The following is a 72,089-nucleotide window of genomic DNA, read 5'->3' as shown; positions in this document are numbered from 1 at the left end:
GGACGGGGGCCTAAGTGGCTCTGGGGTTAACTTATTGTAATTTTTTTTTAATAAGTGATAACATTTACACTAAATGAGAGAAAAATGAACCTAACAAGATAGTTATATGTTCTCTCCCATGCCTCGAGTGCTAGTACAGACTAGGGTGGGAGTTGGGAGAATGCTTGGTTATGACCTTGCATTTCGTAGTATGCCTTGTCAGTACAAGAGGATACCAGTGGCCACAGGGATCACTAGGGAACCAAAATTCCTAAGGGATTGCTTAGGTAACTCCGAACATGATTCACGCGATGACACTTTCCCACTTATATAGTAGATTCTTATGTGTGTTGTGTGCCTTTGAGTTAGTATGCTTTTAAGATTTCTTGGACTTAGAGAGAGTATTTGTGTTTTGTGACTTGATATTCTATTTGGGACTGAATACTATCTCCTTAGTGCGATGGGAGTGGACAAATTAGGTTCCATGTGGTCGGGTGGTAGTGCTTTTTGTAGACACCAAAATTTGATTACACCACTTTGGTAATCCTATTTAGCTATCTCTAAAGACAACATTAATTAAATTCCTATTTAATTAATCCTTTTGTCATCCCCTAGCTAGTCCTAATTGATAAATCAAATAACCCATTATTTATCAATTAATCCTATTCTCATATCTAATTCCAAAACCCTCATTTATTAAATAAATCTATTTGATAAATAATGCCCTCAAATCTAATAACCCCTAAACTATCCTAAATCCTCCATTTAGCCTAATCCACCCCATCCACCCATACTAACCTAGCTTAGCCACTAACTCACCCACCCTCATGAATGCCATCCACTTGCACATCTCTAACATCCTTAATCTAATCCTAAATCACCTTTAATCCCCTCCCTAACCTTGTCACATTCCCTAAGCAAGCTTAAGACTTTCCTAAGCCAAGAAAAGTCAACAATCTCAACTCTCTCCAAAATATCCCAGCCACCCAACCATGAATGCTCTTACAAAGGCCATAAAGACTCTTACAAGCTCATTCATTGCTCTTACAAGCCATTATGAAGGGTCTTTATGAAGATATTATCCCTTGAGCCTCCTTTATTGACTCATCCTTGCCCTTTCTTCCATCCTCTCACCCTATGACATGTGTCACTCCTTGATTGGCTATAAGGAAACATAATCCATGTGCTCTCGTCTCATGCAATCTGAGCCCTTCATGAGCTTTTTCCCATCTTTGCATCTTAGCCCTCAAACCCTCAAGCCCTTAGCCTATAAATTGAATCCCCTCCCAAGCCATTTCATCACAACCTTTAAGCCAAAGTTATAATGCTAGTTTGAGAACCAAAAGCCATCAACCATACCCTTATAAGGCCAAATTGAGAGCTCACAAAGCTACCAATTTGCCATTACTCATCCCCACCATTGAAGCATAGAGCAAGTTTGAGCATACATCCCAAATCCTATCAAATAGACTCATCTACAAAGCAAAGAGCTAATTCTTATTGGGAGAGTCCATTCATTTGGCTCACATTCCTTATTAGGGGTTCCTCTTTAGTCTCTCATATATGTTATATTGATGTTATTAGTTAATGCTTTTATTCTCTTAATAGATTAGTATTTCTTGCTAATATATTATTATATACATTTTGGCACACCTGGTGGGACCCCACTATGGGTCATGTAATCATCCATTTCTATCTATATGTTGTTTTTTCTAATAATATAATGTTTCTTGTTGTTTGAGTGAGTTGTAGGGTGTTTCACTTGTTTTTGCAGGTTGAAGAATGCACTTGGGAAGAAAACATACCCTCTAAAGTTTGAAAATAATCAAAAAATAAATTTTTTTAAAAAAATCCGTGCATTTCAGTTCTATTCGCACAGTGTCGTCTCTGCATATCAGCATCTCTGCAGATTGGTGTCTATGCTTGGTGAACTGTCATCTGCACTTGGTCAACTATCGTCTCCGCAACCTCAACTATCATCTCCGTAGATTGGCGTCTATGCCTGCAAACTATCATCTCCGCCGCCGCCAACCTAAACAGTCATCTCCGCAACCTAAACTATTGTCTCCACCGCCGCCAACCTCAACTGTCGTCTCTACAGATCGGCGTCTCCGCAATTCAGTGTCTCTGCCTGATTTCTTATTTTTTGTGCCGCCAAACTAAACTATCATCTCTGCCTCTTTCTCTATCATCTCCACAGTTCAGCGTGTTTGCAGTTTGGCACCTTTGCTTGATAAACTATCATCTCCACCTGTTATTGTTACATTTCTATTTTAACATCTCTGTTTCTGCACTTTTTAGTGGTTCCATAGAGTAGAGGTTTTTCTAAGCATTTTTACGCATAGAAAAAAAACAAAAAAAATTGATTTTATTTTCTCTATAGTTAAGCTTCAAATTTTGAAATTTTTTGAGTTACTAATCAAATTGGCTTTTGTAGTCTTATAGGTTGGAGCATCTACAAAATGACTAACCATGTTTTTTGTAGGTTCTCCTTACATGATTTAATGCTCTTGAAAAATGAACTTGAATGTTTAAACACTTGTCTTTGAATGCATGTTGTTAAAATGAACTTGCATGCTTAAACACATTTTTCTTTGAATAAATGTTTCTCAAACACAATCTTGAATGCAATGGATTAAAATCAATTTTCCTTGAATGCATGATTAAAACAACAAATCCAATCTTGAATGCCATAGATCAAATAATCATCTTTTGGAGCATATAAAGAATCTACATTCTAGAAACTTCCTAAATTATAAAAATCAAATAAAGATGCTCTAAGTGAGTTTGTAGTTGGACTCACCCTCTTTAATCACCCATCAATTTAACCATTGGTTGCAATATCAACACCATCTATGGGGATGGGTCCACCTAAGAGGGTGTTAACTGCTCCACAAAGATCAAACTTCACTTACTTGTGTTTTTATTAGTTTTTCTAACTTAGAAAATTTCTTGAATGCACATTAGGCTCGCTAACACTTCATTTGGGCATTAAAATTTTAACAAATCTTGACATGGAGGGCCTCCGGGTGTGCGCTTGAAACCGAGTTTTACACATCTTTCTTTTTGGGGTTTAAAAAAATTCACACCAACTCTTGAATGCCTTAAAGGAAATTAATCGATACTTGATGTGGAGGGCCTCCGGGTGCGTAGGTTTACTTTCTTGTTGACCATAACTCTTCTTCTTGTTCGCATTCTTTGATTGATTTTTCTTTGTTGGCGCATTTCAAAGTTAGAATTGAACATTGTCTCTTAAACATGAGTGTTTGCAAAGTCTAGATCAGCACACATAAGAGTCAGTTCGTAAAGGAACAAGCATGTTTTTTAGCCCAAGGTCATCCAAGTCTTCTCTCCCCTTGTCATCTTTCGAGGCCATCTTGGGTGCATAAGATTAGGATCCAAAACCTTATTTCTTTTTTTAGGAGGCCTTCTTAGGGATTTCATCACCCCTTGGACGACCTCAACTATAGTGTTCTGGTAGAGTATAAAAATCGAGAGGTGAATCCAAAGACACCTCTCTTGGAATCAAGATTTTGTCACTCGGATTAAGCCTCAAAGAACTTTATACCCTTGAGAAGTGAAAGAGGAGAAGTGGGTTACCGCTCCTCTTGGTTGTGTAAAATTTTCTTGGTTTTATCTATGGATTTGGGCCTCACGTACCTTGGGTATATCGAGGACTCCCTAGCTAAATCAATTGTTAGCCTTGCAGACAACCATCTAGGGTGTTAATGTGTTTGAAGTGACTAATCGAAATATTTGTAAAACACACACACTCCTTGGCGCAAGTATCACATTCTGAGAATCAAAAACTTCTATCTTGTTGTTTCTCTATATTGCTTAATCTTTTATTTGTTGAATGAATGTTTGTCAAACATGGTCGATCCTAGCTTAGGCCACACTTAGCATAGTCACTACCTATTCCAAAAGTTGAACAAGTTGAAGAAAAATAACCGAGATCTCTCAAAGCCAAGCAGATTTAGGAATTCATGTTAGAAGAACCCAAACCGAAATAGAAGTTTCACAAAGTCAAACTCAAGCCATCTCAGACATACCAAGAACTTTCAGCCAAGAGAAAGGAAATAACACCAAGCTCTCGAATTGCCAAACTCCACAAAGTAGAGGACAAAGCTGCTGACGAAGCCCTTCAGGATGCCTGGTTAGATCGCACCATCCAACTTAACCAACATCTAGGAGTTAACCCTGCTTATGCATTATCAATTAGGCATGATTTCTATGATTAGACCCCCTTATTTCTCCACATCTTACATAAGCTTCACTTTAGAGTCATCCTTGTAGGTAGGCTAGCCATCTTTAGTCATCCTCTTAAGCATTTTAGCTCATCCATATCATTTAGAACCAAACCATCTAGCCAGCAATCCAAAAACTTCACATCCAAGCCTTCAAAATTATTGTCACTTTACCAAATGTTTGCCATTCATAACATCTTCCAAATCCACTAGCCTCACCAAGGTTATCCCTTTGACAGAGCTTTGTCTAGGGTAATCTCACTTTGTCACTTGTTATCCCTCATCACCTTGAGATAAAGGTTGGGATCTACAAGTGGTCAGTCTCGTGTTCTTCCTAAAGGATCATCAGCCTATCCTTAAGTTGACATAATCACCACCAAGCTTGCACATAGGAAAGTAGACCTTTCATGCTTTAGAAACATATCTTTGAAGTTAGAATCCCCAACCCAATCCTCCTTAGGTTTTTTCATATAGCTTTGCCTCAACCTAAGAAATCATTTGCATAGAAAAGCCTTCCCCTTTTGCATCCATCAGCATTGTTGCATCTCATACGTAGGAAACTTTTTGCATTTTCATGCCACCTGTCACTCACTTAGCCAAGAAGAAGGAAACAATGGAGCCCTATCATTTGGATCAAACAACATCGCTCCCCTTGAGCAGTCAACCATCCTTCACCCCAAAGAACACCATACCATCACCTACTAACATTGAAGCTTTCATGAACCAACCAAGAAATGTAGTATTGGTGAATGCCATTATAGACAAAAACAAGGAAACAATTATGCCTAACTTTTGAAGGGACAACATTGGAGCCTTCAACTTTGGAAGACCTCCTCCCCTATCAGAGCCATCTCACCCGTTGTTTGGACAACTCCCACTACCCATAGGCTCTTATGATTCAAATTATCCTCAATATGTGCCAAAAGAAGAGCCTTAACCCACCCCATATGATCCAACAGACCCAAACATACCAGCCTCCACTCAAGTTGAAATCTCCCTTCCACAAGCCACTCCAGCCACCACCACTCTACCATTGGTCCATGCCACTCCATCCCAAACCCCCTTTTCTCAAAACACCTCATCATTCACTCCCTTCACTATTGCTGCTGCTGCTCTCCAACCCAACCTTCCAAATCCACCCATCTCCCAAATCAGTGCTAGCATCTTTGGCCAACCTTAGCAATATACAACCGGGATTGCACCCATGGGGTCAAGTAATCAACCTTTCATCACCCCTAGCTTGTTTACCTCAGCTCAAAACACAATTCCATCATTTGCACTAGGTCCTTGGAGCTCAATGCCATCAACCACAAATTCACAAGATACTATCCTCACTCCACAAAGCTATCAAACCCAATCAGCTACTACCAATGTTCTACCAAGCTCTCAAGTGACCCAAGCTCCTACCACCACTCTACCAAGCTTTCAAATCCAGCAACCAAGCTATCAAACCCCATCAATTCCATTTCCAAGCTTTCAATTCCCACCACCTCCACCACCAACTAATCCATTACCTCCTATTACTAACTATTTTTCTATGCCACTTCTAGGAGGAAATCCACCACCACCAACCACCAATTACTTGGCCTCTTTTGCCATGCAAACACCTTCCCAGATGGGGGCACAGCCCACAAATACTAGTCAAACTCCTCAAATCCAAATTCAAGTTCCACAAGCTCCCCAATCCTTTCCCCAAGCTTCACAACCATCTTATACCTTACCTCCACAAAGCAATCCATTTATCCCACAACCAGCTTATGTTCCTCAATCCCAACCTCAAATCTAATATCAGTAGCAAGCCTCGCAACACATACAACAATATGTGCCACCTCCACCTCAGTAACCCATCATCCACCATTCAATTGCCCAAGCCATGTACAATCCCTACCAGCTTATACCTCAAAGCCATCTGTATTCCATTGCCCCATCTAGCACATACCTACCTCAGGGCACTCCTACATTGGGGGCACCCTAGCCATCACCCATTAATTTAGAATGGGAAGCCATGAAAATAGCTTTGAAGAACATCCAAGAGGGAAATGATCCAAAAACCTTCAAATTTGAGAATGTGTGTCCTTACCCATTTGACAGAGCCATTACCATGACACCATTTCCCAAGCATTTTGAGACACCCAAATTTGACAAATTTAGAGGAAAAGGAGACCCTGTCTCACATATCAAAGAATTTTACATGCACTGCCAAGAAGTGGCATATGATGACGTCTTCCTCTTGCATCTCTTTACCAAAAGCTTGGCCAGCCCAACTCTTGAATAGTTTTATAGAATACCATATGGCATAATTAAAAACTTTGTTGAATTGTCTAAGGCATTTGTAGCCCAATATGCCCATCTTGTTGAAACAGAGCTATCAGTAGTTGATCTTGTCCACACTAAGAAAAAAGGTGGAGAAAGCCTTCCTAAATATGTGCAAAGATGTAAAACTCTTACCACCCGCATATCTTGCACATTACCAAAGCGCCATTTGGTGAAAATGTTTATTGATAATGCCCATCCTAGCTTGGCTCACCACATGACCATGAACTATTTGCAGACCTACAAAGACATCAAAGAAAAAGGAATGATCCTTGAGCAAGGACTCATTAAAGATGGTGTGGTCAAGATTTACAAAGAAGCCAACCAAAATCAAACACATTCCAATGAAAAGTCTAGGTATTGGAACAAAAATAAGCATGTTACAACAGATGGCATCACTGAATCCACCATATCAACCAAACAATCAACAAGTTATCAACTACCAACAGTAAAATAACCAAAGCTATCAAAACCACAATCCAAGACCCAACTTCCAAGGATCTAGCAATCAAGCTAATGCCATCAATGTAGCTGCAGGGCAAAAATCGAATTTCCAACCTGCACCTAGAAACTATACACCCCTTGGTGAGCCATTGGATGTCATTTTTGAGAAATTAGTCAAGGAAAACCTCATCAAATTTTCTCCTACCCAGAAAATTGACACAAGCCAATCCAAAGCTGCATGGTACAAAGATAATGAGTACTGCAAATTTCATAGGGTAAAAGGTCACACTACCCTGAGATGCAAAACTGAAAGATTATGTGCAAGACCTCATTGATTGGAAAAAAATCACCGTTGGTTCCCAAACCTCTCCCAATGTAGGCTTACAGATCTATCAAAATGCTTTTCCTCCTCACAACAACCAAAATCTTGGAAAAGCACCTATCCAAACCAACAACAACACCAACAACCGCCAGCCAAACCAATAGCATGTGAAGAACAATAACCACACTTCATCCTACATAGACTATGGTAGCCTCATCAGTTGTATATCTAAAAAAGAGCCTTCTGTCAATGTTATCAATATCCAAGGCCCAAACAATGAGTGTGTAGTCACCACTAGAAGAGCATGATTTAACATCGTAGGTCCACCAGTGTCACTAGCACCATCAACTCCATCGAAAAGCCAGTACAATATCTTGAAACACGTTGGGAACATGCCAGCTCAAATCTCCATTTTACACCTTCTCCGCACCAATCCTATGTACAAGAACATCCTTGACAGTGCTCTCATAGAATCACATGTCCCTTCAGATATCAACGCTACTGACTTTCGTAATCTTGTTGGACACCTATCCTCCCCATGTGCCCTATCATTCAAACCTACCGACATACCTGTGGTCAAGCCAGATCACACCCTTCCGCTTCACATAGCCATCATGGTATCCAATTTTGCTATAAAAAGAGTAATGATAGATAATGGATCAGCCTTGAATATTTGCACCCTAAAATTCATAAAACAAGCTAGGTATATTGAGGTAGATATCATCAGTGAAGTTATCACCATCAAAGCTTATGACAACTTGGAAAGAACCACAGAAGGAACCATTTTACTGCCAATCAAGGTTGGGCCAGTCACCCAAGAGACACTCTACCATGTTATTGATCTAAACCTACCATTCAACATCCTCCTCAGTCACCCATGGATTCATTCCATGAAAGCCGTTCCATCCACTTACCATCAGTGCATCAAATTTTTGCATCAGGGCACTGAGGTAACCATCCATGCTGATCTAGAACCCTTTGCTTATTGCAATGCATTTGAAGCCTCATATACAAACCATTGCCAGCTCATCCCATACTTGTAATGACCTAGAAACCATCCTCGCCTCCACCCTGTCTACCATGAAGATCAATAACAAAGGCTGTGGAGAGTATAGTCTGTCAGATGGATTTATTGTCGAGGCACTCCCACTTGACCCACATGCCCATGGACGACCGGGTAAAAGCATAGATCTATGTCACCGTTTGTGATACAAAAACCTATTTTTGTCAAATCTCATTTCTCTATCAAAACTCAATTTTAAAAAAAAACTAAAAATACCCTTTTATAGATTTCAGATTCAATATCATCATTATATAAATTTTTGAGTGCTTTGATTAGTTATAATATGTTATAATCTAAAAATTTTATAAGTTGATATTTCAACATTTCAGAAGATGCTCTCTCAAAAAATGAAAAAAAATAGTAAATCATATCAAAAAAATAAAAAAATATATTTATCACTAGAGGAGAGAATCCTCTTCATGAATATGTAATTTTTTTCAAGAAGGTATAGATTTGATAGGGAAGTTTTGACGGGAGGAAAAAACTGTTGGATTCTGACAAGGTCGAACTTGAGTACTTATAACAAAGAAAATATACATCAAACATAATTATTTCTTTTTTTGTGCACTAGCTATACATGTCATCTATAAAATATTTTCAAATCATAACAAAAAAAGATGATTTGCACTTACTTGTTTGACGGGAACTACATCCTATATTTTTTACAGTTAAAAAAGGCACTTCAAAATAAAATAAAATGAATAAATTATTAGTCAAAAAAATAATAAAAATTATAGGAATAAAATTCATACAATTCTACACATTTCATCAGTTTACATCATCTTCATATTTTAAACGCAAATACCATTTTTTTGTCATTAATGTTGAACTGTCACATTCTGATATCACTTTTCTTTATAAAAGGTGACACAGGTTTTTGCTTTTACCCGACCAACATATCACAAAGCTAAAGAGATTCCACCTCCTCAATACAAACAGTTTGGCCCAACAACCTTTGTATCCACAAAAATCCCTCTTCATGAGGAGCTCACTCCAGATATCAACAATTGGTTACATAAGGATGCACCTACAAGAAATCAAGCACGCCTTGATCACTTTAGCTAGAAGTATCCCCAAGAACATAAGCTCATCACTGACAAATGGAACTATCAAGGTGGTGGTCTATGACTAGAAGAAAGAGGCATGTAGTGCCCCATCAACGCACACAAGTAGGAATCGAAGTCAGGTCTTGGCTTTGGCATACCCACAACTGGGGGCACCAATAAGAATGGTCACGCTTTTTCAAACATTCACCATGACCTTGTCAAAATCGAAGACATTCCTAAGGAAGTTGAAAAGAGAGCCTACGATGATATCCTAGACCAAATCTTCCTCGGAGACTCTGTTCTCCAAGAACTATCCATCCATTCCATTGACCTACCACTCGTCCATCCACAACTCATAGATTGGGACCAACCAAAGTCACACACATTGATGAGTTCACATTAGAGGAAGCACTTCTGAGATTCATGGGAGCTGAAACACCTCACAAGAAAACAAAGCCAGATTCTACCTATATCTATAAGCTAGATCCCAAGGGGTATTTTGGAGAAAATCCCCAACCTAGTTCCGATACAGACAAAACTGGAACTAAGGTGAATCTAAGACTAGCTAGGTAGAAAAGAGAACCCCTTAGCAAGAAAATCTAGATTCACAAGCAGAACATGAGGATTTAGCATTGCCTCCTCAAGATAATTGACTAGAGGTGTCTTCTATTCTAATTGAGGATACTAGAGAAGTCAGCATCAGTTCTTCAGAGATCCCCAGACTTGTTCACATTATTGCATCCCTATCACAAGACCAAGCTGATCTCCTCTTTGAGGTCTTAAGAGAGAACATTGGCCAATTTGCATGGTCATATCAGGACATGCCAAGACTTGATCCAAAGCTTGTAGTTCATTATCTTGCAGTCGATCCAAAGATCAAGCCCGTCAGACAAAAGCTTAGAAAAATGCACCCCAAGGTAGCAATACTGGTCAAAGCTGAATTAGAAAGAATGTTAGCTGCTAAAGTTATCCGACCTATTGACTACTCAAAGTGGATCTCCAACATGGTCCCCATCACTAAACCTTTCGATGACATCAGAATCTGCACTGATTTCAGAGATCTTAACAAAGCTTGTCCAAAAGATGATTTTCCTGTGCCCAACATAGATATGATTGTGGATCTTACAGCTAGACATAAAATTTTGTCCCTCATGGATGGATTTTCTGGGTATAATCAAATAAAGATTGCAGAAGAGGATCAACATAAGACAACATTCACTACCCCTTGGGGAACCTTTTGTTAGAACATGATTCCTTTTGGCCCAAAGAATGCTTCGGCTACCTATCAAAGAGCTATGACAACCATTTTTCATGATATCATCCATAGCATTTTGGAAGATTATGTGGATGATATCTTGGTTAAATCTCACACCTTCATGGATCATCTTGCTGACCTAGAGAAAGTCTTTGATTAGCCAAATGTCATCTCATGCTAAATCCCAAGAAGTGTGTCTTTGGGGTCACATCTGGCAAGCTTCTAGGCTTTATAGTTTCTAAATGAGGTATAGAGATCGACCCCAAGAAGGTCAAGGCTATCTTAGACATGCCTCCTCCCCAGACACTGTGACAACTTTGCAATCTTTAAGGAAAGCTTCAATCCATTCAGTGCTTCATCTCCCAACTTGCAGATAAGTGTATGCCATTTACACATTTACTGAAGAAGGATGAAAACTTCAAGTGGGATCCTTTTTGTCAATGCAGCTTCGATCAACTCAAGCAGTATCTCACCAATCCCCCTATCTTGGTTCCACCCATTCTTGGTTGTCCCCTAATTTTGTACATATTAGTAATGCCTATTGCTCTAGGGGCACTTCTAGCATAGCTCAATGACTACAGTAGAGAAAGAGCCATCTACTACATCAATAGAACCCTAGTTGGTTATGCACTCAATTATACTCCTATGGAAAAAGCTTGTTTGGTAGTTATTTTCTCAACTCAAAAGCTTCGCCACTACATGCTAAGTCATACTATCCAACTAGTCTCCAAGATTGACCCTCTCAAGTATATGCTCTCTAGAATAGCACTTACAGGCCATTTGGCCAAATGGGTTATGCTCCTTAGCGAAGTTGACATCCAGTATGTGGATAGAAAAGCAATCAAAGGGAAAGCTATAGAAGATCACCTAGCTGATGCACCTCTAATAGATGCATATCCTTTGATCATAGAATTTCCAGATGAACATATTTGTCTAATTGAAGAAAAGCCCCCATGGAAATTTTATTTTGATGGCTCATACACATCTCATGGATTAGGGGCAGAATATTTTTGGTCACACCTCAAGGAGATTACATTCCAAAATCCTTGAAGTTACAATTCCCTACCACCAACAATATAGCTGAATTTGAGGCTCTCACAGTAGGATTAAAGATAGCTGTAGAATGGAACATCACTGAGTTACAAATCTTTGATGATTCTCAGTTCGTCATCAAGCAAGCCCTAAATGAATATCAAACCAAAGACTAAAAGCTATTACCCTACAAAGAGCTAGTTGATCAGCTAACCCAACATTTTACAAAGCTTCAGTTTACACAAGTGCCTCGAATACAGAACAAAGCAGTAGACGCTATGGCTACTATCAGCTCACTCTTGGAAATTCCCCAAGCAGCTACATAGTATGAGTTTTTAGTCAAGTAGCTCCTCACACCCGCCTATGCGAATGAGGATTCAAACCGTGTTTGTATCTTGGTTGGTCTCCAATCCCCTTGGTACCATGAGATTCATGCTTACCTTAACAATGGTATCATATTCCATCACCTCACACGTACCCAATTCCAGAACCTCATTTGAAAATCATCCTGCTATGTTATCATAGCCAATACGCTATACGTTAGGGTTATCATGATACTCTCTCTCGATGTTTAGATGAAAATGAGGTCGTGATGGCTTTACAAGAAGTACACTCTAAACTTTGCGGTGCCCACATGAGTGATATTGTCCTAGCATGAAAAATCCTTAGAGTAGGCTACTATTGGCCTACCATTGAAGAAGACTCCTGTGACTTTGCCAGAAAATGTCTCCCATGTCAGCAACACACAAATCTCATGCACACTCCAGCACAGGATCTATAGCCTATTGCACCACATTGGCCTTTCGCTTGTTGGGGCCTTGATCTAGTTGAAACTATCACACCTCTCTCATCTAATGGATATAAATGGATAATAACAGCTACAAACTATTTCACTAAATGGGTAGAAGCAGTCCCCCTAGTCTCAGCTACAGGAGTTCAGGTCTCCAAGTTCATCTTGTACCACATTTTTTGCCGCTTTGACATCCCATGCACCATCTTCACCGGCCATGAAGGTAACTTTGAAAATCTCAACATGGAAGAATTATGCACTTCCCTTCGTATCCATCACCACTTTTCGAGCCCATATTTCCCACAAGGTAACGGCCAGGCAGAGGCAACTAACAAAACCCTCCTCAAAATCTTAAAGAAAGTTGTCAATGATTTTGGCCACAATTGGCACCTACAAATAAATACAGCCCTATGGGCCTATCAAACCTCCTTCCATACATCTACAGGCACAACTCTATACTCCTTAGTCTATGGTGCCGAAGTAGTACTACCCATAGAGGTTGAACTTCCCTCCTTGCACATATCATTACAATGGCAAATATCAGATGAAGAATACAAAGTAGCTAGACTCACCCAACTAGATCTCTTGAACGAGAAGCAACAACAAGCCTATGACCATCTCATAGTCTATCAAACTCATCTCAAAAGGAATTTCAACAAGAAGGTGCTTCCACAATACTTTCAGCCAGGTAACATGGTCCTCAAAGAAAACATGAAAGTCCAAGCAAATTGAGAAAAGAAAGGCAAGTTTGAACCTACCTGGCTTGGCCCTTATGTTGTCACTGCATCCTTTGGCTCTGGAGCCTATCAGCTATCTACACCAAAAGGATAACTCTTGAATGATCCTATTAACATCATCCATCTCAAGAAGTTCTATGCTTGAAGATCCTTGGTATACCCAATTTTTGAAAAATACAAAAAATAGTAAAGAGAAATCAACGTCCAATGGTGAAAACTTGGCAATTCAAGTGCCTTGGATAGGTACTTTGGTGAAAACCTGGTAATTCAGGCACCTTGTACACTAAGACTAATCCATTATCTATCACTATGGTATACCTCATCCATTCACCCACCATCCCATAAAACACCTGCTTATTCCCTTGGTGTTCCAACCAAATATCCAAAATCTGATGAAGCTTGTAAATACCTCTTGTACAGCTTGTAAATCTTGTACCTCAACTTGTAAATCTTGTACCCCAGCTTGTAAATCTTGTATCATCCCTTCTATCATAGCTTGTATATCCAAATCTTGTCCAAAGCTTGTACAATATTCCAGCTTGTATCCTATCACATGCACACAAAGAAGCCCATTTTCACTTACGCTTTTCGTAAACCATCTACCTATATGCCTATCAATTATTATAGAAATCCCACCCTTCACAAGCATTTCCCTCTCACAAAACCAAAACCTAAACAACCTTGTACATTTGTAACATTTTTGGGTCTGTCAGCTTGTACATCCTCTTTAGCTTAGTACCATTGTATCTATCCAGCTTTCATGTCAGTTCCTCCTTGATCAGCATCTTGCACACATCGCACAACCCTTGGTTAGCTATTCCAATGCATCCTTTAGCTACATCTCTTGTCACCAAAGTGTTATCTTTCGTAGTTCAGCTTGCCAAACGCATCACTCATCCAGATCCATCAGCTTAGGTGCTCTCCGATAGATCCTTGTAGGATATTGCTTTCCTCATGTCTGATCTTGGTTCGTTAGTACCTCGTCCCACCCATCTCATTGGTAAATGGTTCTCTTTTGGATTTTCACTTTCATTTAATTTGGAATCTTCCCTTTTGGGTCTTGAAGTATCTTTTCCAAGAAATCTCCTTGTTCCCTCCTCAAGGTTGCCATGATCTTCCATATCATGGTATACTGCAAATGGGGAAATTTGAGCGTAAGGTCTTGATCAAGTCTTTTTTTGTTTTTCTTTTCTGCTTGTGGGTTACCCAGTGTTGGTTTTACGTTGCTTCCTCTAGGATTCATGTGTGATGCTGGGGCAATCCTTGTGTGTTTGTTTTCAGTCTGTTTGTCAGTCCTTTGGACAGTTAGTGACATGGCCTTGATGTTCTTGGTAACCTTGGCAATTAACCAATAGTCCTATAGCAAATCTAGTGCTCAACTACATGGTGGTACTTCTCTTTGAAGTATCCCCCTGCTCAAAAAGCTTCAATGGATTCCCTTCATCTCCATTATCCCCCATCCATATCCAGCATTTATCTCTCCTACCCCAGCTTATGCATCAGTATCTCTTTGAATCAATCATCACTTTTAGCTTTAGGGATCCACAATCCTAGTCTTAGGGATCCACCAATCCAATCAATCCACCAAGCCTCATCTTTTGAGATCCACAATCCTAGTCCTAGGGATCTCCGAAACCCATCTTCTGCCAATCTGACTCTTTGAAATCCTATTGCATCAGCTTTTTAATCCCCTCATCCCTTCTCCCTATCCTAGATTCCTTTTTATGGCACTCGGCTCCTTCATCCTCCACCTTCCCTAAAGTCTTAAGCTTGCTTCCTCTTGTGCATATGATAGCCCTTTATCATTCTCCCATAGTGAAAGTTTGAGCTAATTCAACCCCTTCTCTTTGCCCCTCTGAGTCTCTTTTCTTATCTTGGATTCTTGTATTTTTCAAGAAGTCGTCGAGCCTCATTTTCTCTCCCCACCACCTTCTTGAGGGGGCATCTCTAAGTCTAGTCTCTCCTCTTCTTATCTGAGACTGGGGCAACCTTGTTGCTAAAACATCTTCCTCATGTCATCTTTGTTCAAACTTCTTTGAAATAGTGTTGTCTCAACACTATGTCAAAGAGAGGAAAAATTTAGACACCAAAATCTGATTACACCACTTTGGTAATCCTATTTAGCTATCTCTAAAGGTATCATTAATTAAATTCTTATTTAATTAATCCTTTTGCCATCCTCTAGCTAATTAATTTAATTAATCATCTATAGTCCTAATTGATAAATCAAATAACCCATTATTTATCAATTAATCCTATTCTCCTATCTAATTCCAAAACCCTCATTTATTAAATAAATTTATTTGATAAATAAAGCCCTCAAATCTAATAACCCCTAAACTATCCTAAATCTTCCATTTAGTCTAATCCACCCAATCCACCCATACTAACCTAGCTTAGCCACTAACTCACCCACCCTCATGAATTCCATCCACTTGCACATCTCTAACATCCTTAATCTAATCCTAAATAACCTCTAATCCCCTCCCTAACCTTGTCACATTCCGTAAGAAAGCTTAAGACTTTCCTAAGCCAAGAAAAGTCAACAATCTCAACTCTCTCCAAAATATCCCAACCACCCAACCATGAATGCTCTTACAAAGGCCATAAAGACTCTTACAAGCCCATTCATTTCTCTTACAAGCCATTATGAAGGGTCTTTATGAAGATATTATCCCTTGAGCCTCCTTTTTTGACTCATCCTTGCCCTTTCCTCCATCCTCTCATCCTGTGACATGTGTCACTCCCTGATTAGCTGTAAGGAAGCACAATCCATGTGCTCTCCTCTCATGCAATCTAAGCCCTCCATGAGCTTTTCCCCACCCTTGCATCTTAGCCCTCAAACCCTCAAGCCCTTAGCCTATAAATTGAATCCCCTCCCAAGCCATTTCATCACAACCTTTAAGATAAAGCTATAATACTAGTTTGAGAACCAAAAGCCATCAACCATACCCTTATAATGCCAAATTGAGAGCTCACAAAGCTACCAATTTTCCATTACTCATCCCCACCATTGAAGCATAGAGCAAGTTTGAGCATACATCCCAAATCCTATCCAATAGACTCATCTACAAAGCAAAGAGCTAATTCCTATTGGGAGAGTCCATTCATTTGGCTAACATTCCTTATTAGGAGTTCCTCTTTAGTCTCTCATATATGTTATATTGATTTTGTTAGTTAATGCTTTTATTCTCTTAATAGATTAGTATTTCTTGCTAACATATTAGTATATATACTTTTTACTCTTACCATTGAGATCTATCCATAGTCACCATGGCTAGAGCTTCTTTGGATGCTTGTTTATCATGATATGTGATGTTATCTGCTTGTAGGATCATCTTATGTTGTATTCCTGTATGTTTGATTTTCTTACGATTATATTTTATTATGTTTAGTAGTTACGTCCCTATTACTATAGTACTAATAATCTTATCAATGACTTGGAATGTTACGCACGGGGGATGGCTAGGGCCCATGATGGTCTAATGATGCTATTGACAGTTAGGTGGAACCAAACATTTAGTTAGTTGTGTTTTATGATGGATATTTGTATTTCATGTTGGATGTTTATATCTTTTATGATGGATGGTTGTATCATGTATGGTGGATGGTTTCATTTATTTTTATTGTACTTGTATCATAGATCCAAAGAGGATGATGTATTTCTATTTCTACATATGTATATTCTTTTAGCTTTTCATACCCTATGACATGTACAGTGGATGATTGAGCATTCCAAATTTCATTTGCCAAGAGGCATTCAGAACAAATGTATAATATGGTCATTGGACTTTTCAGTTATTCTTTCATGTGGATGTGGTAGTTGTTAAACTTAGTATTAATCAAATTCAAATGTGACTCAATGTCTTGGGATCCTTAAGGAATATAACTTGTTATGTATGCTTTTAGTTGATTGTATGTTATTGCTTCCACTACTTTGTGATTGATGCATATGGTTTATCTTTCTTGTTCAAAAATTTAATGTTTAGGAAAACTTAGTAAAAATTTAGGTTAATTCTTTTGGGTCCCTTGGTTGGGCGTTACACTTTGTTTTTTTAATCCTTTCTATCTTCATCTCTTCTATTTTTGTACTTGTCACCATCTCTATAGTTCTTCTTCTTTGGACATCTAGTAGCAATATGACAAACCTCATTACAATTGAAAGAAAATTATAGGTAATCTACCTTTAAACTTGCCAAGTTACCTTTGTGAAATCTTCTTGCTAGTAGTGCTTTAAGTTTATCTACATCCTCTGCATCTGTATCACTATAATTGGACACATATTTTGTCTTCTTCTTCTTCTTCTTCTTCTCATCAAGTTCCTTCAATGACATCTTACCTTTGAAAGTAGATTCAATATTTTTAGGTTTGTAATTATCAAAGTTAGATAGCTCAAAAGCGATGAGCCTACCTACTAGACCTTCAAGAATTAGCTCATTCTCTAGTACACATCATAGTTCTTGTATTGTAGAAACTCTAATAGCGTAGATGAGTAGCAGTGTTCTCAAAACTTTGCTTAGTACAATATCATCGTCTATTTTACCAATAGCTCCCCTTATTACATTAATAATATCTTTTATCCTAGAGCAATATTTATAAATATTCTCACCTTCTTACATTCTCGTATCATCAAACTTACCTCTGAGACTTTCAGCTTTGGCTCTCAGAACATTCTTTTCTCCTCCATAGATGGTGTGTAGAGCACCCCACATTTTCTTTGCACTACCAAGATTTTTGATATCATCAAACTCAGCATAGCTTCAATCAAAGGCAATATCTAACACTTCATGGTTGTGTTCTTTCTTCTTTTTTAGATTCTTAATATTTAGGTCTCCAATAGGATCAACATGCACAATAGTAATGGTAGATTGTGCATGATCTCCAAGTCCCTCAAGGTGTAGCTTCATCAGACTTTTCCATGTAAGAAAATTATCTTTATTAAGCTTGGGTACTTCTCTTTTTGACATCTTGATTTTGTGCTTCTAGTACCTTTAAACTAGTCCTCTTAAGCAGATAACTTTGATACCAATTGTTGAAATACTTTAGAATAACTAAGAGGAGGGTGAATTAGTTATCCAAGGTCTAAATGTACAATTAAAACTTTTCTCAGCTTAGTGAACCCATAAAACATTTATCATCATGGATGCATCCATAAGATTATGCAATGACTTAAAACTTGTAGGTTACTATCAAATCAATTTGCAGAAATATAAATATGAAAAATAACATAATCAACAACATATTTGACACAATAATTTATGTGGAAACCCAATTTGGAAAAAACTAATAGTAACATGCTATCACTCTTCTAAAGTGATGCCTTGTTAAAGGCCAACACTATTAAAGATTACACTGCAAACTGTTAAATGTGATCTTGTTAAAGGATTCCAATCACCCTATTAGGAGTGAGCCTTGTTAAAGGAATTTAGACCATTTACTTGGAATTTCAACTGATTAAATGATTTAGAAATGATTGTTAGGTCAACCTTAATCCAAAGGATTTACCCTAGACTGATTACAATTATTAGAGAGTAACAGTAAGGCTTGATCTAATAACAACTTACAACTCCATTTGCAAATAACAAATCTCTATTTTAGTCCTCCATTATACTTGGCTTGTACTAACTTTGTTTGGCACGTACTATCCACTTTGTCAAGCATTGCAGACAAAATTTGTCATACTTGTTCTTTTGAACTTTCTTAGTGTTACAACCAATCTTTTACAACCTTAAGTAGATTATCAATGCACTATGTTATCACTGTCTTAGTTGATTCTTGTACTCCTTTGCATATGATAAAATTACCTTTCCTATAGGTGCTATTGTTACATCTTTTGATCAAATCCTCTTTATCAATCAAATAAGTGATAGTTCTTAAATCATGTATTGTTGAAAAGGGAGATTGTTAAAAATCGATTCATACAAGTATGATAAATGTGTTTCAATCATTATTTTATCACTCATGTCAAACCTAGGATTTGTTGGTAAGACAACTTCTTACATGATTTAAGTACTATGACTTATTTGATAGATGAAGAGGATTTGATCAAAGGATGTAACAATAGCACCTAGAGGAAATGTTGAGTGATGATATGCAAAGAAGTACAAGAATCAACTAAGATAGTCATAACATAGTGCATTGATAATATACTTTAGGTTGCAAAATATTGGTTACACTAAGAAACTTTAGAAGATCAAGTATAAAAAAGCTTGTCTAGAAAGCTTGACTAGGTGGATAGTAGGTGCCAAGAAAAGTCAATGTAAGCCTAGCACAAAATTAGTTGGAACTAAGTAAAAGTTTATTTTAGAGTATGTCGAGTAACACAATTGATGTTGAGTAAAGTTTAGTTGATGTCAAGCATCAGTAAACTTTAGTTTGTGCCAAGTGATTTTTCAAAAGATGTTGAGCAATATAGTATGTGCCAAACATTAGAAGCAAGTTAATGTTGAGTGTCAACATTATTTGAAAGATCATGAATTTGATAGATCTAAGCCGACAGGTTTTTTTTCTTCGATTGTGTGAACCATGTGAAAATATTGATGAGTTGGTGTCATAGAGTCCATGGTAAACTATTTTGAGGTGAATTCCAAGAGAATTAAAGGAAAAGTTTCTAGAAAGGGATGAAATTAAATAAGGAGTAGATTCAATGAATCCTACCTAATTTGTTCTAACCCTAAATTGAAAGATGGAGAATGAATGGAAAAATATCTTAATTTCCTATTTATAGGAATGGTTGGTTAGAAGAAAAGGTTGTTATATGCGAAAACCTAAGGAAGACAAAGAGTCTAGGGTACTAGTTCATTCAGTGACCAAAGTGAAGAATCTACATTGACATGTTAAGCAAGAAGGCTTAGAGATATGGAGGCTTGAAGGGTGAAAAAGATGACAGATCTGAAGTGTGTGAATGCCAATAAGAATGGAGGACTAAAAGAAGGATCTATAATCTGCAAATGGAGTTGTAAGTTATTATTAGATCAAGCCTTACTATTACTCTATAATAATTGTAGCAGTCTAGTGCAAATCCTTTGGATGAAGGTTGACCTAACAGTCATTTGTAAATTCTTTAACCAAGTGACATTCCAAGTGAATGATCTAAAGTCCTCTAACAAGGCTCACTCCTAATAGGGTAATTGAAATTTTTTTTAAAAGTCACATTTAACAGTGTGCATTATAACCTTTAATAGGGTTGGCCTTTCATAAGGCATCACTTTACAAGAGTGAAAAGGAGTAGCATGTTACTGGTAGTTTTTTCCAAATCGAGTTTCCACATAAATAATTGTCTTAAGTGTGTTATTGAATCTATTATGTTTCATATTTATATTTCTGCAAATTGATTTGACAGTAACCTACAAGTTTCAAGTCATTGCATAATCTTATGGATGCATACATGATGATAAATGTTTTATGGTTTCATTAAGCTGAGAAAAGTTTTAATTGTACATCTAGACCTTGGATAATTGATTCACCTCCCCTCCCCCCTAGTTATTCTAAAGTATTCCAACATAGTTCACAAATTTTGGTGGCAACACGAATGTGGGGGATGATCTCCTTTTAAGGAAGCATTTTTTTGGGTAGTCATCAAAATAAGAATGGGAGAGGATAGGCTTTACTTTACAAACACTCTTGGAAATGAGATTTTTTGGAAGGGTTGTTTATCTATCACCATTAGGTTGGAAGGGTTATTTATCTATCACCATTAGATAAGAGGTCTAACATTTTGTTTGTCTAGTCTTCTTATCAAGAATTACAACAACTATTGGAAGTTTTAATTGGGAAATAATATACTAAGAGGGTGAGGGGGTAAATCAGGATTTGTAAATCTTTTATTCCTTAAGACGACTTTATTGTATTCATCATATTTTCCATCTAATATATAATTAATGCATAACATAACTTGAAAAATTAAATGCTATAACATGTAGATCTAACTATTAATCACATGATGAAATTAAAACACATAACATAAATATTTGGTTACCTAGAAACCCTCTAAGGTGAAGGTAAAACTAGAGTGATGATGATACCCACAAAGCTTCACTACTATAGTAATAAAGTTAACCTATTAGGGATATAATTTTGATCACTTCTGATAATTTACCCTATGAGGGGTCTTCCCTGTTAAAGGTTGTTAAGACTGTTTGGTGGGTAGAAGCAAGAAGTTGGATCTCAATTCCATCGAACTCCATGGATTGAGATCATGCTCTTTTAGAAACAATTATTTTAAAATGGGTACCCATTTTAGTCCTGTCTGCGTGATCCAAAATTTAAAACATGGGCACTCATTTTTAAAAAAATTGGGTACGCATTTTTTATTTTGAAAAAATGGGTACCTATTTTTGAAAAAATTAAAAAAATTGTATTTTCTAGAAATGGGTATGGGTACCCATTTTTTACTTTTAAAAAATGGGTACCCATTTCTAAAAATTCATTATTATTTTTCGGGGAGGGGGGGAGATTTTATGTGTCGATTTGACTTTTCCAAAATGGGTACCCATTTTTTTGAATTTCAAATAACGAGTGCCCATTTCTTACGACATGGGGAAAGATTTTTCCTTCTAGCTTAGATTTTGGTTTGGGATAAGCTTGGTGAGACCAAGCCAATGTCTTGACCTCTAAAGATTTGGCTAAGACATTGAACTAACAAATTCATGCCTTGCCATAATTTTTAGAGGGTCTTCCCAATCAAATTTTTATATGAAAGAAAAACCCATTAGAGCTCTCATCATCGTGATTTCAAAAATATAAATTTTATGTGCTATGATTTTATTTACTATTTTTGCATTATTTTTTAATGAAAAGTGGTACATGAATGTGAAATAGTGAAGTTCACTAAAACTTTAGTAACTTTTTTATTTTATAATTTTTCTTAAATTAATTTATATGCCATCAATCTACATACAATTATTTTGAAGTTTTAAAAAAGAACTTTTGAAAAAAGTGAAATTTTAATCAAATTATGGTGTCGGTATACGAGAGTTTTTAAATTTTACCTTTATAGACAATTAATAACTAATAATAAAAAATTATTCAATTAAAAATTAAGGTAAGATATTTTCTTAAATCTTAGGTGTATTAGGTAACTTCCTTTAAAAGGATTTACAAAAATTCATTTATTTGTGTCAAATTAGGGTGTTCGTACATGAGTCTGGTATGGTCTTGAAACATGCATTTTGAAAAAGCAGTTTTTAAAGATCCATACTAGAAACAAAATCTATCTTATGGGTACACAAATAAATTACATATTGAAAAAGTAGATTCTGAACACTAAAATGTTTTATCTTGAATTTTTTTATATTCAATCTCTAAATGCCTCAAATTTTGACATCAATTGACAAGAAATTTCAGAAATAGGAAAAACACTTCCACTTTTTGCCTAAAAGTGAGACCCAACTTCTTGCACTTACCTAGGTATTACCTTGTGAGAGGATTTTACACTTACAATAAAGTAAGGACTTAGTTAAGAAATTTACAAAAGGTCTGTTAAAACCACTTTAATATGAGATTATCATTGACTTAGTTCTAATTCATTACCTAATCCTTCAGTCTGCACACTATTGTTCATAATGGATCTCCTCTCTTCAATTCTATGATCTTGTCTCCAATTTGATATATCTTTAGTTAGTCCTTCACTCTTTAATAAAGTTGTAGTCTCTCTTTTTCACAACTTCTCTCTTACATAAAATAAAAAAACTTAACTCCTTTTCCTTCTTCACAATGTTCACACTTTCACACTTTGATCTTCTCTATGATTGCATGCATATCATGCTCACTCATTCACTCTCTCTATCATTATCAAAATACGGTTTTGATATATTTATTTAAATATTTCTAAAGAGTTTTCTAGATGCTTCCCTTTTGCCTCTTCATTAGATTGGATGTTTATTCTTCATAAGAATCGATGATCCGCATCATGAATATATAAGAACCTCTATAACAACATCTAAAAGTGTTAAATGTCATGTCTATGATGGATTTAAATGGTTTTCCATATTTTCTACCATTTCTAGCATGAAATTCAAGTCTATGTTGCTCGGTATTTACTGTCTCTGATGCTCTGTCATCACTGATCTTGCTGATGTAACTCAGTCTCAACTTTACTTGGAACCTTCTGTATAGCTTGGCATCAATGTGCTCTATCTTGTCAACATTCACTAGACTTGACTTATACTGAAAATACTCATTGACCAAAGACTTTCTCAGCTCCTATAGAGTTTGACATATACATATTGTTTTACAAGTCTTCCACATGACTTAGATTGTATAGAGTAGCTCGATTGTAGTGATGACTAACTAACTCTGCCCTATACATATGACTAAGAGTTTGAGACTAATAGAAAAAAATATTTAGGGATACCAACAACATCTACTTTGTTAACTTTAATAATAACCATGTCATTTCTCTTCACTAATTGTTTAATAAGAAAAAACTCGTCTTTGAAAATATTATGCCCAAGGTTTTTTCTTGGTGAAAAATAACAAACTAGTGTCACCCTTTTGTAAAGGAAAAGGCTAACAAAAGTATAACTATTCACCTACAATGATATAAAATTGGTATTATTATTTAGAGTCTCTAAATGAAGTAAACTAATGAAATGTGTAGAAATTGATCAACTTTAGGATTATAATTTTTAACAATTATTTGAAATAAGAATTGATATATTTTCATAATTTTTATAAATAATTTTTTAGTTGTTGAAAAATGTCTTAAATTAGGGGTCTAGTTCTCACCACAGAACTATATGGAAATAACTTATTTCACTTTGATCTTAGAATATGTTATAAATAACATATATATCTAGAAGATTCAAAAATAAAAATCCGCTTTAAACCTCTATTTTCTCTTTTATAATAATTCAAGTTTCAACTCACCTAAAATCGACAATTTTTATCTCCCACCACATTTTTCAAAATACATCTATTTGACTAGAATAAAAAATTTACATTCTGGAAGAGGACTCTCTCCTCTAGAGTGACATATAATTTTCAAAAAAAAAATATATGATTTAATATTTTTTATTTCTTAAAATCAACATCTTTTCGAGTGTTAAAATATATGCTTCTAGAATTTTTTAATTACAATATAATGTATCTAATTGAAACACTATAAACTCTATATGAGAATATTCTTTACTTTGAGCTATATAAAATGGTACTTATAAATTATTAAAAATATATCATAAAACATAATAAGAGTTATTAAAAAATCAATTTTCTAAAATAAATATATTTCTTTAGTAATAGGATACAAACTAGTAGAAAACATGCATTTAATACATATTTCCAATTGAAAAAGTCTAATAACATATATAACTTAGCTAGGAGGATTTTATCTAGATCATATGTTTGAACAAAATAGATTTTTGGATAGAAATACTCAAATTCATTTGTTCTAATAAGTCGGCCTGAAAGGTGATACAACTTCGTACTTTTACCTCCCATCAGCAAGGAAGTCTACTTTAGTATGATGAGAGGAGGGCAGGAAACATTTATCTCTCACTTTAAAAACTTAAGAGCAAAGTGATTAGTGTTGAGTTTGGAAAGGTTAACAACAAGCTTTGTTTTACAATGTTTAATGATTGCAGAGTGATAAAGATTAGAGAATTTTGAAGGATGAAAAGTGTCATGATTAGTGAAAATGGAGCCTCAAAAGCATGTCAAAAAAGGTAGATGTAAGGTACCCATCTAATGATAAAAGAAAGTCATGGAAAGAGGAGAATAATTAAAATTGGTTTGATTAGTATTTAAGGCTAGACTATTATTAGTGAAAATTATGTTGTGAGGATTAATATAGGGAGTGGGCTAAGTAGTCAAAAGGATATTTTTATGAGTCAAATTGAGGTCCATTTAAAGGTGGGTAAATTTTACTAGATAAGAAATAGACATAGTTTCGAGATCATGCTAATTAAAATCACAGTAAAGGAAAGCAACATTTCACTAACTTAAATTATTCACTTGCAGGGTAATTATACATGTGCTACTTTTTTCTAATTAAAGTTTGGAGGATCTACTATAGGAATTTCATTTGATGCTAAATTATTTGAGGTAGTTACCACTACAAAGTTCTCATCATTCAAACCATTTTGATAAATCAATTTCTTGTTGGGGTAGTTCAAAATTACATTAACTTGATTTTATATATAGTTTAACACAAGAGGATTTGTATAAAAAATCAAAGAGTTAAAATCTGCTAAGAATTATTAGTTCAATTTTATTTGTATAATTTTGCAAAAAGAGGGGTAAAAATTTATTAAGACAAAAAGGAATACAACAAGGAGAGCTCAACAAGGAGCTTGATCCTGAGCAACAAGATCATCAAATTCTTGCACCATCTCAAAGGACAGTTGCCTCCTATCCCTAATATTCCAACCCGGATCATGACTAGATGCCCATTTGGCTAAACAATCAGCAATTCTATTCCATTCACGAGGAATATACGTGAACCTAATGAACTGAAAAGAGGAAGAGAAGAAAAGAATCTGCTTAACAATAGTAGCCAGCTGCCAACTAACATCCTCAAGCTCTTGCGAAGAAAGCATGTTCACCACTACTTGGGAATCAGACTCATAGATAATCTTACTCCATCCCCGCAAGCAACACTGTTCCACAACATATAAAATAGCTTGAGCTTCCATGAGATTATTTGTATAATTTTAAATGTTAATTCAAACAGATATTATTTTCAAATATCAAAAGAAAAACTAATAAAGAAGCAATTCTATAAGCTAATATGAATATAAATAAGATTCAATAATATTAATGATGTAGATACATAGTGTTACTATACATATATTATAGATTTTAAAAATATAGTTTCCAAGTATTATGTAAGCTAACCTAGAGAAATTGTGGTGTATTTTCAACCCAAGTAGAATTTGTACTTTAAATTCCACAATTTTATAAATCTTGAAACACTTTGGGCATTCAAAACTACACAAATCTCATTGATTTTTAAATGCAGATTTACAATATTACGATATAGTTTTCACTGATTTTAAAGATGTAGATTTACAGTACTATATAACCAAGGGAGAAAATATGATATATGTTTAATCCTAGTAAGCAAATTAAAAATCTTCCAATCTATCATGTTTATAAATTTTAAGCTCTAAATTTCACATCCTTAGACATTGCTAACCATTTTTCGTTCAAAATTGTACAAATCAAAATGAATTATTAAAAATGGTTTTGGAAACAATCAAAAAGATTTTCTACTAGTAATTGAAGCTTTATGGATATGCACTAGAGATGGAAAAAATTTGATCAATATTCATGCCAAATGAAGAATCATGGACAACATAAAAAACAAGTTTGAGGAATGCAGTCTTTTCTAATGCACTGATTATAAGAACTAAGAAAACTGGATCTAGTAATCAAGTTTAAAGAAAAAATCCAATCGCACATCTAGGGCATGGTAACAGACAAAATATATATTCACTCCTGAATGGTAAATCAATGGTTTAGATTGATTCATGCCTTTTCACTTTTGGGGGTATCTTCTTCCGTCTGTAGAACTGCAAAAAAAATGTTGCATCAAGACATAGATTTAAGGGTACAAAACATTTTAAAGATTCAATGAATTCAAAGGCAAAAAATAAATACTAAAGTTTATGTGTCTAATGTGTCCCTAATGTACCTCCAATGTCCATTATAAATCTTCCCTCAAATAGTGTGTATAGGACAATAAAAATTAAATTAGCAAAAAAGGATTAAAATAAATTCAAATAGCGCTAAATGATAAGGGTCACCTAATTAATTGGTCACTCCCCGTTTATATATACCCATGCATATTTCTATGATATAGGAGTGATGATGAGACAAAAATATGGTTTCATTGAGAATGACATTCATTTCATCAATAAGAACATTTGAGGGGATGAATTAACTATACTATAATTGAGATGGAATTATAAGCTATTATGTATGTTTTGACCAAGTTCTATAACTATATAATAGGATACTAATTTTTTTCATAGTGATCATGAAAAAATAAGGTACTTAATGAAAAAGATGGCCATCACTGGTGGGTAAAAAATATGGTTGTTATTAATCTAATAATTTGATATTACCACTATTGATAAGTCAAAGAAAGAAATTATAGTCATTGCTTTCTTGTCTAGGCTGCAAACAACAAATAATTCTAAAATTATTTGTGATAGCTTCCCTTGCTAAAATTTATTCTATGCCTCTAATAATAATCTATGATGTATTGATGTAGATAATTATCTTTATGCCAATAAGATACCATCTCATTTCTCTCCAAAATAATGGAAACTTCTTATTGAAAAGAGTTTCAACTTTTCATGGATTGCCAAATGTTTAATATACATTGGACTTGATCAAGTTATGAGAAGGTGTATTATCTAATATGAGACATGTGACATCTTATATGCATTTCATGATGAGAAATGTGGAGATCACTTTTCAACAAAGATAATATATTTGAAGATTTTAATGTTTGGTTAATACTAGCCTACAATACATAAGGATGCAACCAAATATAAAGGGAATTTTGATCAATGTTAGAAAATATGTAGACCTAGAAAAATAAATCAAATGCCTTTACATCCATGAGTGGTCGAATCACACTATTTGATAAATGGAGGTATGGAATATGCTAGGCCAATAGATCCACCATATAATGGTAATTCCTATATCTCACTTTCTATAGACTATGTTCCTAGATTGGTTTAATAAAATCCCATGATATATACATAGGATAACAATGTACACAAATTTTGGTATGAGGCAATTTTTACTAGGTATGTTATGCCAAGAGATTTTTTCATAGATCAAGGTGCTCAAGTCACCTAGGAACTCATAATAGCTCCCATGGAAGAATATACTATTAGGAATAGGAAATAAATCCCTTATTAACCATATGTTAAATATAAGGCTTAAGATCACTAATAGAGAAGGTGGATATGGTGCCAATTCAATTTGAACAAAAGGCTCCTAGTATTGCCTTGGAACTAGATATTAATATTCTTTCAACATAAAAAGCTAGAACTCTATAATTAAAAGTTAGATGAGATGGGGAATTTTTCCTTGAACCATACTAAATTAGTGCAAAAATAGAGGAAATAATGGCATGGGAGACTTGTCAAAAGTAAAAAGCATTCTCTGAGTGATTGGGCCTTGTTGTATGAATCATATTATCTAGATAATTAAGGTAAATTTACCACATAGTGGTTAGGACCATATGAGATTGTAGGTTCCTATGATAATGGTTATTTTCAATTAATAAATATCAATCTTATCATATTTAAATTAATACTTATTAAGCATCACCTATGCTTAAATCATAAACTGACTACAAAGGATGAATTTATGCATTATTTTTGTGCTCTTTCATCTCTATATAATCTTGTAACCAAAGGTCTCAAGCTAAAGTTGATTTCCTCACTCTATTGTTCTTCTATGTAGATCATTACAAAACTTTTCTTATTTCTTGGAATACCTATATTTTTATCATAACATTGCATCCAACTTTATTCTGTGTGTCTTCGATTCACACACACATCCATCTCAAAAATTGTGTTAACTTATACTTTAGGAGACCTTAAGAGAATTGAAATAATGCACATTTATAATTCATGTCACTTCACTTTTGTTAGGTACATAACATTATTTATTTTATTCATATTATTTAGTATTCATTAGATTTGATAGATAGCTAGCGGAGTTTTATTGCATTAATTATTTGTTAACATAATGACTTGGTTACATGTTTGGATCCACAAGATACATTTTAAGTAGGGGATAGGGGAATTATTTTTGTCATGATTTATTATTTATCACTTCATTTATTCACCCTCATAATCATTCATTTTAGTACACACTGTCAATGTATCCTCTAAAACAATGACTACAAACTGATCTTTTACTTATGGTATATTTTATATTATGTTATGATCAACCATTTTCAATAAAGTCATAAAATAATTTAATTCCTAGTTCACCAAATAAAACCTAGTTCTAATTTTTCATGAATAACAAACTTTTATTTTTACTTCCAGAAGTTACAGAGATTTAAACTAGAAGAATTTAAGAGTTGTAGATTCTCATAATTTTAGATTTATATTAATGCCAATTTATAGAATTGGAAACTTATAATTCAAAATTCAAAGTATTGGTTGCAAATCCAACATAAGGACCATTGATTTAAAACTGCAAGTCTTATTCAAATGAGTAGACTCAATGAGTCTAGCTCATTAGTTTAAGGGTTATTTGAAAAAGATGATCTATGAGATTCACATACATATTCTTGTATATGAATAATGAGGGGACCAAGTGAATAGTTGAAATGTTAAAGTATGATTTGGAGATAATATCAAGTGTTTAGGGACTCGTACATGGAATTAATTTATTTCCATTCTATAGAGCTATGGAACTAAATCCAAATATTGATCACATGAATCAAAGGTGGTCTTCACCAAGAAGTTTTAGAATATTACATAAAAACCAACTTTTCAAATATATGGTTCTAGTCTAATAAGAAAAGCAAATCTTCCTCTCACCATAATAATTTTGATTTAATGTAGATTAACACCTAAGATATCATGTTTGTAGTGGAATTGAATATGAAAGCCATGACAAATGATAATCCACAAATAACTTGTTTTGAATTATGCCTACAACTACATGACACTAAATATGTCTATTATATAAAATTTAATTTCCTATGATGTGTCATTCCACTTTATTTATTTTGTTATTCTCTAAGTATAAACTACAACATGGAAACTAATTATTCATGGATGATTGAAAAATAAATAAAAATAAGACGACAATCTAAAATTGTAAATAATAGCCTAAACCAAAACTTTACAATATTTGGCTTCAAAATACAACTAGGTAATTGGGTCATCTCACTAGGAATAATATAAACATACACTAAAAACATAAGACACATTGAATATTTACAAGTAGAAATAAACATGAAGTGGAGTAACAAATGGATATCGAAAATGGCGTAGTTTTAAAAAATGATCATTTACAAAAAAAATATTGACCGGGCAAAAGGAAACACATTAATCTTAAATTTTGAGGAACTTTGCATATCTCTAGCACATTTAGTCTCTCCTCCATGAAACATAAAGAGTTACAAAAGTATAGCATATTTTACGTCTCCTTTTTTGAGTTGCAAAAAATAATATTTTATTTCACTCATGTGCCTATTATATGTCATTATTTCTTTGACTAGCTCTTAGTTGTGAACATGAGAGAAAAAGTTGGAACATGTTTTATGTGTCAAAAAATTAAAAAAATACTTTCTCATACAAAATATGATTTGAAAACATTTATTGACATCTATTTTTTAAGATATGTTAAAAAATGTACCATCTCATCAAATTTTTAATCACATTCTTACAAAGATTGGAGCTCATTTAATATCCTTGATTATTGTAAAATATGTTTAAAAGGATCCCAAAATAAAATTAATATAGATACTTAATACAATATACCATTAAGCATTACAATCCATGAAAAGATAACTAACCACAACATAAGAATAAAAATTGGCTATAAAAAGAAAACTAGGAAACTAAAATATCCCTAGAAAATGGAACATGAAGGTGTGCCAGAACCTTTATAGTTTCAGCACCATCTAGCTCAAGATGACTCACATTTAAAAATACTTTGTTTAGATCTAAAATAAACTATGGGATATTATATATTTTCACTACATATTATCTCTTGTTCTTTATCTTGGTTTTATCAAATCCACTTGATAATTACCTAGATCTATCTTTGTTGGTAATGGAAGAGATTGTTGGTACTTGTGGAAACTCTACAGATTTTTAATATGGTAGATATATTGTATTGGTGATAGATTTTTCATTGTTGTCAACATATATTATTTGGTTCCACAAGAACTCATATTATTTTATATTGTAGGTTATTGACCAATTTTTTGAAAGCATTCATTAATAATCCTACTTATGTGAATATTGTCTTGTGTTATAGGATGAGTGTAAACATTATACCTATGGTCACAACATGTTATGTTATGTTTTGGATTAGTTGTAATTTATTTAGTAAAGATTGGTTCTAGACCAATGAATAGGGAATTATGCCATAGAGAATTGATTACGAGAAAAGAAGATGGTATAAGACTTTATTGAGATCTCATGTTTGGATTTTGGAAACATATTGTTGGAAGATTTTTTGACATGTAACATGAAATATATGTTGGAAATTTGGATAAGGTGATGTATTAGGGTTTTCATTTATGACAACATATAACTTATTTTGAGATGATAAAAGATAAGACTATGTTTGACGTACACATATCTAGAAAATTATCTAAGTTTTTATAATGATTTAGAATAACTGAAAAGGGGGTGAATCAATTATCCTTATGTCTAGATGTACCAATTCAACTTTTAAAAACTTTAAATATCTTAATCAAACTAAGATACATACTCGATCTCTATAGCATATCATCACTAATATAATATTTCATGCAATATCTTAGCTCTTTATCTCTATATGTGTTGAGTGCTAGTAAATAAATTATTACAAAATATAGCATGCAAAATAATAACATCCACACATGAAAATAACACTTTCGACATGAGGATTTAACATGGGAACCCAATTTGCAAAAAACCACCAAGTAACATGCAACCAATTTTTCACTCTTCTAAAGTGAGCCCAGTTAAGAGACAACCCTGTCAATGGTTATAAGACACCTATTAAATGTGACCTTGTTAAAGGATTTAATTAGGAGTGGTATGTTTTGAGGACTTTAGGACATTGCATTAGAATGTCACCTCGATTAAAGGATTTACAAAATGATTGTTAAGTCAACCTTGATTAAAAGGATTGTAGACTGATACAATGGTTATAATGTAATGGTAGAATTGATGTGCAAAGTACAGTTCACTTTGCAAATTTAGATCTCCATTCACTCATTTCCTCATTCATTGACTAGCCTCCAATCATATTTTGACTATTCATCTCTTTGGCATCTCCTCAAGAAATCACACTTTAGCACTATTGATCACCTCTTCATAGCTTCTCCCTAAAATCACCAATCAATAATGAACCATCCTTACAACTCATTCCTCGTGCCTCCTTAAATAGGTATTTTTAATCTTTTTCCACTTAAACATCACCATCAATCTTAGTATTAGGTCTGATTCATCAAATCCTTACATCTTTGTGTTCTCCTTCTTCTAAAAGATTTTCATGAAATCCTTTCCTTTGATCATGTAACAAGCTCTCCTCATGCATTAAATATTCTAACTCATCAATCCTTATCTTCCATGCACTTTGATTAATTGAAAATTCCAGCTATATTAGCCTCGTAATCAAATGTGTACCCACCTTTAACTTTTTCTCTCACTTAGAAATCACTATGTAGCTCAACTATCACTACACTATCTCACTTATCCACTACTACACTTAGTCGCAACTATGTTTTGTTAGCAATATCTAGTGCTCAATTTCTACATAATTTACTTAATCTTCTGCTTCAACTCCTTCATTAACCATGCAATACCAACACATGGTCAAGCTTATCCTTTTGACTTGTTTGAAATCTTAGCTTCATCCAACTATCTTCTATACTTAATGTATTGATTTGTATAACACATTATCTTATCAAGGAATAACTTATCAAATGTCCAATGTATTTCAATGATACTTACCACATCTCAACTCATCCTTTCACTAAGTTATCTAATGGTCTTTTCTTTTCAAATTCTCTTCATCAATCAAATGATATGGAACTTTACACTATTAGTAAATGTCTCTCTAGTAGTTTTGGTACTCTCTCTTACAAATAGGTTTGACATCAATTAAAACATAACAATTTCTCCAATTGTAGTTTCCAACATAAACATGTTGAAGGAAAATACTTAATAAATACACTTTTTAATTATTTGGTGCACTTCACAAAAGATACTTGAGGTTATACACACTTATAGGAAGGAAAAAGAAGATTTATACAGTACATGGGAAATTGTGCTAAATATTATGTTAGGTATAGTATGAGTTATGATAGATTTACCAAGTATAGGTTGCTAGGATAGATTAGAGTTTAAGGCAAAATAATTACTTAAGAATTCTGAGATGATGTCCTATATGTTAATTCATGTGTGGAATAACATTATTAAAAATATTTTGGAAGTATCACACACCAAGGCTGATAAGACTAAGAGGTTTGGTATAGAGGAAGGGAATTTTGTTGAGAGAATTGTTGCATTGTATTGTAATGATATAATGTTTATATGTACACTTGATGTGAGTTGTATAGATTCAAAATTGATGCTACTACAAAGAATACCTCTTGTATGCACACCTTTGAAGAAGGAAATACAAAGACATATTAGATGGTGAAGATATCAACACTATAAAAGCTTTATGTATATATCTCCTATTAATTTCATGGTAAAGTTGTATATGCATGTTTGAGCAATGGGCTCATCTTGAAATATTTCATATTATAACAACTCCTAATAGGGTTGAGGCTTCTTGAAAGTCCTAGTCCTCTAACACAGAAAGATACACTATACATATGTAGTATAGACTCTTAAAAGGGTTAATATCTTTCATAATATACTTTTGATTAGTGGATTATTTTATGAGTACTGTTCCTAATAGAGTTTTCCCTTGTCCAAGATTTCCCTAGTTAACAAAAAATGGTGTAATGAGTTGTATTGTGTTATGATTATGTTTACTTTTCAGTTTGATCATCTATTTAAGTTTAAATATTGTTAATAATATCCATAGTTGGAAAAAAATTCTTTGAATAGTGATTCTCCACACCTCTTAGTATTCCCTATTTCTACCAATATGTATTAGAGAAGATTTACTCAAGGAGTCCTAGCAGTTTGAGTAAGGTCACTATGGATATGAAACAATTGTAGAAGAATCTTGAAAATTATCTTGAGGAACTTGATACGGTTACAAAGGAAGTAAATAAACTAAAGATAAAAATTGAAGATGTATACAAAATTTCATTTAGTGATTGACAAAGCATATTGAAACCTCTAGAACAAAAAAGAAAGAGACACATAATCACATCAGGAATTGTGAAGCAATTTCAAGACTTAAGAAGGAGAATGAAATTGTGAAACATGCACTTGAAACACAAATATAAAGATGATTATGATGGAAGATATAAAGAAAATCTAGTTAGAGTAGAGATCTAAGAATGTAGATTTAAAAAATAAACTTACTAAAGTGACATCTGAACTTGAGACTACAAAGTAGTATATAGAACTTGAGAAGTACAAAATTATTGTTAAAGGATAACTTACACTATGAAAGAAATATCTTGAGAAGTTATATTCAAGAACTGAGAATCTTGATGAGAAGATTATGGCACAAAGACCTATTGGAGACAAAATAGGGATTGGATGTATCAAAGGAGAATCATCTTAGAAAGGATACAAAGTTACTACTCGGAACAAGATCTAGTGAACCAACAACCTAATCAACCTAAATAACTTGAAGAAGTAAAGGGAACATTTAATGTAAGATGCTTTGCATGTAATCAGCTTGGAGATATGAAGAAGTAATACACATGTAATTATTCTAAACTTTTTTCTTGTTATTTTTATAATTATTTTACTTATGGTCATTGATCTAATGATCATAGGAAATCTATATTTAATAATGATAATAGAATGCATGGAAGTACTAACCTTGTATCTGGAAAAAATTTGGGAGAAATAAATTTTATAAGAATGGAGTTATGTATTATAACTACAATAACTTTTGACATGTTTCTAGAGATTATGTACTATTAGAGAAGGAAAATGTGCAAACACTCAAGTATGGGTTGAAAAGATAAAACATACACCAAAAAATAAGATGAAATGAATAATTACTAAACAAAACCCTTTATCGACAAGAGTAATTATCCTTATGAAGAAAAGATGGGATAATACATCAAATATTGATTAGACCCTTTTTGGATGATTTAAGTTTCACAAAATTGCTAGTATCTTATGTCAAAATTTACAATGGAAAGATTTACTTCTTAGTGGGTGGGGGGTGGGGTGGGGCGGGTGAATCAAAAGTAACTAATTTTAACCATTTCATATCCTTATAGCTGAAATCATTCACATGCATCTAGTTCATCTAATACACATGAAAGTAAAAACATGCACAAAAAATAGATAACACATAAATTTGGTAACCCAGAAACCCTCCAAAATGAGAAAGTAAAACTAGGGTGAGGATGACACCCACAAAGTATCACTAAAAAAATATGTAATTATTCAAGGTTACAAAGTTTGACCCTTCCAATGGTGTTCCTTGTGAAAGGCCTATCCTATTAAAGAATTTACACCATGTTAAAAGTGAACTAGTTAAAGAATTTAACTACCCTACTGAAAATAGGCCTACTTAAAGGAATTCAGTACATTCACTTGGAATGCCACCCTGTTAAAGGATTTAAAAATGGCTGCTAATCCAACCTAAGCCCATAGGATTTCCATACCTAATACAATTGCTATAAAGTATTAGAAAATCTTGACTTGATAACTTCCAATTCTCAATTGCTGATTATAGATCCTTGTTCTACTATGTCTGCTCTAATCCTTGCTTGATCTAATATGTCACTCTTCAAAGTTTTGATACTCTATTCTTGATCAACTAGATTTTTCAATGTTGCTATGTTCTTCACTAAGTCTTCTCACCCTTCTACAATTCACTATAATTCACCCATACAGTTCTCTCTTGCATGCATAATGGGTTTTTGACCTTCTTTTAAATATTTTGAAGACTTAGGGTTAGGTATGAATCTATGGTCAATACTAAATCTTCATTTCTCACGTAGCTCTTGCACTTTCCCTATTGGTTGCATGTCTTCTCCATTTTTCTTATTGGTTGTATGATGATTACATAGGTAATGCAAAAGATTTAATCTTATCTTCAAGATCCTTTGAGATTCATCCTATGTTAACTTCAAAAATTATTTACATCTGAGTTTTTGAAGGCACAAACTCATATGTTGATTCTTTATTACTCGACACTTACAATTTGTTAATGCTCGATGTATATAAAAAAATTGGCTCACTCAACTCCTATAGTAATCTTGTCTTGCTTAGCATTTATAGTGACTCGGCATCTTTACTGTACTTTTCACTTGAACTTTTCTCAAAACTTGAAGTTCACTTGGCATCTAAAGCTCACTTAGCACCTACTAAATTCCTAACTCAACACATGCTATAGCTCACCTTTTGTATTATACTCAGCATCATATTGAGAATTGGTTGTGTGTTGACAATCAATTGTCAAAACTAATCTAAGACTAATAATCTCTCCCTTTGACATGAGTTGGAAAAAAAATTAAACATTGTGAATTTGATCTCTATGAGTATAGTACATATTATGTTTGGCATATGTACAAAACTTCAAAAAAAACTTGTTCAATATTCTATATACCTCAAAAATCTTGTAACTCTCCTTGAGCTGCTGTGCCATTTCCATTCCATTCTTGTAACCAAAGATTCTTGTGCTGATTTTGTCTCATGCTGATATATCTGATACTCTTTTCCTTGTCTACCTTATCATTCTTTTTACCTATGTTTCTACTTTGATTATACTTGGTCTTTGTGTGTACCTTGTTTCTGCTCCCTGTACTCTATATATGTTCCCCTTTTTACATCTTCTTGCAGTTTTACATCTTTTTGGTTGTATCTCCTTATTACTTCCTCAAAATTTGAATATCTCCTCCTTTGGATATTCTTTATTACTTCCATCAAAGAATGTATTATGTAACCATTCTTATTTACATCTCCCACAAAACATTATATCTCCCCCTTTTTGACACTTATGTCAAAAGGTCCTAAGAATGAATAGAATACTTCACCAAAAATCTTTTATTTGCCTCTATAATTATCTTGAGAGAAGCATCCCAATTGTCTAAAGCAATTTCCAATGATTTGTGTTGAATGGGTGTCTCTACCACAAGATGTACAAGGCCTTCCAAAGTAGAAAGATTAGGATCTTTCTTTAGAACATTTTCTACATAGGCATGTTCCTTATGGAGTACTTATAAGTGTGAGGTTATGGAGGATTGAATCTATATTAATTTGGCGTTAATATTGGTCTCTTCTATTGTTAATACAACTAACTCTTTTTGTGTGGGAATCGTAGTTGCAAAATGCTTCTCACTCTGAGCTAGATCTTTGGGTAGCTAAGTGCAAAAAATCTTGAGATTTCATTCCAATCTTAGTATCCTTTATAGTTCTACATATAACTATTTCAGAAAGTGTTATATGTGGAGGACTTGGTGGTGGCAGTTGGGTGTCTTGGACACTCTGTTCAAGTTTCTACACTTCGACTACTGCCTCTTCACCCTATGTATTTTCCATTGTTTCTTCTTCTTTTTATTTCTCTACCTCTTCCTCTTTCTCATTTTCTTCTTCTTCTTCATCATTTCTCCCATCAAATGGGTGTTCCTTCCCTTCTTTGACTGTTGTCAATCAATATATTAATTTCCACATATGTGTGGACTTTTGAAAAACATCTTATATTTAGTTTTGCAAAATTTTAAAGGCTCTATATTTGGGTGTAAATTTGCTCCCATGTTTCTTGCTAGTCTTTTTTATTTGACCTTTAGTTAGGTTTGGCATTACACAAGCCAATCTAGACTCCCTTATTTCCTTTTCTATCTTAAGGCAGTAATGCCATTTATTCTCAACTAATGAGCTTATCTCATCTCCCTTATTTCCTTTTCTATCTTAAGGCAGTAATGCCATTTATTCTCAACTAATGAGCTTAGCTCCTTAGGCATTGAATTGTCTAGTTCAAGTGGGGTTGTCTTGAACTTAGCCATCATAGTGTAGATGGACTTTTCACTATGTTTTGTTGTTCTCTTAACAAGTTATTAAAATCTATGGTCTTTAGACCAGATAAATCTACATTATCTCTAATATTATTACAAATGCTTTCCAATTTAGATGTGGTAGAATGTCTTACCAACCTAAATTGCTCTTCATCAGACTTTGTCGTTTCTTCATCTAATTCAAGAGGTGCAACATACTTTCTTATCCTCTTCTACTCTACAAGTTCTTCTTGTCTTGTTGCCTTTTGCTTCTCCTATTCTTTAGCTACCTAAGTTGTAGCCCTGGTATCAACCCTTGTAGTTGGTTTGGCTAGGCTTGGCTTTGTAGCCTTCTTCTTTCCTTTGGGCTATATAGTTGGCTATTTTTGACCTTTCCTTTTCTTTGGCTCAACCTTTGGTGCTTCTGTCTTGGCACCTTCCTCCTCATCTACAATCCCCCCCCCCCCCCCCATACCTTGGGTTAAGGCAAGTGTTCCCTAACCTTTTCCCTCTTCATCAACCTTGGCTTCTTCACCTTCTTCCTCTGTTGCTTCTATAGTGTCTTCCCCAAATTTGGCTTTTAATTTCTTAACAAGTTTATCCTTCTTTTTCAAAGTGGAGGTAGTGTTTAACTCCATATCCACTTTTGATCTCACCATGTCATAGGTTCCAAAATGTGGTGTCTCCTTGTCTATCTCCTCTGCTAATAATGTAGTTATTATTGTTGACACTTCATCTATTTTTATCTCATAGCCAAGAGGTCTTAACCATCTCACTCTTGGTATGACAACTTGAATGTATGTATAGTCAATATCTACAAGAAAACATACATCATTTACATGTTTTTCTACTAAGGAGACTAGAATTCTTAGCCTTTTCTTCATTGACTTCTTGAAGTCTTCAAAATAGCTAGTCATTAAGGTCTCAAAATTATCTCCCATATGCTCTATGTATTCATTAACTTGAGCTATTATTGACCTATTAGTCTTCTAGGAAAATTTACCAAAAGAAGGAAATTCATTCTACACATAGAAGAATATACAAATCAAAATAGCACCAAATTTGCATTAGGCTGCCTTGGTTCTTCGGATTGTTACTAGATTCTCATTAATCTGTTGCAATTGTAGTTCTGCAAGATCCACTAGTAGAAATTTGGAAAATAAATAACAAGGTGACTAAAAATTTTAGTCCTGTGACTAAAACATTTAGTTACTTGACTAAAATTGGTCAAATCCTATCAATTTTTTTCTATATATGCATATAAATGACTAAATAAATGACTAAATTGAATAAAAATGACTAATGGAATGATTATATTAGAGCAAGCCTAGAGAAATTCTTATTTTATATTACTCAAATTTTATTGTTTATATAATCTATAATAGAGATAGAGCAATCTAATTCATATGGAAGGAGTAGAGGTAAATACATTTTCTTGTTTCTAATATTAACAAATTCTTGGTTTAATCAAAGATGATATAGTTGTAAACAATATTAGCAATGTGCATCCTCTATTTATCCCTAAAGAAATTGGTCATATTTAAAAATATTAAAACTAATTTAAGAAAGTGCATTTCCATTATAATTTTTTAAATATTCATTATCTAGACAATTAGAAATTAATATTTTGTTATTATTTTGTTATAAGTTTGATATGCCAATCTATAAGTTTGAATAAATAATACTCGGGCTTATATCTAATATGATTTAATTTTAGTTGTTATTACTCTTGTATATAAGTTTGTTTGAACTTTATTATTTTAAAGTCATTCATATCAGCCAATAGTAAAAATATTATAAATAATTTATCTTAATATTATTAATTAATCATCATTAAAATTAATATTAATATTACCAACATTATCACCATAATGTCAAAGAATTTATTCTATACTAAAATTTTTAAATAAATGAACAACAAACCTGATTTCACTAGGATAATTAATAATTTTCCTATATATAACCCCTAGAAAACATAGGGGAAGCCTAAAAGAGTTTTATGTAAAAAATATTTATTTTTTCCCTTTTTAACAAAACTTTTTAAATTCAAAAATATATTTCATTTTCATTTTTGATAATTAAGAGAGAGGCTTTCTATAGTGGTAGCAATCTTCAATGTAAGCAATAGGTACTTTTCAAAAAAATTGATAGGCATTTACCTGTTTGTAATGTGAGGTGAAAATAGAATTTAAAGAAACAAAAAGTAACAATGGATCAGTTACATATTATCATATGTTGCATGTTTCAATTTCTTTCTTTACCAGACACATCAGTTACAAACCAAGAATGAATTTGGGAATACAATACTAGCAAGTAGCTCATCAGGCAGGTGATTTTGTGTCTATTTTGAAATATTGTTTAAGCATTCCCCAACACCTATGACTGCCAAAATTAGAAGAATCTAGCCACTTTCATTTCTTATTCTTTAATCAATTTAATAATAAACTAGCTTATATATTTTTTATAAAAATAAACTAAGCCAAAGAGAAATAGAATGAGATTATGAAAATAGACACCTCGAGATCTCTTAGCTTATATATATATATATATATATATATATATATATATATATATATATATATATATATATATATATATATATATATATATATATATATATATATATATATATATATATATATATATATATATATATATATAAACAAGCTAGTTGATTAAACTCATGGCTCAAAAAGTGTCTTACATTGATAAATTGTAAATTGTCTTATATGGAAAGAATGATTGAAAAAAATTCCAAGATTCCTTTCTCACCGATTTTGAAAATGACAACAAATTTGTTTGATGAGATAGTAGATTGCATGACTTTTGTATGGAGAACAATAATTATTTTGATTGTTTGCATGGAGGAGAGGCATATGGCATATTCAATCCAAGAAATTTGAATCTGAAGAGAAGGAATCCCTGGCTAAGGTAAGACTTCTAATTCTTCCACTATCAAATTTATGAAAAATTGAAGAATTTTGAGTCAAAGTTAAGCCCTGAGCCATTCATTCAAGTCATCAAAGTTCTAAAAAATTCTAAGGAAAAGAGCACATTTAGGGTTTGGTTTTGGGGTAAAGACAACTAATTTTATAGTAATTTCTTTACATTACACACTATGGACAAACTCGATGCCAAAAATGACAATGAGGTTGGTTTAGTGTTGGGGAAGACATAAGTTAGGTTTGGATATGCCTAATATCAAATCTCCATTTAATCAAGATTTATTTTAGAATACGCTGAAAAATGAAAACCCACCCAAGAAAAATGCTTCCATAAATAAGGAGTCTTATGAAGAAAAATCTTTTTGTGCTATTGCAATCTCTGAGTTAGCAGATATGAAGGGTCAATGAGATTTATTTGTTTGTAGGATTTTTTAGGCCAAGGAAAACCCTCTAGTTATTTTTGAAGATAATATCATACCAGATTGAGAGAAAGGAGTAATACTTTACACTACATAATTGTTGGGAATCAGAAAAATCTTTGATGATTACAACAATGTAAGATTTGTGCTTGAAATATATGGTGTCCATGTTAATGAGAGGGATGTGTCTATGCATGTGGAATTAGAGAATGATCTATCCCAAAATTATTCTTTAGGGGTAGATTTATTGGTAGTATAGAGAAAGTTCATTTGTTTGATAATGATGAAAAACTGGATGAATCTCTTGGTGGACTTTCAACTGGAACTACTTGCAAGGATTGTGATCATGGATGTGGAGGAATCAAGTATGTGCCATGTTTGGAATCTAAAAGTAAATTTCAATCTTATCAATTTCATTCTATTCCAAACTATTTTTCAAACAAATTTACTCTTCGACATTGCAAAATTTGAAGTATAGGGACATGATTTATAATATAATTTTGTTTAATGTTTAAAGAAAACCTAAATGACTGGACATTGTTTATTTTGTATGTATAGATCTTCCTCTACCAAATTTAGATTATTTCTTTGAAAGTCCCTCAAATAAAATGTTGAAAAGGTGTGTGAATTTTGTTCCTAACAAATTTTTTTATCCTGTTCTCTAGATTTTTGTAGTGTAATTATGTTTCAAGTTTCATATTTAGAGTATATTCCATTTTTATTTTCTTTGAAAGAGAATTTCAGCTACAATAATTTTGATTATTAGAGAACTAGATGAAAATAATAACAATACTTATCAATTTATAGACAAGAGAAACATTTATTTATCAATGACTGGCATTTAATGTAGCAGTAGTTTTGTAGCAGATCTAGAAATAGATGAAGTAGAAGTAGGCTTACTCTTTGGACTTGCATCAAGTTTTTGAACATTCTTCCTTTTATTGTGATTCTTGTGTATAGTATTTACCATATATGTTATTTCTCTGACTATATTCACATTAGAAATATTGACTCACACTACTTTGATTGTGTTGAGTATACTAGTTTCTCAACATTTTTGCAATAAAAGAGAGGGTAGAGGACTAGAGAAGATAATAAATTCTTCAAAGTAGAAAATAAAAATGGAATTCATTCATGTAAAGATCTTTCATGGGCTTGAGTAAATTGAAAAATGAAAATATAATAAATGCTATTAGGTACCTTCTAGATAGCTAAGATGCATTTCTACTGTACTATGTATACTTTAAATAACATTCTATAAGAGAGAAATCATAAACTACTAAGATGCCCAACAAGTTAAAGGGATCAAATTAGATACCAAAAACCCTAAACTACATGGAATACACCACCATAAGCTTGGTGTGATTCTCAATTAAATGTGTTCATAGAGAATTGTTAAACTTTAACCAGTGCTCCATGGGAAATTGAGGACTAGCTAATACTTAGATAAAAAATTATAGTAACATTATAATAAATACAATACAATATCAACTAAATTTGGAAACAAAACTCACAAAATTGAGATATTCAAAATGAAAAATAGAGTAACAAGGAAACATAACATACAGATACAAAACAATTGATGGCAACATCAACATTTTTAGTGAATGCTTAAAGGATAGAATGAGTTAAATGCATACCAAGAAAAATTGACATAAGTGAGGACACGCTTAAGGCACTTTGTTGCTTTGTTTGTTTACAGGTCTCTAAGAAAATAAAGCCTCTTGGCTTCCTACTTTGAGACAACATGAGTTTTATAAGCTTGCTATGTCAAATCATATTTTTTCTCGTATTCAAATTGGAAAATAGAACATGTAGAAATTTTACTTTGCAGGCAGATTGTTAGCAACAAGGAATTTATCTTAAGCAACAAGTCCATCAAACCACCACCATAGAAAGGTGCATACATGGATCCTTTATTGCAAAACCTACTTCCTATAGATTAAATTTTTTTCCAAAAACAACATTTATCAATTCTATAGTAGCTATCCTAAGGAGAGTTCTATTATGTGTTTAGAAAAGACATGCAGATTCTATGGAAGGAAAATGTAGATAGGATGGCGGAAATCAATATTTTATATATATTAATCTTATTGTCATCAAAACTTAACAAGGGTGATTTCCTTAATCAATATGACTTAATGGATCCATGATATTATTCAGATATCCTTAAAATTTGGTTGGTGATGCTTGTCTAAAAACTTGCTTCTATTAGCTCTAATATCATGGAAAGTTAATTGTTTGTATAAATTATGTAGAAATAAATTACTTCAGATTGTGTATATTGTTTTATAGAATGATTGATTTTTGAGCTGGAAAAAATTAATAGTCTTTCAATGTGGTTAATAATTTTCAAACTTATCTACCTAAGTTTCATCATATGCAAGTGTACAATAGTATAGTTGTAGGTAGGGCAACCTTCAACATTGAAATTAGTAACTAGTTTAATCTTTCATTATCAAGTAATCCTAAGATGTTACAACCTTCAACATTGAAATTAGCAACTAGCTTAATCTTGCATTATTAGGTAACCCTAAGATGTTATGTTATATGCATGAATATAAAGCTTTCATTGTAAAATATTTGAATTTAGGGCCAATCACATTAGTCATCATTTGACACATAAATCATCCAAACCATCTGGCACTAGGACTCTCTAACTAACTATATATTGTATTTGTACTTTCCTAAACAAACATAGAATGAAATCCCAACTTAAGTCAAAAGACTGAATATTTGATGTCTAGTTTACAATATAGAAACAATGCCCCCATCTTAAATGTATTTGTGCATGTCTCACAACATATGTTTCTAACATGTAAAATGATTGATACAATGATATACAATCACCAAAACATTTTGAAACATGAAAATATTTATAATATATTCACAAATACAAGGTTAAGTAATATGTATGGGCCACCATTCTTATACTTTGATATTGCCTTAACCTTTGCATGATACTTTGCATGTTCATCAACAACAAACTGATTGGCTCACAGGTAGTGAAAAGAATGAGTATGGTCATTTGTAGGGAGATGAGTTCTGCCAAAGGCTAATTTCTTGGACTTGATAGCTTGGTTCCACACTAGCTCCATCTCTAATGCTAACCCAAAAATAATGGAGTATCCTGTGATATTGGTTAACCTAATTGAAAGAGCCCCTCTAGCCAATTTTAGGCTTCCAATCCAGCCTAAATATAGAACATAAAACATTACTCTGACATACACAACACAGTTCACGGTTGCTGTAGGGAATTTGATGTTATCAAGCTTTATCAATTCAATCATCACCTCCATAGCTGATGGCATCTTGCCAAGACTATCCAACTGCGCTCTCCCTTAGAAGTGAAACCCATTTTTATAATCAAACTCCAACAACTAAATTGGTCAAAACAAGAAATTCTAAAACCAATATCACTTTTACAATACAACAAAACCCTTGAAATTGAGATATCTAAGTAGTCATAGACTTAAAACTAGAATCAAAGATTACTAGGATATCCCAATAGTGAGTAATGAAAATGTTGTCTTATAGGAAAGAAGACTACTAAGATAAAAAGTAAACCCTTTGGAAGAGATAATTTTAATTTATGAAATTTAGATCCATAACCAACATTGCCTTTAGTTCTGTAATTAATGGTTGGTAATCATAATAATTATAGGATATCCTAGAATTATTAGCAAAAATAATGATGTGTTAAGCATATCAACATAATAATTGAATAGAAAATAGCTTTGTAAAAATGAGATAAACATGAATACTTATTTAGTTTTTGTGATATAGCTTAATTGGTAGCTCCTACTAGTATTCTTGTGGATCTCTTGAGAGGATTTTATATTAAATCCTTCAAATTAATTACAATGTTTGAATATCAGGGCGCCATAGTTTTTGCAACATTAACTAGGAATTGAAAAAGGTAATTGAATGATTATCTAAAGAGAGCAATGTTTCTTATAAAGAGATTCTAAGACTATTTTAAAAATAGAAATAATTAAGAAGCACAACAAAATAAAGTTACTAAATCAAAGTAAACTTATTTTAAATAACTAATATTTTCATTTATGTAATAATATAGCTTTTATAATTTTAGAATGAGAGGGTCATTCCAAAATATAAATTTAAATAAAAAAATGCAATAGAATTGTAGGGCTTCCAAACCATCTCTACAGAATAATGTAGTTTGTGATAATTTCTTGTGTTGAAAACAACATTAAGAAACATATATCATATTTATCTTATGCACTTGTCTCTTGCTTGCATTCAACATGCAATAGCTATAGGTATTACAAGATACACTAGCAAGTTACTATGCAAGGAATTGTCTAGAGTAGAAACAAGAAAATGAGAATCAAGTAAAACTCCAAACATCTAATTCCTAAGTGGTTCTTTAGCTGCACCTACTACTAAACTTGATTGAAAATTTGTGGAAATGACATCTACAACATAATAACCATCAAGCCCTCCTAAAATCCATTATATCACCTTCTTGCTTGTAATAGATGCACCTACAAAAATGGGGAATGTGCTAACACCTTTCACTACATTATACAAAAATGGGGAATGTACTAACACCTTTCACTACATTATGTTGATAATAGTGATGGTAGTGAAAGAGAATTAACTTTTACAATAGAATTTTTTCTATTTTATATTTCAATATTAATATTTAGAAAATATAATGAAAATTTACTTGTAAAAGCAAGATTTGATCTATTGATCTATAAATTAGTTATGAGAATAGAAACATATCAATATTAGAATGTAATCTTGTTTTATGGAATATAAAATTAAATTTTCTATATAATTATATATTGTGATATATAAATGGAAGTTTCTATATTATATGAGACAATTCATTAAAAATAAATCCTTTTCATAATAGAGAATATATAGAAAAATATTAATATTGGAATGTAATCTTGTTTTATGAAATATAAAATAATTATTTTTTTATATTTCTATATTGTGATATATAAATGTAAGTTTCTATATTATATGAGAAAAGTCATTAAAAAAAATCATTTTCAAAATAGGGAATAGAAACATATTAATATTAGAATGTAATCTTGTTTTATGAAACATAAAATAAAATTTTCTATATATTTATATGTTGTGATATATAAATGGAAGTTTCCATATTATATGAGACAAGTCATTAACAACAAATCATTTTCATAATATAATGTTACTTTGCTTTATAGATATAAAAGAAAAGTTTCTTCATTTTTAAGCACCATGTCGATTTTTTAATTTTCTAGTTGATTTTCTAACATGAGTTTAAAACTCATTTAAAAATATTTCTAAATTTTTTTAATTTTTTTTCATGATACTTTCATTTCAACATTGTAATTTATCTCATTTAAAAAAGTTTCCTAAATTTCAAATATATATTGCTAGAGATTTTTTGTAAAAGTATTGTAAGATAGGAAATTAAAAAACAATTTTTGTGTAGCCACATAATAAATTTAATATAATAAGGGGAACAAGCCACATCTAAAGAGTTTGACAATGAAAAAATTCTTTGATCTTTATATTATGCATTTAAAAACATTACTATTCTTTAAAGGGCACTAACTCAATGGAAGAGCACCTGCTTTACAAGTAGGAAGACGGTGGTTCAATTCCATTGTGCCCTAATATGATTAAATAAGCTACCAAATTTACTATCAAATAAACTACCAAAAATACTACTAAATAAACTAGCAAATCAACTGCCAAATATACTACCAAACCAACTACTAAATATACTATCAAATTAACTACCAAATCAAATACCAAACCAATTGCCAAATCAACTACCAAATATACTATCAAATCAACTAACAATTCAACTGCCAAATATACTATCAAATATACTACCAAATAAACTACTATTTAATAACAACTAATTACTCAATAAACTATTAAATAAACTACCAAATAGACCACCAAATAAACTACTATTTAATAAGAATCAACAACCAAATCAATGATCAAATTAATGACCAAATTAATGATTTAAATAGTTTAGTAATAAATTTGGTTTCTAGATTAATGACCGAAAATAAACTACCAATGTTCACGTGATCAAAATTAGTCGTATATCTACAATTTTTAGTACTTTATTTAGTCGTATATTGTTGTTTTTGTACTAGTGATCATATGTATGATCCTTCTTTACCAGTTTATAACCAACATCTATTGTAATGCAGGGCACACTATTGAGTCTACTAGATTGGTAGAATTTGTGTGCTATAACCCTAACAGCAAAATCAACAAGAGGGACTTGGATGGTGTCAATGTCATCCCTCTTTTGTTCCACTTTTCATTAGTATTCTTATCTATTGCCTCCTTAGAATCTCCCCTAAGGGTCTTCAACCAATTTAGGGTTGGGTACCCTGTCACTCTATGCACAATTCTCTTGGTGATTCTTATTGGGCCATCTTCCAACCATAAGCTTCCATCATGTATTTGGCTTAGCACTAGTCTGATCCATTCAATTTTGAATACTGTGGGGAATCCTAGGGCTTGTGTTAAAACCTTCTTCTCAACAATCTAGTATTCTTCCTTTAACACTCCATTTTCACATAGTCTCTCATAGGCTTCCCTCATTTCCATATCATCGATGGCTCCATTCTTGTAATTATAGCATCTTCTTACATCCTGAACCATGACTACCTTGTGGGTATGATAGATAGGGCTCCAACTAGGTCATTTTTATATTCAACTTATGGGATTGGATGGAAATTGGGTTGTTTGACCTCATTGGACACTAGTTGGACTTCAAAAGGTTCCTTCTTCTAAGTTTTCCTAGAGCTAGAAGCCATTTTTGCAATTCTAGGGTTTTAACATGAAGAAAAAATTAAACTACATAACTTGGCACAGAAGTAAATACCTTGGAATTGAAAAAAAATGAGTTCAAATGCTATTCAAATCTATTCAATTGCTCTCTTCTCTACTTTGGACTCTCTCTACACTCTTTCTCATCTTTGCTCCTTCTTTGCAATGAGGAAAAATGATTGAAAATTTGATTTATAATCTACCCTATTTTTCTTGCATTTAATGCTTAGTATGGTTAGAGTTTTCCACTCGGCTTATAAATGATTTCTACACTACTCGGATTCCACAGGAGTATCATCCACTCATCTTCAACTAAAAATTTCTCTTTACTCAACTTCCATTACCAACTCGGCTCCAACTAATCATTCAAGTTCTACTATTTTGACAATCAACTTGTCTTGTACTAGATTTTTACTCAACTTCTAAGGGAAACTTAGCAACACTTGAAAAATCTTTTAACTTTGCATCTTTGATCATCCTAATCTCTTCTTTTTAGTACTTGCTTATTTTAGGAACTAATGTATGATAAAGCTTTGTAAATAAGTCCCTCATGCCTTTTCTTTTACTTAGTTTGATGACGTATGACCACTTGACCTGTTAGGTGAAGTGATCCCTTTATTTGATGTGCTACATCCATCTTTCTTCTTCCATGTCTTGTTCATTTCTCCTTTGATGTGTTCACCATCTACCTTCTCTTTACCTTTGTAATTCTTTGAGTTGGATGCCTTTGACCTTGTTGGACAATTCCTACTAATATGACCAGTCTTCAAGCAACTGAAACATGTGGTTTGATTCAACCATCTGCTGTAGTTCCCTATAAAATGTGTTCTTATGCAATTTTCAAGAATGTGTCCATATTCTTCATAGTAATAACAATTATACCTAGTGTTTTAGTCCCAATTGTAATGATTACCATGGTTATTTCCTTGTGCTAATTGATTTGGTGTCCACATAGACTTTGATTTGCACTAAAAAGCTCTATGTCCATACTTCTTACAATTGTAGCAATGTCCTTCAAATCTTGGTGTTCTGATAGTTCTAGTCTTGCAGTCATGTGCTTGATGTCCTTTCTTTTTGTACTTATGACAATGGCTCACATTCTTAGGTTGGGAAATTTTTCTCCTGCATGCATTAGAGGTATGTCCCTTTTTACCATAGAAATGACAACTAGGTTTAGTGTTCTTACCTTTGTTACTCCTTTCTTCTACAATCTTGGATGACTGTCCTTGTTCAGTGCTGGTGTATTCTAATCCTATAGTATCATTTCTAGCCCTTGGTAATTTTAGTAACTACTCAAAGTACTTCATGGCCTCATTAGGTTTGTTAAAGCTCTTTGCAATCTCATTTTCCCCTTTTAGGTTATTTTGCAACTATTCATTTGTATCTTCAGTGTAGAGATATCAATATCCTTGACATTTAGTTCATGATGTTCATTCATCATTTGGCTTAGAGTGTCTAGCTACATGTTTGAAATTCTAGCTAGTTCAATTGACATTTTTCTAGTCTATTGGAAAGGTTTCTCTTGTCTTCTTCTAGCATAGCCTTGTCTTCATGGCTCTTTTCTTCTATTTAGTCACTTCACAAAGCATCATAGCTTATGATTCGTGTTCAAGCTTGAGTGTTCTAATTTCTTCTGCTTGAGCTCTATTCTTCTCCATCAGGTCTACTATTGCTACAGCAAACTCTTTGGAATCTCCATTTGTAAATAGGTTTGAGGTGCCAATCTCCTTGTATTGTGTATCATTCTCATCTATGGAAATCTCTCTTCTTCTCTTTAAGGATTTTCTTAGTTCTTCTCTAGCATCTTCCAAAGCATGTAAAGCAAGTTGTATATCAATTGCTTAATTCTCTATGATCTTCCCAAGTTTGTAGACTTCTATTTCTAGATCTTTTCTCCCAGTTGTAAGGCTGCTCCTTGTGAGAACTTGGCTCTGATACCAATTGTTGAAATTTACAATGGGAAGATTTACTTTTGAGAGGGGGGGTGAATCAAAAGTAACTAATCTTAACCATTTCAAATCCTTATAGCTGAAATCATTCACATGCATCTAGTTCATCTAATAAAAATGAAAGTAAAAACATGTGTGAAACTAGATAAAACACAAATTTGGTAACCTATAAACCCTCCAAAATGAGAAAGTAAAATTGGGATGGGGATGACACCCACAAAGTATCATTGCAACAATATGTAACTATTTAAGGTTACAAAGTTTGACCACTTCCAGTAGTTTGTCTTGTGAATGGCTTATCTTGTTAAAGACTTTTGAAATGTCCCCTTTTCTGATTTTTTATGATATTTCCAACCTTTAATCAGATCTTTAAGATCAAACAACTAATATCACAAATATCCTCCAAATTTCTCAAGAAACCCCAAATCGAGTATGCCAAAAATTGTGCCAAAAGCTTCACAGCTTCACCAATTATTAATAAATCTGAAAGTGGACATTTTTACAAAAAATTTAGCAGCATAACAGCCTACAAAATGACATTTCCAGATCCGTATAACCTTTACACAACAGTTCTCAAATGTAGGACAAAAACTATGCTCATCGGGCTCCCGAAATTAACACAAAAATGCCCAGAAACACCCCACAATACTAATAAACTATCTCAGAAGTTTAATCATGTCCCAATACATATATTCAGCTCCATTTTAATAGCTTAAAGTCTGAAATACAGCAGCAACCAAAACTGATATGAAATGCTCAACTGAAAACACCAAACTCATGCAAAAAACACACCCAAAAACCCACAAATCTACACTGTTCAGCACAAAGGAAAACTCTGTATGAGCATGCACATGGAATGGCTTCAAACTCTCATCCTTAGCCTTCCTAGAAACCTACAAACTCCCATTCTTGGGTCTCCCTGGAAACCTGCAAACTCCCGTTCTTGGGTCTCCTTCTCCACAGGTTTGGCAGCCTCTGAAGAATAACAAGAATGAGCAAAAATCAAGTTCTCCTCCCTGCCCAAAATGCCTCCAAACCCCTTAAAAGAGGCCATAACTGTAACTCATGTCAAAGAGAGGTTAATGAAACATATTTTAATAATAATTTCATTTATTAGTCCAACGGTATCGAAAGATTAACCCCCCTTTTTCCGAAACTTCACTTTCTTGGGCCTGCCTGTCTTAGCAAAGATTATTATTTTTTATTATTTGAAAAGGGGACATGACAAGTCCTCCCCTCCCCAAACATTGCTTGTCCTCAAGTAATGGCTAAACAATAAACCAATCAATCCACTTGGATCCCAAATGTAGTCATGAACTATACTACTACCAATTAACACAGGCTCCTGCAATATCCTCTGCAATATGACCAAGAGGAATCCATAATCAAACTGACAATTATAGCTCAACCAAACTCCAAAATCACCACCACCATAGTCAAAAACCCATGAGACACAAACTCTTAGAACATCAAAATCCAAGTAAAGTGGACAAATCAAACTGCCAACACAATAAATACCATCAACGCATCCCACTGGCGTATACGAAATGTACAATCCAACTCTGCAACAATGGTGAATGCTCTCATATGAAACTATACCAAGTATGGAGAATCCACACATTGTACAACTCCTGCAATCAACACAACTCTGTAGATCATCGGCCACTGTCTCATAACCATAACTCCCATGCACCCCTAATGGTGAAAAGCCATCACAAGATGAACAACAAGAAATGGAACCCAAACCAAATTTTCCTACCATCAACTGCTCAACACAAGGATCAATTGCTAACTAATGTACATACCCTGCTGAAGCATCACTCCAAAACTCCTGCTCTAAGTCATGTATTATCAAGCTATCAATTGCAGGACCTATCACCATGTCATGCCCATCACAACTATCATCCTGAGGCATCAAACTATTCCATAACTGATGATAAGCACTAGGAACCAAAGTACATCTCTGTATCATAATCTCATTAACATGGTCATCAAAGGTAAATTGATGAGTGTACCTCATAGTGTAATGTCGATAGAATGCGCCAATATCATTCAGTGGCTCAGACTGTAATCCAGATGAAACTAACTGCAATTGATCATTAACCATGTTGGAATTGACAACTATCTCTGAAGATATCATCAAGGGAGTAGTATTACTAATAGGAACCATTGCAACTATCGACTCACCAACATCACACATGCTCTTTGATACATCTCTAGTCTCTGTGCCATCAGTACTAGAGGCCACCACCATGTCAGGCATACAACAATCTTCTACAAAACCCAACTCAACTGAACCTAACTCTAGTGGGAATGAACCTGATATGAAAATGTTACTATCAAGGATGGATGCATCCCCATCTCCACTGTCTCTGAAAATATCGGCCATGGACATCCTTGGATCACCAAATACCATATCTTGTGACTGTATAGAATTAGGTAAAGACTGTAGCCACTCTAACTCCATGGTTGCCTTAGCCAAATGAAACTGTGACTCCTTGAAAGCAAACTGTGTACTCTCAAGAATCTCAGAAGTCACCTCAAGTTGCTCAGTAAGCTCACTCACCTCATCTTCCTTGGCCAACAATGCATCATATGTTGTACTGCCCCACTCCATAAGATAATCTTTGTCAGCTACCAACTGCATATAATTCTATCTCAAAATCTGAATAGCCTCCCATAAAGAGTGGATCTCTGTCAAGGAAAGATAACTGCCTTCCTGCTCATCACTAGTAGGAGAACCCCATCCATAAACTGCTAACAACTGACGAGCAGCATCAAAATGCTGGCAAGTGATAGCAATGTCTCGGTCACTAACTCTTAACTGATTAGGCACATGATGGCACTGGCTTGACTGTCTCCTACAAACCTCCTCTGATGCATTGTCTAAAGGAGTATCCTCAAAGTCACTAGTCTCTAGAGTATTACAATCCATACCCTGTGAATTAAATCTAAAGCTCATATCAATATACGGAGTATCAAAAACATTAGCACTACTGTCCAACTCCTCTGTACCCAAGGAAACTAAGTCTTCAAAACTGCCCACTACATCCTCCTGGATGTTATCAATGCCAATATGATCCTAGGACTCATTTGTACACACTACCAAATATGAAATATCATCAACACATTCCAGCAAGTATGGTCGACTAGATATATGAACAAAGCCCAACACCGGCGTATAAAAACTAATACAAACATCGGATAAGCTCCTGGCACAAGAAAAGACAACACTGTGCAATCTGCTAATCAAATCCATGGTAGCACCCAAACAATCACTACTACCAAAAAGTGTTAATGATCTACAGTCAACTGAACCCCAAATGCCAATATAAGAATCTCGAGTCCATATCTGTAAACTAGAAATAGCTGGTAACTCAAGCAAAATCCTGACTTGAGTAATATGACCAATACCAACTAACTCCACATACCTGTCATGATGAGATAATGTAGTGACAATACTGTCTTCACACACCTTTAGCTGGTGGGATAAATCATGTGAAGTACTACTAGCCTCAACCTCATGTGATGAAGCATCTAACTGTGCCTGGTACTCTCTCTCAGAAAAGTCATGAATGCTCAATGTCTACTCATCTACACCAGGTATCTCACCATCATGCACAACAACATCCTCATAATCATCATCCTTGAGGTCAAATCTATCTATCACTCTTTGACTAAAATCATCAAATGTAGTTACCTGATCATGACCTTGAGTAGTCATTCCATGATACCACCAATCATAGGCTGCATCTTCCAAGTGTAGACTTGCAATTTGAACAACATCACTCTCCTTCATGGGGTTAAGTGTGAAGAAGGTCTATAATTTTTGTAGCCATGCTCTAGCTGAAATTTTATTTGTTCCATCAAAAGTAGGTGCTATAAACTTGCTTATTTTATTTTTGAGCTCTCTTCCACTTATGTCATGCTCCCTTCTATACTCTTTCTTAGGCATCAAAGTGTTCATCATATCCACATATTCTCTAAAAGGAACTGAACTATGAAAGTCATCATCTAAGCCATTATAAGTAGCTCTTAATGTAATCAAGTTACCTATAACCTCTTCCATAGGATTAATAGTTGGATTTGGTACTGGTGGCTCATCTGCAGGCAAGAAAATAGTTTTGGTTGATTTAGATGGTGTGGATTTTAGATTTCTTGGCTCCTCTGAAGTGCTCCCTTTCTCATTAATAGATGCAACTCCTTGTAGTTTTTCTGTCAATATTCGCAAAGCCTCTCTAGTTTCTGCCAAACTATCCACTGTTTGCTTCTGAGTATTTTGGATGTCTTGGAAGAATTTCTTTACCATCTCATCTAGATCAGCCATACTTTTCACTTCCTTGGATTTTGTACTTTTACTTTCAACTGGAGGTTTGATCAAAATTTCTTTATTCTTTTCTCGCTGCAAATATCTTTTTTCTCTTTCACTTAGTTGCATGCAAACATAAATTTTGACATGCAGCTGATTAGAAGCAACATGCAACCACCAAATTCACCAAGAACTAACATGCATATGATTAGAAGTAGAATGCAACCATAAATTTTGACATGCAAGATTTGGGTAGTTATCAAAACTGACATGCAAGATCTGGGTAGTGGTCAAAACTAACATGCAAGGTCTAGGTAGTTGTCAAAACTGACATGCAAGATCTGGCTAGTTGTCAAAACTGACATGCAAACTTCTACAACCACCAAATTCACCAAGAACTAACATGAAAATGATTAGAAGTATAATGTAACCATAAATTTTAACATGCAACTGATTAGAAGAAACATGCAACCATAAATTATGACATGCAAAATCTGGGTAGTTGTCAAAACTGACATGCAAGATCTGGGTACTTGTCAAAACTGAAATGCAAACTTCTACAACCACCAAATTCACCAAGAACTAACATAAAAATGATTATAAGTAGCATACAACCATAAATTTTGACATGTATCTGATTAGAAGCAACATGCAATCATAAATTATGACATGCAAGATTTGGGTAGTTCTCAAAACTGAAATGCAAGATCTGGGTAGTTGTCAAAACTGACCTGCAAACTTCTACAAACCCTCAGGCTGGCAAGATCATGGCTCTGATACCACTGAAATGTCCCCTTTTCTGATTTTTTATGATATTTCCAACCTTTAATCAGATCTTTAAGATTGAACAACTAATATCACAAATATCCTCCAAATTTCTCAAGAAACCCCAAATCGGGTATGCCAAAAATTGTGCCAAAAGCTTCACAGCTTCACCAATTATTAATAAATCTGAAAGTGGACATTTTTACAGAAATTTCAGCAGCATAAAAGCCTACAAAATGACATTTCAAGATCCGTATAACCTTTACACAACAGTTCTCAAATGTAGGACAAAAACTATGCTCATCGGGCTCTCGAAATTAACACAAAAATGCCCAGAAACACCCCACAACACTAATAAACTATCTCAGAAGTTTAATCATGTCCCAATAAATATATTTAGCTCCATTTTAACAGCTTAGAGTCTGAAATACAGCAGCAACCAAAATTGATATGAAATGCTCAACTGAAAACACCAAACTCATGCAAAAAACACACCCAAAAACCCACAAATCTACACTGTTAAGCACAAAGGAAAACTCTGTATGAGCATGCACATGGAATGGCTTCAAACTCCCATCCTTAGCCTTCTTAGAAACCTGCAAACTTCCATTCTTGGGTCTCCCTGGAAACCTGCAAACTCCCGTTCTTGGGTCTCCTTCTCCACAGGTTTGGCAGCCTCTGAAGAATAACAAGAATGAGCAAAAATCAAGTTCTCCTCCCTGCCCAAAATGCCTCCAAACCCCTTAAAAGAGGCCATAACTGTAACTCATGTCCAAGAGAGGTTAATGAAACATATTTTAATAATAATTTCATTTATTAGTCCAACGGTATCCAAAGATTAACCCCCCTTTTTCCAAAACTTCACTTTCTTGGGCCTGCCTGTCTTAGCAAAGATTATTATTTTTTATTATTTGAAAAGGGGACATGGCAACTTTACACCCTATTAAAAGTGACCTAGTTAAAGGATTTAACAACTCTACTAAAATTAGGTCTAGTTAAAGGACTTCAGTACATTCACTTGGAATGCCACCCTATTAAAGGATTTGCAAATGGCTGATAAGCCAACCTAAGTCCATTGGATTTCCATACCTAATACAACTGCTAGAAAGTATTCAAAAGTCTTGACCTAATAACTTGCAATTCTCAATTGCTGCTTATAGATCCTTTTTCTACTCTATCTACTCTAATCCTTACTTGATCTAGTATGTCACTCTTCAAAGTTTTGATACTCTGTTCTTGATCCGCTAGATTCTGCAATGATGCTTTGTTCTTGACTAAGTCTTTTCACCCTTCTAAAATTTTCTATAATTCACCCATACACTTATCTCTTGCATGCATAATGGAGTTTCGACCTCCTTTTAAATATTTTGAAGACTTAGTGTTAGGTATGAATCTATGATCAATATTAAATCTTCATTTCCCACTCATTTCTTGCACTTTTCCGATTGGTTGCATACCTTTTCCATTTTTCTTATTGAATGGTTGTTGTTTACATAGGTAATGCAAAAGATTTGATCTTATCTTCAAGATCCTTTGAGATTCATCCTATGTTGGTTTCAAAAATGGTTTACATATGAGTTTTTAAAGGAAAGAACTCATATGATGATTCTATGTTACTCAACACTTACTAGTTTTTTATGTTTGACACATATAGAAAAACTGGCTCACTTGGTTCCTATAGTAATCTTGTCTTGCTCGGCATCTATAATGACTCGACATCTATACTCTGCTCGGCACTTGAACTTCACTCGATAGTTGAAGTTCACTCAACACCTATTGAATTCTTGGCTCAAAACACACTATAGCTTGACTTTTGTATTATACTTGGCATCAACTTGAGAATTGGTTAAGTGCATTGACACTCAATTGTCAAAACCAATTTGAGACTAATAGCTTAGAGTTAGAATGATAGTGCTATAGTTTAGAGAGCATAAATGATATGAAGAAATTTTAGGTCACATAAGAATTGAAGGTCTATTAGATTTAGTAAAAATATTTTGATTTTTTGTTTTTCTATAATTAATGAAAATGCAATTCTATAAGGATTTAAGGGTTGAAATTAATCAAATTGGTCACCATTTGATCAATTCAAAGTAAATTTGAAGGATTTTGAAAGTAAATTTCATAAAATTCTTTGAAAACCTTTTATTTATGATCTTAAAGGGATTTATTTGTTTGTGAGATCATTTCTTGAAGTTAATTTCATGAAACATTGTATAAAATAGATTCACTAGTTTATGTTATTTCAGAGAAGCCTAGATATAAATTCAAGAGGCCCCATATTTTATCTTTGAATAATGATCCTGCTAGATCATTTTCATAAGTTCTAAAATGATTTTTTTGCTGAAATATGTTATGATATATATTAACTATTGTTAGAAATAGGGATTATAGAGAGGGGGGATGAATAAGTAATCTACAAACTTTAGTCACCAACTAGATACTATTATTTACTTTAAACCATACACAATAGAATAACAAAGTAATGCTTAACAATAATAGTAACTATGAACAAAGATATCTCATAACACCATATTTTGGTAACTATGGAAACCTTGGCCAAGGGAAAACCCCTGTGGGGATGATACTCACTAGATAATATATTGATATATAAGTTCCTTGTTAGAGGATAGACCCTATTAGGAGCCAATGAGAAAATTTAGTATAAGGATTCCCTATTAGGAGACTTTTAATCCCTATGATGAGATTCCAACCCTCTTAGGAGTGTTGGATACAATTGATTAATTGTGTATTGTCTTTGAAGTTACACAAATGTTATATCATTGGTAGTCAATGCATGTTGAGCTCATTCAGGCAGTGACAATAGTTTCTTGTCTCTATTGAGCATTCTTGTTCAAGAGACAGTGTTTACCAAGTTTACTCAGTTATCGAAGGAAAGTCTGCAAAATATGAGTGTTAACCGGGCTCACTAGGTTAATGAAGGAAAGTTGGATGTAACCAATGCTAACCTAGTTCACTCGGTTGCCAAAGAATATGTGTGACTTTGTAGTGTTAACCGAGCTTCTATCAGATAACACAGGAAATCATTTCTAAGTTAGCTTCCACTGAGATGGGTTGGCTAACAAAGGATTTTCTTATTTTGGCATATTAAGCTTAATTGATTTATCTATTGATTTCAGCTGGCTAAGGTGATGAATTATTCTAAAGATGTATTTGAGCCGACTTTGAAATATGAAAGATATAAGTATAAGGTCAAGTTGTGGTTTCATAATATGAAGTTATGAGCCTATTGAAGAATTAATAATGAAGAGATGAAGCAAATTTAAAGGATAAGAAAAATATCATTGTGGAGCAGAAAAACTATATTTGATTAGGAAGGATCAAGTACACGATAGAACAAAGATGTGATATCAGCAATTTAGTTGCACTCAAATTAGGTCACCTCCTTGTTACTCTCTAAAAATTATAGTAGTGATCTAAATCTCCTAAAAGAGTTGTCTTAATATCTATTTACAAATCCTCTAACAAGGTGGTAGTTCTATTGAATTATCGAAAGACCTCTAACAAGGCCACTCCTATTAGGGTGATTAAATCCTCTAACAGGATAACACCTAATAGTGTGTTTTGTAACCTTTAATAGGGTTGGCTCCTAATAGGGTTCACTTCATAAGAATCAAAATAGTAGTATTTAATTCACCCCTCCCCTCTTAGTTACTCCTCTTATATTTTCAAAAATTGGTATCAGAACTTTTGGTGCCTATAGAGAAGGTTTCAAGGATCGAAGATAAAGATTAGGATGTCTTACAAAAGAGAGATCCTCAAGTTGAAAAAAGATAATTTTGTAGCATGGAAAGGACTTATGAGGCTATATTTGGCTTCCATCAGTGACTCAAGATGTAAATATCTTGATACTGAATACTAGACTCCTACTGGAACATTATCAATTGAAGATATTGCTAAAAAGAAGAATCATAACATCATGATGATTGATATTGCATCTACTCTTAGTTATGTTGAATTTGATGAAGGTAAATATTGTAAGACAACTCATGAAAAGTAGACTAAAATAAAATAAATTTATGATGGATATGACAATGTAAGAAATGATAAGGCTAAAAGTCTTAGAGGTCATTTTGATTAGATGAAAATGAGAGAAGATGAAAAAATTTACAAAATATGTGAAAAGGATCAAAGCAAGTGTAAGTGCAATCAAAGCATCTGGGGAGACATTGAAGAGAAAATAGTTGTAAGTAAGGTACTTAGAAATCTTCTTCCTATTTATGAAATTTGAGTATCTTCTATTCAAGAGATGAGATGTGATCCCAATAATAAAATATCTTTATATGCTCTAGTTGGAAGATTTATAGCTTTTGAGTTAGATAACTTTGATAACTATGTTCCTAGTTCATAAGTTATTGAATCTACATTTAAAGTTAAACTCCCACTCATAGAAAAGTGTACGAAATAAAAATTTAGTCAATTAGAAAGTAAGGAAGAAGGTACAATAGAAGAAAGCTCAAATGGTGATCTTGAAGTTGTTGAAGCCCTACTTGCAAGGAAGTATTCCAAAGGTAGAGAAAAATACAAAGGTAAAGTTCCTTTGATCTGCTTTTCGTATAAAGAAGTTGGTCACATTACTACTAGGTGTCCAAATAAGGAAATAAAAGATGAAAAGAAAAGCAATAAGCTCAAAGGAAAAAAGGATTCTAAGAACTACAAGGACAAAAGTAAGAAATTTTGTTTTATAGCTAAATATTCAGATAATAGTGAAGATGAGATGGTATATATTGTTGTGGAAGATGAATTTGATGATGAGGGACATAAAATGGCACTTATCTTTCATGTTAGAAAAAATGATATATGGATTATTGATAGTGGTTGTTCAAATCATATGACTGGAGATAAAACAAAATTTGAGCACATGAAATATTATGATGGAGCTAGTGTGAGATTTGGAAATAATGAACCTTGTAACATAAAAGGAAAAGGATATATTTCATTGACTAAAGAACTTGTATGTCACAACTATTATTGGGTTGAAGGAATAAAGCATAATCTAGCGAGTGTGGCACAGTCAAGAATAACATTAGATTCAAGGTAGAATTCATGTATGGATAGGTCAAACTACTAGATGGAAAAGGAAATTTGGTTGGATCTGGAAAGTAAACAAAAGGTAATCTATTTTATCTTGATCTTAGTGATTGTTCATGTTTTATTTATCAAGTAGAAGAAAGCTAGTTATGACACAAAAGGCTATTTCATGTAGACTTTGATAATCTAGTTAAAATAAGAAAACATATGAGAGTAAGAGGTATTCGTAGTTTGACTAATATGGGTCTTTGCAAGAATTGCCAAATTGGTAAGATGGGAAAGACTAGCTTCAAAAGAAAAAACTATCAGTCAGAAGAAGTCTTGAAAATTTTTTTACAGACTTATGTGGACCTATTGGAATAGAAATTTATAGTGGAGAAAATTTGTTCATCCTTTTTGTTGATGACTATTCTAGAATGATGACTATAATGTATCTAAAATAAAAATCAGAAGCCTTCCAAAAATTCAAGTGGTATCTGGCAAGAGTAGAAAAGGAAACTGGTAAGAGACTGAAATTCTTAAGATAAAAAAGAGGTGGTGAATTCATCTCTAATGAATTCAATTTTTCATTGAAAGAAGAATCAAAAGGAAAGTATTAGCTCCTAGTACACAGTAGTAGAATGGTGTAGCTGAAAGAAGAAATAGATTTATCATAGATTGTGAAAGAACCTTGATGATTGAAAATAATATTGCTCTTAAATAGTAGAAGGAAGCTATTAGCACTATAGTTCATACCTTGAATAGAATATAGTTGAAGAAAGATTCAAACAAAACTGCTTATCAGCTATATGGCTAGAAACCTAATGTAAGTTACTTGAAAGTATTTGGTAGCAAATGTTGTATTTTGAAAGAATCTAGAAAAGGAAAATTTGATGTAAAAGGTGATGAAGGTATATTTCTAGGATACTCTTGCAGAATTAAAGCATAAAAATGTTTGAACTTTTCTACTCTTAAAATTATAGAAATTTCACATGTTAGAATTGATGAGTTTGTAGAAAGGAGTGAAGAATAAAGTAGCAAAGAGTTAGAGGACTACAAAAAAATTATTTACTATGAACTTGATACCCTGCCAAATCTATCTGAAAGAAAGAAGGCCTCACCTCTCGAGTCCCCAAAATCTCCAATAGTTTTTGAGTTGTAGATAGTTCAACCCAAGTCTCTATGTGAAGGACCTAAGTAACTATCAGAAGCTACCAAGCTAGTTCAAACCAAGTCTAACAGACCCGAGTCGAAAACAATGGAACCCAAGCCTTACATTGAAGTTCATAATAAAAATAGTGGAACTCATTCAAAGCCCAAAGTGCATGTGTTAGCAAGATATGTTAGAAGGCATCATGCACCTAATTAGATCATTGGAGACAAATCTAATGGAACAATGACAAGAAGGAAATTAAAAGGTACATGTTTACTTGTTGATTTTGAACTAGAAATGTTAAACATGCTCTAGATAATCAAAGTTGGATTGAAGCAATGAATGAAGAGATAGAATAGATTAAGAAGAACAAAATGTGGACTCTTGTTCCTAGACCCAAGGATAAAAATTTAATTGGTACAAAGTGGGTATTTAGAAATAAGTTGAATGAATATGAAAAATTTTCAAGAAACAAAGCAAGATTGGTGTGCAAAGGCTATTATCAAGAAGAAGGTATTGATTATGGTGACACGTTTTCTCCTGTAGCATGACTAGAAGGTGTTAGAACTTTACTAACATATGTAGTACATAGAGGATTTAAAGTGTATCAAATGGATGTTAAATCTACATTTTTTAATGGAATTCTTGATGAGGAAGTCTACATTGAACAACTAGAAGGTTTTGTAGATCCTAACAAAAGAGACATGATTTGCATGTTACAAAAAGCATTATATGGTCTCAAGAAATATCCTAGAGCTTGGTATGAAAGACTTCATAATTACTTGGTACAGATTGGCTTTCAAAGGACAACTGATAATAGTAGTATGTATATAAAGGAAGGACTAGACAAGAAAATTATGTTGGGAGACATATTTTTTGATGATACTCTATTTATAGGAAATTATGACTTATACAAATTATTAAAGAAGAAATGAGTAAGGAATTTGAGATGTCCATGTTTGGTGAGATAAAATTCTTCATTTGATTGTAGATACAAAAGAAAAAAAATGGTATCTACATCACTCAATCTAAGTATATCAAGGAAATACTAAAGAAGTTGGAGTAATGGAGTATGTGCAGGATCATGTTGTGCCAAAAAGTGGCGATTTGAAAAATTTGTAGTTTTGAAATATCTCAAACCATTTCAAAATCTATTCCAACTATTTTCCCATCCACCCTGATACTAGATAAACACAATTAATATCTTTATAATGTCTACTATGTCTTTTGATACCAAACCTATGTGGTCAACTTTAAAAACATCTTTAAAATGTACTTTTGGCCTTTTTTTATGTGATTTTTACTTCAAACATATAGCTGGTGACCTTTTTTTCACCAAAATTTGATGAAATGAAAATGGTTTCTTAAGAATGTTATTATCTTTCCATAAATGTAATGTTTGTCAAATTATGAGTTTATTAAGTAATTATTACTTAATTTCTAATGGAGTTATGTATAAAGTGCTAACTAACACACTACTTTAAAAACAACTATAACTTTCAAATGGTACAACATTTTTTAAATCCAAAAGATGCATCACATTCAATGTTTCTTCTACTATAAGGAAAAATAATGAAAAAATGAATTTTGTAGATTTTTGAATTAGTTAAGGTGGTCAGATGTGAGAGTGTTTTTATTCCAAAAATACTAAAGTCAAAAATTATTTATTTATTATTTATTTAGAATAAAAATATTCAAAAATATGTGTCACATCTAGGCATGATCCTACTACTTATATCTAGATTATTATTAAAAAATATTATCATTTGATTTTGATTAAGGTGGTCAGATATACGTCTACTTTTTTTTTTCCTTAAAATTTTTGTAATATTGCATTAAAATTCAAAATTTTGACTAATCAATTTATTTTTTTTTGAGATAAGTCCTAGTAGTTTAGAAACTAGATTCAATTTTCTAGAGATTCTTTTCTCTCAACTTTTTGATATAAAGTTAATAACAAGTAGAAAATTGCATGTCAAGTAGATATAACCCTAATTTTCTAATTTTTTATTGCCACTTAAGAGCATAGTTTGGTTGACCATGAGCCTGCACATACCTAGTGGCAAGATTCTCGACAAATCTTAAGGAAAATCACATGATGTCAATAAAAAGAGTCATGAAATATCTAAAAGGTACTAAAGACTATGGCTTATGGTATAAACTTGGAGGCAATTTGGACTTGAAAGTATTTGTTGACGTTGATTGGGTAGGAAGTATTGATGACAGAAAAAGAACCAGTTCTAAAGCATTTTTTCTTGGTAAAAGATTAGTGTCATGGACAAGAAAGAAGAAAAATTGTACATCTAAATCCACAATAGAGGTAGAATATGTGGCAATAGCAATGAATTATTCTAACATTATTTGGTTCAAACAATTGTTGGAAGGAATGAAGATAGGAATCAAGGATCCAATAGTGATATATTGTGATAACACCAGTGCAATCAATATATCAAAGAACCCAGTGATGCATTCCAAAACAAAGCACATCGCTATAAAATATCACTTCTTAAGAGAGTTGGCACAAGATAAAGAAGTCAGATAGGAATATGTTAATACAAAAGAAAAAATTGCAAACATATTCACCAAGCCATTACCCAAGGATGCATTTATGTATCTAAGAGGTAAGCTAGGGGTCATTACCCTATCTGAAGCTCACTAAATGAAGTTTAGTGATGTATCAACAAGAGAAAATTGAAGATCAATTAGTTGATGCAAAATTGACAAGGACACTTTGTAAATGAATTAGTGCTTAAAGGTACATTGATATTAATAGAATTCTTTTCTTTGGCATGTATTGTCAAAGAGGGAGAATTTTACTATCACATCTCATAAGAAATGTCTCTAAGAGGAAAAAGTTTATAGTAAGAGGGAGAAGTTTGATAAGTATGCCAAAGAGGTTGAATGAACTTGGTAAGAAGTTGATGCAAACATAAATTTACTAAAGGTAGAAGGAGCTCACATGGATAGAGGGAGTTCTCATGGATGAGAATCAAAATGAAACTAAGGATATGTTCCTTACTTTTTTCTAGCTCTAAAATTTCACTGTGTTATGACATTTTGTGTTTCCATGAATGCCAAAGAGGGATATTGTTGGATACAATTGATTAATTATGTATTATCTTTGGCATTACATAAATGTCATATCATTGGCAGTTAGTGCATGCCAAGTTCACTCGAGCAGTGAAGATAGTTTCCTGTTTCTACTAAGCATTCTTATTCAAAAGACAGTGTTTACTAAGTTATCTCAAGAACTGAACAAAAGTCTGTAGAAGATGAGTGTTAACCTGGTTCACTTAGTTAATGGAGGAAATTTGGATGGATCTAGTGCTAATTGAGCTCACTTGGTTGCCAAAGGATTTGTGTGACTTTGTAGTGTTAACTGAGCTTCTATCAGTTAATGTAGCAAATTATTTCTAAGTTAGTTTCTATCAATCTAGGTTAGCTAAAAAAGGATTTTCTTATTTTGGAATATTAAGATTAATTGATTTATCTGTTGATTCCAAACAACTAAGGTGATGAATATTAATTATTCTAAAGATGTATTTGAATTAACTTGGAAATATGAAAGATATAAGTATAAGGTCAAGTTGTGGTTTCAAAGTATGAGCACGTTGAAGATTTAATAAAGAAGAAAGAAAGTGAATTTAAATCATAAAAAGAATATCCTTGTGGAGTAGAAAGGCTATATTTGATCAACAAGGATCAAGTACAAGCCAGAACAAAGATCTGTAATCAGCAATTTAGTTGTATTCAAATCAAGTCATCCTTTTTTTACTCTATAACCATTATAGTAGTGATCTAAATCTCCTAACAGAGTTGGCTTAAAAACTCTTTACAAATCCTTTAACAAGGTGGTAGTTGTATTAAATTGTTTAAAGATCTCTAACAAGGCCACTCCTAATAGGGTGATTAAATCCTCTAATAGGGTCACACCTAATAGTGTGTTTTGTAACCTTTAATAGGGTTGGCTCCTAATAGGGCTCACTTCAAAAGAGTGAAAACAATAACTAGTTGCAATTGGTGGTTTTTTCCAAATTGGGTTTCCACATTAAATCCTAGTGTAAAATGTGTTTATGCTATTTTTCTTTTATGTACTTGCAACTATGTTAAATTAATGGTAATCACAAATAATGTGTAAATTTTATATGTTAGCACTTATCGAGTATTTATCAAGTTTTAACATTTTGTATGTGTTTATCGAGCTTCAGCAGTATTCAATTTTTAGTTTGCATTTTGTACTAACATCTAAGTGATCTGGGATTTATTTTAGTAGTAACTAATTCACCCCTCCCCTCTCAATTACTTCTCTTATATTTTGAACAAGGAATTATGCCAACCTTGTTAGGAGTTGTAGTATAACAGATGCAAGATGAGCCCACTGCCCAAATATGCACTTCCATTTATAAGAAGAGCTCACTACCCAAACAAGTAATCAAACTTCTAGAATATAGAATCTTTCTCAATTCAATCTCAGATCTCAAAATAGATTCACAAACTTTTCATATATCACTTCACAAAAGTTTGCATACAAGTGCTTATCACAACTTACATCATAATTACTTCACAATGTTTTACAAGATGTCCTTTGCATAAATATGATGCCTTTACACAAGCTTTTGCTAGGTCATCTAGGGCCATAATACACTTTTCCAACATAGAGTGAAAATCTAATATGTTGACCCTAATTAGACAAGTAATCATTTTGTAAACAAAATAATTCATTTCCTTTAATTCAACTATCCCATTTCATTAAAACATGAGTATCTCTTTTTGTATAGTCTGTACTAACTTCTAAGGTTATACATGTCATTTCCAACATGTATACTATCTCCATCTAACTTTTCTAGTCATAATATGACATCAACAACAAGTTATACAAAAAAACAATACACTATTGTAAACCAAATTCATATCAAAAGACAATTTTTTAATTATCAAAAGATAAGTCTCTTTATTTCCAACATTTCATGTAAGAATGTACATCATGTGTTGCCATAAATGACAACAATTACATATCCTCTTTAGCCAATTTTCAACAATCTCCTCCTTTGGCATTGATGGCAACAAAATAGGGGAAATTGGCTAAGTGACAAAAACTTAACAAAAATAATACATTTACATTACATCTATTACAATTTGTCCATCTTTATATATGCTTCCCCTGATAATATGATTTCATATATTTTCTTATGTACTTTCTAGTTTTCTACAACTTCTTCCCTTTTGACATCAATGAAAAAGGTCAAAATGTAAAAAAATATCCAAAAAAATGTTGTCCTTCGTTAATCTGATAGAATCTTCATGCAATCATCAAAATTCACGTTAAGATTATCCATATCTTTAGTCCATGCCTCTTTGGTAGATTCAGTTGAGGTGAGAACTGCACATAAGCTGTATGATGCAATCTCAATTGCATTAAGGTCTAAATACAAAACGGTAGAATAAGTGTCCTTGGCCTTGACACATTCCTCCAACTATTTCTCAATAATATATACTTTCAAAGCAATACACTCTTTGAAATCTGATACTCCCTTCAAAATTTGTTTCTTCCAAAGTTCCAACTTCTTGATATCATTGTGAATATTGGCCACTTGTCCTTCAAAATCTTCAATCTTACAAGATGGATGCTATAACTAGCTAGATAAAGCCTCTAGCTCACTTATCTTTCCTCTAATCTGGCTATTAATGTCTTTAGTCAATTTATAAGATAGAGTATTCTTAATGTATAGTATTTTCCTATCTCATTGACACTTCTAAAGTTCCTTGATATAAGTATCAAGATTTATCAGACCATCTTTAATATTTTGACAAATGGTGCTAAACAAGTTAGTATCATGTGAGATATGTTCCTTTGATTCTAAAATACTTAAAAAAATAGTAAATTCTTCATCAAATGACTTCAGCACTACCTGTGCTCTTTGTTCTGGATCTACTTTTTGTGTTGTACTACAAGATTACTATGTAATCTATCAGTGACTTCCATCAAGGTTTTCTATGGGCTCTTCACTATTATGTTCTTCTGAATGAGTTTTGACAAGGATGATATCAAATTAATTTGATCATCATCATCACTTGCTAGGATGGAAAGTGAAAGTGGATTAGATGAGCTAGAAGGTTTAGTGTCATCCTCCCTTTGCTTTGTGGTTGCCTCTCTGATTCTTCTTTCTTCTTCCTCTTTCTTCTTGTCTTCCTATATTTTCTTTCTTAATTCTTCTTTGGCCACTCTTTCCTTTTCTTCCTCCTCTTTTCCTTTTATTTCATCCTCAAGCAATTTCTGCTTGGCTTCTTCAACTTTCTTGTTCTCTTCTTCTAAGAGCCTCTCCTCCTCTTCAATTTGTCTTAGTTTATCTTCAATATCCTTGGAATGAAATTTAGGTGGTTCTAAACCCTCAAATGGTTTGATGTCCTCAATGTTAATGGTAACATTGGTCTGATCTATCTACTTAGTATTATTATTCACTAACAATTCCAAGGTTTTGGGTACAAGTAAAGATGTTTCTTTTGATTCAATCAACATCTAACTTATTGTTGCTATAGTCTCACTCCTCAACTTATCTTTCTCACTCACCATAAACAAAAATGGTCTCACTTTATTCCTCAAATATGGTACTAGATTATTCAATAATCTCTTACTTTATTCTTTTTCATTAGTCTTGCAAATAGTCCTTAGCATAGACTTTTGAAGTTCTAAATTTTCTTCTCTAGTTGAGTCCTTCTAAATAAGTCTATCATAGACTTTGTACTTTACTATTCCCTCGATGTCTTTCAGTTTTAGATTATAAACTATAATATATCTCATAGTAGAGATATCAATCTGATGTTTCTCAAAATTATTTTACAAATTGTAGAATTTGTTCCTCTAAAACAATTTTCCTTCAATTGCAATCATTGAGTTAATCTTCTCTATCTTTAGCTTCCAAGGGTGTTGAGATTTTCCTGCTAATTTCTTAGAATTCATTATCTTCTCTTCTTGATTAACTTCTTCTTCTTCTTCTTCTTCTTCGTTGGACTCAACAATTGTCAACAATTTTTTCTATCTCTTGCCTAGTCTAGTTCCTTGTTTCTTGACCCTTTTAGGCTTTGTGGTCACATCTTCCACTAATCTCTTAGATTTTCTCTTAGATTCACTTGGCTAAACATTGAATACTACTGCATATGGAATGCTCTATTCCAAAGATGTCTTTGCAATAGATACTAACAAAGGTTACACATTCAGTATACCTTACTTCATAGCTTTCCTTAGTACCTATGACTCACTCTTAGTCATGCCAGCCTCTAATAAGGCTTTCTTCATAATAGACTTTATTTTCTTCTGATATGCCTTCTCCACAGATGCCTAATGAGTTGACTGGGTAATCTCATCATAGGTTCCAAATCTTTATTTTTCTTTATCCTTCTTAGATGTCAACAAAAAATCAATATAACCAACTATAATATCATTACTCAATTCATAATCTAAGAGATCAAGAAATGTTTCTGGAGATTCTACTGCTTGGATATAGGTAAAATTTATATCAACTATAATACAAATGTCATCTTTAAATATGTCCACAATTGCATGTGCAATTCTGAATATCTACCTCATTTCATTCTAAAATGTCTTCATAATCAAGTTTCCACTACCTAATATCTTATCCCTTGGATGTCTTCTACATAAATTAGTAATTTTCTCCATTGTACACTTATCACTACTCATTATCTTTGTGACTGACAATATGGAAATCTTTTAAGCACATGGAAGAATATATGATTAATCAATGAGTGAAATCTAAACACACCATTCTTAGTCCTCTTAATCTTTTCAAGGTTCTCAAGCAGTTGCATTCTCAAAATTTCACTGAGATTAAAATGTTCCATCTCAGCACATATCTTGTAGGTTGCATAGATGAATCTGGTTGATAATTGATTAATCTTTGAGCTTGCACATGCAAAGTAGGCAATGATTCTACTTGGTAATCTTACATCATCTTGCTTAATGGTGTTGATCACCATAGCCTTTCCATTATACACTACTTTAGTATAAATCTCAATTTTCTTCTTGACCAATTTCTCACCTATAGGTACACTACCTTGTTTGCTAAGACCAATTACCTCATGAATAAGGTTGGCTAAGATATCAACTATACTATCTTCCATCCATAGTTTCCCACCATGTATTGATGCAGGAGCATCCAGAGGTATAAGGGCAATCCTGTGTCACCCAAAAAAAAATGTACTTAGGCTTAGTTTTTGTTTCATGTGTTTTCATTTCTGGATACCCATTTGGGTCAAATAAAGGTTCCAACTCTCATAGTTCCACTATTAGTGTTCTAGGATAGAGTATTTTAACACCTTAGGATACGTGTAAATGTCAAAAAAATAAGAGTATGTAATTGAGCCATCATTTTGGTGAACTAGGAGGTGTGAATTGGCCATATGAATGTAATTGCAATTTAGAGCATTCCAAAAAAAGAATCAGGTCAAAAGGCCCCACGGTTTGAAAGTTATCGCAATTTTTTAGTTTTTTGAGACCTCCTAAGAATGCTTCAAAGTCAGGTTAGGGGCATTAAATGACCTCAAAAAGGGTCAAAAAATGGGGTATGAATGAATTTGGTTCGTAGGGCTATAGAGCACTTCGAGAACTTTTCAAAAATGTAAACAGTTCGTCAATCGGAGCTACGGTTCAAAAGTTATGCCTCTTGAAAGTTTGATTACCATTTTTGGATTCTTCTAGATTTGCACCAACTTCTAACATAGCTTCTGGAGCCTTCTACTTGGTCGGTGGATGCCTACTAGTACTTTCTAGAATATACTCCTAGTCCTTAACCCTTCGGGGCCTATTTAAGGACATTTTTGGCATTGTAAAATGTAGTTTGGAGTGGAAATTGAGAGGAGGTACCAAAAGGATAAATTATCTCCAGTTTTGTGCTATTGTAAGCCCTTAGGGCATGTTTTGAAGTCTATTTTCTCTATACTGAATGTACTAGCTTATTTTCACAGTTAATACAATTTCCCTTTTCCTGTTGTGTCCATTCTGTACTTGGGTTGTGTCCTCATCATGTATCCTACTTATTATGATTTGTGTCCACTCATTTGTGTCCAACTCATGGTAGAAATGATATTTGAATAGGTCTAATTCCTTTAAATGTTCAAATCTAGGCTTCATAGTCACATTTTGATTGAAAACTAATTTGATATCCTTGTTCATATATTCACTTCCAATAGACTCAAACTTGTTATTAAGATAACTACCTACATCTTCCAAATAAACTACATTGTTCGATATAATGGATAATGTTGAACTAGGGTTTCCCTCTATAGGTTTTATAGAAACAACCTTCAATTTAGGTTTTCCCTCATTCTCAACATTATTAACTACAGATATGTCCATGCTTCTTAACAAATATGAACTTTTATCAAAATAATTCTACAAAAAATACCTTTTCTGAAAATAGGGTTTTCTTCAAAATTGCCTTCACAATACACTCTTGAGTGCTCTCTACTTTGGCTGTGATCACAATGAATTAGATATCAAGTTTTTACACCATTTATTCCATCAACTTGAACTTGCATTAATTTCATACTTTGTACATACAAAAAATTTGCAGTCAATTACATTATGTAATCAAATAATTTCTCAAGATCTTCTATCTGATCTATAGATGCTACTTGATGTTTTCCATAGCCTCCTTCCATCATGAAAATATTCTACAAAACTTCACTCCATGAAATTCTCTATAAAACATAGTTTCCATCTTCTGCTATAGAATTAACTTTCTCTATAATAATAGTAACACTTAATTCCTTCATAGCTAGTTTAGATAATCTCCAAATTACAAGTGAGCTTAGATAAACTCTAAACTTATCTCGATACACCTTATTCCAACTTAGCTACCTCTAGTTCCATGTCTAGATGAAGTTATCAAATTCTAATGCTATGAAGAAGCTTAATTCAACTTAATTGAGTCAAACATGATAATTGACTTTAAGCTTCCTTTCTCATCATCTTCTAGATTTTATTTTTAGATGTCTAACCATTTTACAAATACCTTATTGAGTTCTTCTTGAATTTCACTAACTACATTTCTTTGTTCCTCACAATCTTTGTTTCTTTCGAAGTTCCTCTCATGGTTCCTTCTATCATTTTTGACATTTCTTCCATCATTCCTTCTATTTTTGAAGTTTCTTCCATTGTTCCTTCTATCTCTAAATTGTATGTCCATTCTAAAATACTTTGTTGTATGTCTAAAGTTGTTGCATAACTAACATACTAGAGTTCTTCTTCTTGGATTCTGCTGATCATCAGGTGCATGATAATTCCAAGCTATGTGTCCAAAGTTGTTACACTTATAGCACATGATATATCTTCTTGTTGCCTAAGGTCTTCCTTCACTTGATGTTATTTCATTAGATCTTCTTCTATCTATAGTTGTATGCCTAAAATGTGGGCACACTTCTATGAGTCATTATATCCAAGATTGCTAAAAAATGAGGTTTCAAATTGTGATTCATAGCTTTCTATTTATGGAATGCAAGGGTTTATAATAGAGGCCCTTAGTTTGACCTAGTTTGTGCCCATGCAAGTACACCATAAAATGAGAAATTCAAGGATCCAAAATGCATACAAATGGAGATGAAAACTAATTTATATGATAACAATGCAAGAAATAAAATGTAATAAAAATGCAATGCTAATCTATTA

Source organism: Cupressus sempervirens, chromosome 1 (assembly GCF_028749045.1).
Source record: "Cupressus sempervirens isolate cs-2001-9-10 chromosome 1, ASM2874904v1, whole genome shotgun sequence".
Lineage (NCBI taxonomy): Eukaryota > Viridiplantae > Streptophyta > Pinopsida > Cupressales > Cupressaceae > Cupressus > Cupressus sempervirens.
This window is presented reverse-complemented; position numbering follows the sequence as displayed.